The sequence below is a fragment of the Ranitomeya variabilis genome, chromosome 2, assembly GCF_051348905.1.
Source record: "Ranitomeya variabilis isolate aRanVar5 chromosome 2, aRanVar5.hap1, whole genome shotgun sequence".
NCBI lineage: Eukaryota > Metazoa > Chordata > Amphibia > Anura > Dendrobatidae > Ranitomeya > Ranitomeya variabilis.
In genome coordinates this window covers 904,118,865-904,190,953 of record NC_135233.1, presented here as the reverse complement: position 1 = coordinate 904,190,953, position 72,089 = coordinate 904,118,865, and positions in this window count along the sequence as shown.

The window sequence follows — 72,089 nt, the reverse complement described above, 5'->3', positions numbered from 1 at the left end:
CATGTGGGGTACATTTAAAAAAAATATTTTATGGGGATCATAGACACCATTGCCCCAACATTGACTGGCTATAGCATATAGGAACACGTTAACCCTAGTGATCTAGTGGCAGAGAATGATAAGTGGGGGAAGGCCTCATTAAAATCTAGTCCCAATTTAAAGGATCAGGTCTCCTAGACTTGTAAAGCCCATGCACTAAGTGCATGGGCTGACAAACACTTCCGAATGGAGGGTACATTTTAAAAAAATATTTTAAGGGGATCATAGACACCCTTGCCTAAAAAATGACTGGCTCTATCAGCACTAGTGTTGAGCATTCCGATACCGCAAGTATCGGGTATCGGCCGATACTTGCTGTATCGGAATTCCGATACCGAGATCCGATACTTACCGCATATCGGATACCGGAATCGGAAGTTCCCAGAATTCAAACAGCACGAATTCAGCCAATGAGGAATGATTCCAAGTGTGGGCACATCCTGTTCAGCATGGTGGGCATGTAACTACTGGCAAGGCTGTGATTGGCTGCTGAAATGATGCCACGTGTCATGGTTCTCAATGGCAAGAGAACGTAGTAAAGCATACAAAAAGGACTAGCTCTTGGAAGATGGGAACTCGAGCTGACTGTGAGCTAAACCTACCGCACAAATAACAGTGGCCGGGTAGCGTGCCTACGTTTTATCCCTAGACGCCCAGCGCCAGCCGGAGAACTGACTGACCCTAGCAGAGGAAAATACAGACCTGGCTTACCTCTAGAGAAATTTTCCCCAAAAGGCAGACAGTAGCCCCCACATATATTGTCGGTGATTTCAGAGGAAATTGACATACGAAGTATGAAGATAGGTTTAGCAAATTGAGGTCCGCTTACTAGATAGTAGGAAGACAGAAAAGGGAACTTCACAGTCAGCTGAAAACCCTTTCAAAACACCATCCTGGAATTACTTTAAGACTCTAATATCAACTCATGACACCAGAGTGGCAATTCCAGCTCACAAGAGCTTCCAGCCTCAGAAATAAACAATCACAGAGAACTGGAACAAAAATGCAAAACAAACTTAGGACTACAAGTCCAACTTAGCTGATAGTAGTCTAGGAGCAGGAACATGCAACAGAAAGGCTTCTGGTAACATTGTTGGCCGGCATAGAAATGACTGAGGAGCAAGGCTAAATAGACAACTCCCACATCCTGATGGAAACAGGTGAACAGAGGCGATGAAGCACACAAGTTCAGTACCACCAGTGACCACCGGGGGAGCCCAGAAACCAAATTCACAACAGTACCCCCCCCTCAAGGAGGGGGCACCGAACCCTCACCAGAACCACCAGGGCGATCAGGATGAGCCCTATGAAAGGCACGGACCAAATCGGAGGCATGAACATCAGAGGCTGTCACCCAAGAATTATCCTCCTGACCGTAGCCCTTCCACTTGACCAGATACTGAAGTCTCCGTCTGGAAACACGGGAGTCCAAGATCTTCTCGACAATGTACTCCAACTCACCCTCAACCAACACCGGAGAAGGAGGCTCAACGGAAGGCACAACCGGTACCTCATACCTGCGCAACAATGACCGATGGAAGACATTATGAATAGAAAAAGATGCAGGGAGGTCCAAACGAAAGGACACAGGGTTAAGAATCTCCAATATCTTGTACGGGCCGATGAACCGAGGCTTAAACTTAGGAGAAGAAACCTTCATAGGGACAAAACGAGAAGACAACCACACCAAGTCCCCAACACAAAGACGAGGACCAACACAACGACGGCGGTTGGCAAAATGCTGAGTCTTCTCCTGGGACAACTTCAAATTGTCCACCACATGCCCCCAAATCTGATGCAACCTCTCCACCACAGCATCCACTCCAGGACAATCCGAAGACTCCACCTGACCGGAAGAGAAACGAGGATGAAACCCCGAATTACAGAAGAAAGGAGAAACCAAGGTGGCAGAACTAGCCCGATTATTGAGGGCAAACTCCGCCAAGGGCAAAAAGGCAACCCAATCATCCTGATCCGCAGACACAAAACACCTCAAATAAGTCTCCAAGGTCTGATTAGTTCGCTCGGTCTGGCCATTAGTCTGAGGATGGAAAGCAGACGAAAAAGACAAATCAATGCCCATCCTAGCACAGAACGCTCGCCAAAATCTAGACACGAATTGGGTTCCCCTGTCAGACACGATATTCTCCGGAATACCATGCAAGCGAACCACATTTTGAAAAAACAGAGGAACCAACTCGGATGAGGAAGGCAATTTAGGCAAGGGGACCAAATGGACCATCTTAGAGAAACGGTCACACACCACCCAGATGACAGACATCTTCTGAGAAACAGGGAGATCAGAAATAAAATCCATGGAGATGTGAGTCCAAGGCCTCTTCGGAATAGGCAAAGATAACAACAATCCACTAGCCCGAGAACAACAAGGCTTGGCCCGAGCACAAACATCACAAGACTGCACAAAACCTCGCACATCTCGCGACAGGGAAGGCCACCAGAAGGAACTAGCCACCAAATCCCTGGTACCAAAGATTCCAGGATGACCAGCTAACGCAGAAGAATGGACCTCCGATATGACTCTACTGGTCCAATCATCAGGAACAAACATTCTACCAGGCGGGCAACGATCAGGTCTATCCGCCTGAAACTCCTGCAAGACCCGACGCAAGTCTGGGGAAACAGCAGATAATATCACTCCATCCTTAAGGATACCTGTAGGTTCAGAATTACCAGGGGAATCAGGCTCAAAACTCCTAGAAAGGGCATCCGCCTTCACATTTTTAGAACCCGGTAGGTAAGAAACCACAAAATTAAACCGAGAGAAAAATAACGACCAGCGCGCCTGTCTAGGATTCAGGCGCCTGGCAGACTCAAGATAAATCAAATTCTTGTGGTCAGTCAATACCACCACCTGATGTCTAGCCCCCTCAAGCCAATGACGCCACTCCTCAAAAGCCCACTTCATAGCCAAGAGCTCCCGATTACCAATACCATAATTTCGCTCAGCGGGCGAAAATTTACGAGAAAAGAACGCGCAAGGTCTCATCACGGAGCAGTCGGAACTTTTCTGCGACAAAACCGCCCCAGCTCCGATTTCTGAAGCGTCGACCTCAACCTGAAAAGGAAGAGTAACATCAGGCTGACGCAATACAGGGGCGGAAGAAAAGCGGCGCTTAAGCTCCCGAAAGGCCTCCACAGCAGCAGGGGACCAATCAGCAACATCAGCACCCTTCTTAGTCAAATCAGTCAACGGTTTAGCAACATCAGAAAAACCAGTTATAAATCGACGATAAAAATTAGCAAAGCCCAAAAACTTCTGAAGGCTCTTAAGAGAAGAGGGTTGCGTCCAATCACAAATAGCCTGAACCTTGACAGGGTCCATCTCAATGGAAGAGGGGGAAAAAATGTACCCCAAAAACGAAATCTTTTGAACCCCAAAAACGCACTTAGAACCCTTTACACACAAGGAATTAGAGCGCAAAACCTGAAAAACCCTCCTGACCTGTTGGACATGAGAGTCCCAGTCGTCCGAAAAAATCAAAATATCATCCAGATACACAATCATAAATTTATCCAAATATTCACGGAAAATGTCATGCATAAAAGAATGAAAGACTGAAGGGGCATTTGAAAGACCAAAAGGCATTACTAAATACTCAAAATGGCCCTCAGGCGTATTAAATGCAGTTTTCCACTCATCCCCCTGCTTAATTCGCACTAAATTATACGCCCCACGAAGATCAATCTTAGAGAACCACTTGGCCCCCTTTATTCGAGCAAACAAATCAGTAAGCAGTGGCAAAGGATACTGATATTTAACTGTGATTTTATTCAAAAGCCGATAATCAATACACGGCCTCAAAGAGCCATCTTTTTTAGATACAAAGAAAAAACTGGCTCCTAAGGGAGATGTCGAAGGACGAATATGTCCCTTTTCCAAGGACTCCTTAATATATTCCCGCATAGCAGCATGTTCAGGCACAGATAGATTAAATAAACGACCCTTTGGAAACTTACTGCCCGGAATCAGATCTATTGTACAATCGCAATCTCTGTGCGGAGGTAGTGAACCAAGTTTAGGCTCCTCAAAAACGTCACGATAATCAGATAAAAATTCCGGAATCTCAGAGGGAATAGATGACGAAATGGAAACCAAAGGTATGTCCCCATGAGTCCCCTGACATCCCCAGCTTAACACAGACATAGCTTTCCAGTCGAGGACTGGGTTATGAGATTGCAGCCATGGCAATCCAAGCACCAACACATCATGTAGATTATACAACACAAGGAAGCGAATAATCTCCTGGTGATCCGGATTAATACGCATAGTTACTTGTGTCCAGTATTGTGGTTTATTAATAGCCAATGGCGTGCAGTCAATACCCTTCAGAGGTATAGGAACTTCCAGAGGCTCTAAATTAAACCCACAGCGTTTGGCAAAGGACCAATCCATAAGACTCAAAGCGGCGCCAGAGTCGACATAGGCGTCCGCGGTAATCGACGATAAAGAGCAAATCAGGGTCACAGATAGAATAAACTTGGACTGTAAAGTACCAATTGAAACAGACTTATCAACCTTCTTAGTACGTTTAGAGCATGCTGATATAACATGAGTTGAATCGCCACAATAGAAGCATAACCCATTTTTTCGCCTAAAATTCTGTCGTTCGCTTCTGGACAGAATTCTATCACATTGCATAATCTCTGGCACCTTCTCAGTAGACACCGCCAAATGGTGCACAGGTTTGCGCTCCCGCAAACGCCGATCAATCTGAATAGCCATTGTCATGGACTCATTCAGACCTGCAGGCACAGGGAACCCCACCATAACATCTTTAATGGCATCAGAGAGACCCTCTCTGAAATTCGCCGCCAGGGCGCACTCATTCCACTGAGTAAGCACAGACCACTTACGAAATTTTTGGCAGTATATTTCAGCCTCATCTTGCCCTTGAGACAGGGCCATCAAGGCTTTTTCAGCCTGAATCTCTAAATGAGGTTCCTCATAAAGCAACCCCAAAGCCAGGAAAAACGCATCCACATTGAGCAACGCAGGATCCCCTGGTGCCAAAGCAAATGCCCAATCCTGAGGGTCACCCCGGAGCAAGGATATTACAATCCTGACCTGCTGTGCAGGATCTCCAGCGGAGCGAGATCTCAGAGACAAAAATAATTTACAATTATGTTTGAAATTCTGGAAGCGAGATCTATCCCCGGAGAAAAATTCAGGCAAAGGTACTCTAGGTTCAGATATAGGAGCATGAATTACAAAATCCTGTAAACTTTGAAACTTCATAGCGAGATTGTTCAGACCTGTAGCTAAACCCTGAGGATCCATTTTCATCAGGTGAAGTCAGAACCATTCAAGGATTAGAAGGAGAGAGAGACGAAGGCTGCAGTAAGCAGAGAAGCTAGTGAATCAACTAATGAGCAAACTCAGAAAAAAAAAAAAAAATTCTCTGCAGACTTCTTTTCTCTCCTTTCTTCTGCCAATAATTTTAACCCTTGGCCGGCCAAACTGTCATGGTTCTCAATGGCAAGAGAACGTAGTAAAGCATACAAAAAGGACTAGCTCTTGGAAGATGGGAACTCGAGCTGACTGTGAGCTAAACCTACCGCACAAATAACAGTGGCCGGGTAGCGTGCCTACGTTTTATCCCTAGACGCCCAGCGCCAGCCGGAGAACTGACTGACCCTAGCAGAGGAAAATACAGACCTGGCTTACCTCTAGAGAAATTTTCCCCAAAAGGCAGACAGTAGCCCCCACATATATTGTCGGTGATTTCAGAGGAAATTGACATACGAAGTATGAAGATAGGTTTAGCAAATTGAGGTCCGCTTACTAGATAGTAGGAAGACAGAAAAGGGAACTTCACAGTCAGCTGAAAACCCTTTCAAAACACCATCCTGGAATTACTTTAAGACTCTAATATCAACTCATGACACCAGAGTGGCAATTCCAGCTCACAAGAGCTTCCAGCCTCAGAAATAAACAATCACAGAGAACTGGAACAAAAATGCAAAACAAACTTAGGACTACAAGTCCAACTTAGCTGATAGTAGTCTAGGAGCAGGAACATGCAACAGAAAGGCTTCTGGTAACATTGTTGGCCGGCATAGAAATGACTGAGGAGCAAGGCTAAATAGACAACTCCCACATCCTGATGGAAACAGGTGAACAGAGGCGATGAAGCACACAAGTTCAGTACCACCAGTGACCACCGGGGGAGCCCAGAAACCAAATTCACAACAGCCATGATGCACTATAAAAAACGCTTTTTTTTTTTCAAATACTTCCTATTACTGGTTTTCCACCCGTATCCAGCTAAATTGTGGAAAAACACTACATAGGATAAAGTAGAGGAGGTTTTTTGGGCCTTGCAGTGCCGTTTACGGCTGTCTGCACGGTCTCCGTGTGAGTGCAGCTCGCCCTGTAGTCTGTGTGCAGCCACAGCCGGATGTATCCAGCTCAGGGTGCGTCACTGCCTCATACCGTAAAATACATTGTCCTTTTTTGCAAATAGTGCAGCCCGCTGCACATTTTTTCAAATACTTCCTATTAGTGGCTTTCCACCCGTATCCAGCTAAATTGTGGAAAAACACTACATAGGATAACGTAGAGGAGGTTTTTTGGGCCTTGCAGCGCAGTTTATGGCTGTCTGCACGGTCTCCGTGTGAGTGCATCTCGCCCTGTAGTCATTTCAGCCCCCCAAAATAAAAAAATAATAAAGTTCACAAAACACACCACTTTACAGTTGTGTAGGCCACATTAGGTCATATTAAAGTCTAGTCCACACTTTAGAAAATTAGTGTTTCTTATACCTGTTAGGAGCTGTTCAGGAATAAGCACACTAAGCCGTTAGTACTTTTCTGCTTATCTTTATCAGTCAACCAAGATGAAGAAGGCAGGGAGTAAGGCACGTGGGCGTGGGCGCGGAGCAGGGAGAGGATGTGGGGATTCTGTGCCTGCTGCGGGCACCGGTGACTCATCATCACCCAGTTTCAGCAGGGAACAGTCCTTCATGCGCAGCTTTGTCGGAGAGCGCCGTACACCGCTGCTGCGTGAAGACCAAATTAAAGCCGTTGTCGGATGGATGGCAGCTAACGCATCGACTTCAATTAGTGCCACATCCTCTCAGGCACAGAGCCCTGGAGAGCACCCATCTGTCTCTTCACCACCAGGCAGTCAGAGAGCCCAGGACAGGAGCCGTCTCTACTTCTGTTCTCTGAATCTCTTGGCTTGGAAACAGGGGGCCAGCCAAGCAGCATTGGAGAAATGGAAGAAGAGGCAGTGTGCAGTGATGCCCAACAGCTTTTTCTCTCTGAGTCTGAAGAGGCGGGTGGGCCAGTGCCTCCGGTCACCACACCGCAGTACGCATCCGCTGATGACACTCAGGTGCCACTTTCTGGTGCATGCTGTGCTGCTGAGACTACCCAGGAGGAGCAGTTGGTGGCAGAGGGTAGTGTAGATGATGATGTCCTTGACCCATCATGGCGTGAGGGACAGGAAGGTGGTGGGAGCAGCTCTGAGGAAGAGATTCCCCGACCGGGCCAAAGAGGGAGAGGGAGGGGGAAGACTGCGGAGCCTGTAGCCTCCACTTCGGCACCCGTTAGGAGCATGCCTGTTCCAACAGCCATAAAGGGCGCTCCCAAGACTTGCAGTGCCTGGGCCTTTTTTGACACAGTTGCAGATGACATTTGCTTTGTCAAATGCAAGGTGTGTCATCAGAAAATCAAAAGAGGGAGAAATGTCAGCAGCCTCAATACCTCAAATATGTGGAAATATGTTCGGACCAGGCACGCGGCGGAGTTACAAAAACACACTGAAGAGCTAGGCCAACCAACAGCGGCAGCTACCACCTCTTCAGCTCGTGTTGCCTCTTCCTCCAGCTCACACACAGCTGGTTCGGCTTCCTCCCAGGATCGCCATGGAAGAACCTCTGGCACTGTTGTCCAGAGACCCACTGTAATTCCACCTGCAGCACCACGTTCCCAGTCATCCTCACACTCCCAGCCCAGTCTACAGCCATCGGCATGGGAGAAAAGGCGGCCATTCTCGTCAAACCACCCACGAGCACAGGCTCTGACTGCAGGCATTGCCAAACTTCTGTCACTAGAAATGCTGTCATTCAGGCTGGTGGAGACTGACAGCTTCCGTGACTTGATGTCATTGGCAGTCCCACAATACAATGTGCCCAGCCGCTTTTATTTCAGCAGGCAAGCCGTCCCTGCCCTGCACAAGCATGTGGAGGGACACATAAAACACGTGCTACTGAACGCCGTCAGTAGCAAGGTCCACCTCACCACCGATGCATGGACCAGTCACCATGGACAGGGGCGATACCTTTCCCTGACTGCCCATTGGGTTAATGTTGTTGAGCCGGGTACAGATCAGGATGTGTCCTGCCCACTCCAAGGATTGCAGGAATCCAGTCTGTACGCATTGACTCCTCCTCTTACACAAGTTCATCAGAAATATCGCTGCAGGAGCCGTCACAGTCCACCTAAACATGGACCCATGAACGTCTACCTGTTACGACCGACATGAGCACAGCCGTGGCCAAACGTCAACAGGCCATCTTGAAATTAATTTCTTTGGGGAATCAAAGCCACAAAGCGCAGGAGCTCTGGAATGCCATCAAGCAGGAGAGCGATGTGTGGTTTGTGCCAGCGAATCTCCAGCCAGGCATGGTAGTGTGTGACAATGGGCGAAATCTGGTGGCAGCTCTGGGCCTCGGCAACCTCACTCACATCCCATGTCTGGCACATGTGCTCAACTTGGTCTTGCAGAGTTTTATGAAGGACTATCCGGATCTTGATGCACTGCTGCACAAGGTCCGCCTAGAGTGTGCTCACTTGCGGCGTTCCAGCACAGCAAGATCACGCATTGCAGCTCTGCAGCGCCGATTCTGCCTTCCAGAACATCGCATTATATGTGACCTACCTACCAGGTGGAATTCCACGTTACATATGTTGGAGCGTTTGTGTGAGCAGCAGCAAGCAGTAATGGAGTACCAGCTGCATCAGGCGCAAAGAAGTCGCACTCCGCGCCGTTCAGACTTCACAACCACAGAGTGGGCCACTGTGAAGGACGTCTGCCAGGTTTTGCGTCCCTTCGATTATTCCACACGGATGGCGAGTGCAGATGATGCACTAGTCAGCATGACTGTCCCCCTTGTCTGCCTGCTTCAGCAAAAACTGCAAGCGCTAAGGGATGATGTTGTGGAAGAGGTGGAGGATGAGGACTCACCATTTCCATCAGCTTCTGGACAGTCAGCACCACGTGGTTCCTCACAAACGCGTAGGCAGGGGACACTTTGTGAGGAGGATGAGGAGGAGTCAATGGAGGAGGAAGACATCCATCCAGAGGAGGGAGTTACACAATTGTCCAGTAGTCAGTGTGTACAGCGAGGGTGGGGTGATGAAGAGTGGGCAGAGCTCACGCCTCAAGCAGGGGACAGCGTTTCTTGGACAGTTGGCAGTCTGCAGCACATGGTTGATTACATGCTGCAGTGCCTGAGAAACGACCGGCGCATCTCCCACATTCTCAACATGGCTGCTTATTGGGTGTACACCCTCCTCGATCCTCGCTACCGGGACAACGTACAAAGCCTCATCACACCGTTGAACTGGGATCGTAAAATGCGGGAGTACCAAGACACACTGGTGAATTCCATCATCTTCTCCAGTCCAACTGAGAGAAGTGATGCTAGTGCTTTACAAAGCAGCTCAGTGCGTCCTGGCAGTGGAGGAGGCTCTGCACAAAGAGGGAGCAGAAGCAGTGCCTCTGCCCAAGGCAAGACCAGTATGGCTCAACTGTGGCACAGTTTTGTGTGCCCGCCACAAATGTCTACACCATCACAGGCAGCTCCAGTCAGCAGGAGGCAACGGTTCCATCAGATAGTGACAGACTACATGTCTTGCCCTCTTACTGTACTCCCAGACGGCTCTTCCCCTTTCAAGTTTTGGGTCTCTAAGCTGGATACATGGCCAGAGCTAAGCCAGTATGCATTGGAGGTGCTGGCTTGCCCTGCGGCTAGTGTATTATCGGAGCGCGTCTTTAGTGCTGCAGGTGGTGTACTAACAGACCGTCGCATGCGACTATCCTCCGATAACGTTGACCGGCTTACTTTCCTGAAAATGAACCAGGCCTGGATCTCGCAGGAATTTGCCACTCCTCTTCCTGTTTAATTAATTGGGTGACTGTCTACAGTATCCAGGTCTCCTGTTGTGTTCATCTTTCTACCACCTGAAAAGTAATTCCTGGGCTCCAACATCGCCAGTTGAGGCTCAGAAGTGCCGTCTGCACAGTCAAAACCTACAACCCAATGTTTTTGGGTGTCAGTAACGTCAGCTGATCCCCAGCTGTGTAGCTGGCAATGTGTCCTGCGACCGCCACGCTGACACAACAACTGAAATTTCAGGGAACCTGTCCCCCCCCCAGGCGTTTGTTACTGAAAGAGCCACCTTGTGCAGCAGTATTGCTGCACAAGGAAAAGGTAGCTATTTTTGTTTAGCTCCTTGCACACGCAGAACTTAACACTTATAAAATGTGTCCACTGATACTGTAAAACCGTCCCGGAGGTGGGACTTTCCTTCGTAATGTGACGCAGCACAGCCGTCATTTTTACCCCCTTGGCGCCGTGCGCCGGCTCCTCAGCGTTGTTTGATTCTGTCCCGGAGCCTGCGCTGTTATGTTATCCCTTGGCCAGGCACACTTAGTGCTACCCGTCTTCTGACATCATTTGGTGTCAGGCTGACTGCGCCTGTGCGGCCGCGCTGGCTGAGATCCCGCCTCGCAGTGTCTTCTGATTTAATCACACTGCGGGCCTGGGATCCATGGGCATGTGCAGCGCAGCCAGCCTGACACCAAATGATGTCAGAAGACGGGCAGCGCTAAGTGCACCTGGCCAAGGGATAACTTAACAGCGCAGGCTCGGGACAGAAACAAACAACGCTAAGGAGGCGGCGCACGGCGCCAAGGGGGTAGGAATGACGGCTGTGCTGCGTCACATTACAAAGGAAAGTCCTACCTCCGGGACGGTTTAACGGTGTGAGGGGACACATTTCATAAGTGTCTACTTCAGCCTCAGAAAGGAGCATAATTAAAAGAGCCACCTTTTCCTTTAGCAGCATTAGTGCTGTACAAGATGGCTCTTTCAGCAACAAACGCCTGGGGTGGGGGTTAAAGGTTCACTTTCAACTTGCTCCAGTGCAGGCTTCGGCCTACACTCTGCTCCTCCTGCAGACCCTGGGCTCTAACACCACCAGTTGGTGCTCAGAAGTGCTGGATGCACAGAGAAAACACTCGCCACTGTGTCAGTGGGGTTCAGCAAGGCCAGCTGTTCCCCTGCTGTGTAGCCAGCAACGTGTCCTGCAAACGCCACGCAGACACAAAGCTGCCTCCAGTGCAGGCTTCGGCCTACACTCTGCTCCTCTGCTCCTCCTGCTGACCCTGGGCTCTAACACCGCCAATTGGTGCTTGGAAGTGCTGGCTGCACAGAGAAAAACACCCGTCAATGTGTCAGTGGGGTTCAGTAATGCCAGCTGTTCCTTGCTGTGTAGCCGGCAACATGTCCTGCAAACGCCATGCAGACACAACAGACCTAAAACTGCCTCCAGTGCAGACTTCGGCCTACACTCTGCTCCCTCAGCTCCTACTGACCCTGGGCTCTAACACCGCCAGTTGGTGCCCAGAAGTGCTGGTTGAACAGAGAAAAACACCCGTCAATGTGTCAGTGGGGTTCAGTAACACCAGCTGTTCCCCTGCTGTGTAGCCGGCAACGTGTCCTGCAAACGTCACGCAGACAAAACAGACCTAAAACTGCCTCCAGTGCAGGCTTCGGCCTACACTCTGCTCCCTCAGCTCCTACTGACCCTGGGCTCTAACACCACCAGTTGGTGCCCGGAAGTGCTGGCTGAACAGAGAAAAACACCCGTCAATGTGTCAGTGGGGTTCAGTAATGCCAGCTTTTCCCCTGCTGTGTAGCCGGCAACGTGTCCTGCAAACGCCACACAGACACAACAGACCTAAAACTGCCTCCAGTGCAGGCTTCGGCCTACACTCTGCTCCTCTGCTCCTCCTGCTGACCCTGGGCTCTAACACTGCCAGTTGGTGCTCAGAAGTGCTGGCTGCACAGAGAAAACACTCGCCACTATGTCAGTGGGGTTCAGCAATGCCAGCTGTTCCCCTGCTGTGTAGCCGGCAACGTGTCCTGCAAATGCCTCGCAGACACAACAACTGAAATTGAAGGGAACCTGTCCCCCCCTAGGCGTTTGTATGTATAACAGCCACCTTGTACAGCAGTAATGCTGCATTTGTACAAGGTGGCTCATTCAGTTATTGTCCTTGCACATGTCGAACTCAACACGTATTAAATGAGTCCCCTGAGACCATTAAACCGTCCCTGAGGTGTGACTTTCCTTTGTAATGACACGCTGCAACCCCCTTGGTAGCGCTGCCCGTCTTCTGACATCATTGGTTGGCTGGCTGCGCCTCTGCGGCCGCCCTGGCCAACACAACGCCCCTCGGTGTCTTATTTATTTTGACTGCGAGGGTGTGATTAATGGGCATGAGCAGTGCATATCTTCACCTGTCACTCATCTCCTTCCGCCTTCTTCAGACTGTACGGCTTCATGGCCGTGGCATGCGATAAGGGATCAGCTGACGCCGCACAGTCTGAAGCAGGTGTAAGGACACGAGTTTGAGGTGAACATATTGACTGTGCAAGGCCATGAATCCCAGCCCCGCAGTGTGAATTAATGAAAATACACTGCGGGGCTGGGATTCATGGGCATTGCGAATCGCACCGGCCGACATTAAATGATGTCAGAAGACGGGCAGCGCTAACAGCGCAGGGCCAAGGGATAACACGACAGCGCAGACTCCTGTACAGCAAAATGCGACGCTCAGGAGGCCGCGCCAAGCACCAAGGTGGTATTTTTGACAGCTGTGCTGCGTCTTATTATGAAGGGAACTCCCGCCTCCAAGACAGTTTGACTGTATAAGGGGCTAAATGTTATTCGTGTTTCATTCAGCGTGTGCAAGGAACAAAATTAAAAAAGCAACCTTTGACTTGTGCAGCACTACTGCTGCCCAAGGTGTGGCTCTTCTAGTTTGTAACACCTGAGGGGGGAGTTAAAGGTTACCTTTAAAATTGGTTCAATTAGGCTTCGGCCTACACTCTGCTCCTCCTGCAGACCCTGGGCTCTAACACCGCCAGTTGGTGCCCGGAAGTGCTGGCTGCACAGAGAAAAACACCCGCCAATGTGTCAGTGGGGTTCAGCAACGCCAGCTGTTCCCCTGCTGTGTAGCTGGCAACGTGTCCTGCAAACGCCACGCAGACACAAAGCTGCCTCCAGTGCAGGCTTCGGCCTACACTCTGCTCCTCCTGCTGACCCTGGGCTCTAACACCGCCAGTTGGTGCTCAGAATTGCTGGCTGCACAGAGAAAACACTCGCCACTGTGTCAGCGGGGTTCAGCAACGCCAGCTGTTCCCCTGCTGTGCAGCTGGCAACGTGTCCTGCAAACGCCACGCAGACACAAAGCTGCCTCCAGTGCAGGCTTCGGCCTACACTCTGCTCCTCTGCTCCTCCTGCTGACCCTGGGCTCTAACACCGCCAGTTGGTGCTCGGAAGTGCTGGCTGCACAGAGAAAAACACCCGTCAATGTGTCAGTGGGGTTCAGTAACGCCAGCTGTTCCCCTGCTGTGTAGCCGGCAACGTGTCCTGCAAACGCCACGCAGACACAACAGACCTAAAACTGCCTCCAGTGCAGGCTTCGGCCTACACTCTGCTCCTCCTGCTGACCCTGGGCTCTAACACTGCCAGTTGGTGCTCAGAAGTGCTGGCTGCACAGAGAAAACACTCGCCACTGTGTCAGTGGGGTTCAGCAACGCCAGCTGTTCCCCTGCTGTGTAGCCGGCAACGTGTCCTGCAAACGCCACGCAGACACAACAACTGAAATTGAAGGGAACCTGTCCCCCCCCCAGGCGTTTGTATGTATAACATCCACCTTGTACAGCAGTAATGCTGCATTTGTACAAGGTGGCTCATTCAGTTATTGTCCTTGCACATGTCGAACTCAACACGTATTAAATGAGTAGCCTGAGACCATTAAACCATCCCTGAGGTTTGACTTTCCTTTGTAATGACACGCTGCAACCCCCTTGGTAGCGCTGCCCGTCTTCTGACATCATTGGTTGGCTGGCTGCGCCTCTGCGGACGCCCTGGCTGACACAACGCCCCTCGGTGTCTTATTTATTTTGACTGCGAGGGTGTGATTGATGGGCATGAGCAGTGCATATCTTCGCCTGTCACTCATCTCCTTCCGCCTTCTTAAGACTGTACGGCTTCATGGCCGTGGCATGCGATAAGGGATCAGCTGACGCCGCACAGTCTGAAGCAGGTGTAAGGACACGAGTGAGAGGCGAACATATTGACTGCGCAAGGCAATGAATCCCAGCCCCGCAGTGTGAATTAATGAAAAGACACTGCGGGGCTGGGATTCATGGGCATAGCGAACCGCACCGGCCGACATTAAATGATGTCAGAAGACGGGTAGCGCTAACAGCGCAGGGCCAAGGGATAACACGACAGCGCAGACTCCTGTACAGCAAAATTCGATGCTCAGGAGGCCGCGCCCAGCATTAAGGTGGTATTTTTGACAGCTGTGCTGCGTCTCATTACGAAGGGAACTCCCGCCTCCAAGACAGTTTGACTGTATAAGGGGCTAATTGTTATACGTGTTTCATTCAGCGTGTGCAAGGAACAAAATTAAAAAAGCAACCTTTGACTTGTGCAGCACTACTGCTGCCCAAGGTGTGGCTCTTCTAGTTTGTAACACCTGAGGGGGGTTAAAGGTTACCTTTAAAATTGGTTCAATTAGGCTTCGGCCTATACTCTGCTCCTCCTGCAGACCCTGGGCACTAACACCGCCAGTTGGTGCCCGGAAGTGCTGGCTGCACAGAGAAAAACACCCGCCAATGTGTCAGTGGGGTTCAGCAACACCAGCTGTTCCCCTGCTGTGTAGCCGGCAACGTGTCCTGCAAACGCCACACAGACACAAAGCTGCCCCCAGTGCAGGCTTCGGCCTACACTCTGCTCCCTCTGCTCCTCCTGCTGACCCTGGGCTCTAACAACGCCAGTAGTCGCCCGGAAGTGCTGGCTGCACAGAGTAAAACACCCGCCAATGTGTCAGTGGGGTTTAGCAACGTCAGCTGTTCCCCTGCTGTGTAGCCGGCATCGTGTCCTGCAAACGCCACGCAGACACAACAGACCTCCAAATGCCTCCAGTGCAGGCTTCGGCCTACACTCTGCTCCACCTGCTGACCCTTTGCTCCAACACCACTAGTTGGGGCTCAAGGAAGACAAGCTTGAACAGGTCCCCATCCTGGTTCCAGTACCGTCAGCTGGTTCCGGGTAAAGCCTTTGGCTTAGGTGCCTCCTTCTGGGTATCCGAGTTCCACCAACGTCAGGTGGTCCTTGGTAGTGCTTTCAGGCATGGGTACCTCCTGCTTAGTAACCGGGTTCCAGTAACGTCATCTGGTCCTCGGTAGTTCCATTGGCTCTTGGACCTTCGGCTACCCATCCGGGTTCCAGTACCGTCAGCTGGTTCTCGGCAGTGTCTTTTGCTCTTGTACCTTCTGCTCCCCATCCTGGTTCCAGTACCGTCAGCTGGTTCCGGGCAGAGCCTTTGGCTTAGGTGCCTCCCTCTGGGTATCCGAGTTCCACCAACGTCAGGTGGTCCTTGGTAGTGCTTTCAGGCACGGGTACCTCCTGCTTAGTAACCGGGTTCCAGTAACGTCAGCTGGTCCTCGGTAGTTCCATTGGCTCTTGGACCTTCGGGTAGCCATCCGAGTTCCAGTTCCATCAGCTGTTTCTCGGCATTTTCTCAGCCTTCTTGTACCTTCTGCTACATTTCCAAGTTCAAGACCCTAAAGACGATGACCCGGAAGACCACCCCTAAGATGACGACGACACCAGAGACGACAACCACTGAGATGACGACGACCCTGGAGACGATGACCCTGAAGACCACCCCGATGACGACGACCCCAGAGACGACGACCCTGGAGACGACGACGACATGGGAGACCGAGAAGCAGAAGAACAAGAGGCTGCAGAACAAAGAGCAGAAGAACATTAAGCATAACACTAAATATCAGAGCAAAAGATATTATCTAAATTATAAGCAGAAGAAGACTAAACAGTGTATGGGGGTGAGTCCGTTCCTCCTCGTGGTACCCCTGGATAAAGCCTGATGCTGCAGGCCAAACTGAACGCGGACAAATCTAACTGTTTTGTGACAGGCAGAACGGAAGGTGTAATCTTCAAACTTTTATAGATAACAACTACGGGAATGCCTGTCGCAAATAAGAATATGATGAAGAAGTTGAATATGAAGAAGAATAATAGTTAAATAAAAAGAATATGAACAATGTAACAAAAAAAATAATAGGTAGAAGATGAAGAAGAAGAAGAAGATGAATAAGGTGAAGAACTTGATGTCAAAGATGCTGATGATGAAGAAGAAAGTGTGGGAGAAGTAAAAAAGAGGGTGAAGGGCGTGGAAGTAGTGAAACATCAATATCTGACAAAATTAAAAAAATCTTAACATAGTCAATATCTTTGTAACTCCGAACGTCTTAAAAAAAAATTAAAATTCCTGCTATTCTATTTGATTGGGCTAAACCTCTATGCCCTTAATGTCTCCGCCACCTCCCCCAATACATCCTACATTATTCTTAGTTGTTTTCCTTCATGTAGAATGAACCTACAAGGAAAGAAAGGGTTTATTTTAATTCCGATATTTTCGTCCCATTGACTTGCATTGGTATCGGGTATCGGTATCGGCGAGATCCGATATTTTGCCGGTATCGGCCGATACTTTCCGATACCGATACTTTCCGATAGGGCAGCTCCCCACAAATATTGACTGTGAGTATTAGAGGAAAGACACACGCAGGCAGAAATCAGGATTTAGCAAAAGAGGCCACGCTAGCTAAATAGGAAAGGATAGGACAGAATACTAAGCGGTCAGTATTAAAACCCTAAAAATATCCACAGCAGATAATACAAAAATTCCACCATCTAACTAAAGACATGGAATGTATATCTGCATCTCCTGAGAATCCAACTTGATTGAAATATCCAAACACAGTCTAAGCTGGACAAGAAAAAACATTGAATAGTACTGAATTGTAAAGCACACAGTATGTGTGCTGTAGAAACAAAACCAGACACTTATCTTTGCTGATTTGGAAGCAGGGCAGGAGGAACCAGACAGAGATGCAAAACCTCCAAGAACAATGGACAACTGGCAAGGGCTAATGAATCCTGCACACCTAAATATCCCAGTCAGAGCTGCAATCAGCAGGGACACCTGCCCAGGATTGCAACCCAGGGACAACTGCATTACTACCAACAACCACCGGAGGGAACCCAAGAGAAGAATTCACAACAGTACCCCCCCTTGAAGAGGGGTCACCGAACCCTCACCAGAGCCCCCAGGCCGATCAGGATGAGCCAGATGAATGGCACGGACCAAATCAGCAGCATGGACATCAGAGGCAAAAACCCAAGAATTAACCTCCTGGCCATAACCCTTCCATTTAACAAAGTACTGAAGCCTCCGCCTCGAAAAGCGAGAATCCAAAATCTTCTCAACCACATACTCCAACTCCCCATCAACCAACACAGGGGCCGGAGGATCAACAGAGGGAACAACGGGCACCACATATTTCCGCAATAATGATCTATGGAAGACATTATGGATAGCAAAAGAAGCCGGAAGGGCCAATCGAAAAGACACCGGATTAATAATCTCAGAAATCCTATAAGGACCAATAAAGTGAGGCTTAAACTTAGGGGAAGAAACCTTCATAGGAACATGACGGGAAGACAAGCAGACCAGATCCACAACCCGAAGCCGGGAACCAACACACCGACGACGGTTAGCAAAACGTTGAGCCTCCTCCTGAGACAATACCAAATTGTCCACGACATGAGCCCAAATCTGCTGCAACCTGTCAACCACAGAATCCACACCAGGACAGTCAGAAGGCTCAACCTGCCCCGAAGAAAAACGAGGATGAAAACCAAAATTACAAAAGAAGTGTGAAACCAAGGTAGCCGAACTAGCCCGATTATTAAGGGCAAACTCGGCCAATGGCAAGAAAGCCACCCAATCATCCTGATCAGCAGACACAAAGCATCTCAGATAAGTTTCTAAAGTCTGATTAGTTCGCTCGGTCTGGCCATTTGTCTGAGGATGAAATGCGGAAGAAAAAGACAAATCAATGCCCAGCTTAGCACAAAAGGCCCGCCAAAACCGAGAAACAAACCGGGACCCTCTGTCGGACACAATATTCTCCGGAATACCATGCAAACGAACCACATGCTGAAAAAACAACGGAACCAAATCAGAAGAGGAAGGCAATTTAGGCAAAGGCACCAAATGGACCATCTTAGAGAACCGGTCACAAACAACCAAGATGACAGACATCTTCTGGGAAACCGGAAGATCGGAAATAAAATCCATAGAAATATGCGTCCAAGGCCTCTCAGGGACCGGCAAAGGCAAAAGCAACCCACTAGCACGGGAACAACAAGGCTTGGCCCGCGCACAAGTCCCACAGGACTGCACAAAAGAACGCACATCACGCGACAAAGAAGGCCACCAAAAGGACCTACCAACCAAATCTCTGGTACCAAAAATACCAGGATGGCCAGCCAACACAGAACAATGAACCTCAGAAATCACTCTACTAGTCCATCTATCAGGAACAAACAGTTTCCCCACTGGACAGCGGTCAGGTTTGTCAGCCTGAAATTCCTGAAGAACCCGTCGTTAATCAGGGGAAATGGCAGAAAGGACCACCCCTTCTTTCAGAATGCCGACCGGTTCAAGGACCTCAGGAGAATCAGGCAAAAAACTCCTAGAGAGGGCATCAGCCTTAATATTCTTAGAACCCGGAAGATACGAGACCACGAAATCAAAACGGGAAAAAACAAGGACCATCGAGCCTGCCTAGGATTCAGCCGCCTGGCAGACTCAAGGTAAATCAGATTTTTATGATCGGTCAAGACCACAATACGGTGTGTCATGATCTCTGCAGGCAGAGATCACAGCAAGCCTATAGAGGGACAAGCTCTCGGAAGATGGAACTATACTGACCATGAACTAAGCCTGCCGCGCAACTAGAAATAGCCAGGTAGCATTTCCTATTTATCGCTAGATGCCCAGCTCTGGCCTAAGACCTAAATAGCTAGCAGAGGGAAATATAAGACCTGGCTCACCTCTAGAGAAATATTTCAAAAGAAGACAGTAGCCCCCCACATATAATAACGGTGAGTTCAGATGAAACAACAAACGCAGCAGGAAAATAGTCTTAGCAAATTTGAGGTCCGCTTACTAGATAGCAGAAGACAGATAGTATACTTTCATGGTCAGCAGAAAAACACTAACAAAACACCATCCAGAGATTACCTTAAACTCTGGCATTAACTCATAACGCCAGAGTAGCAATCCCTGATCAACGAGAGCTTTCCAGACACAGTAACAAAACTTCAGCTGTGAACTGGAACAAATAGGCAAAACAAAACAAGGACAAAAGTCCAACTTATCTAGTAGTAGTCTAGAAGCAGGAACAAGCACTGAGAGGCATCAGATAACATTGTTGACCGGCAAGAAACCACCAGAGAAATGAGCTTAAATAGCGACACCCACTACTGATGGAACCAGGTGAAACAGGAAAGAGGATGACAAGTCCAATTCCACAAGCGGCCACCGGGGGAGCCCAGAATCCAAATTCACAACAACGGTGCTTAGCTCCCTCAAGCCAATGTCGCCACTCCTCAAACGCCCACTTCATAGCCAACAACTCCCGATTGCCGACATCATAATAAGGGCTAATGAATCCTGCACACCTAAATATCCCAGTCAGAGCTGCAATCAGCAGGGACACCTGCCCAGGATTGCAACTCAGGGACAACTGCATTACTACCAACAACCACTGGAGGGAACCCAAGAGCAGAATTCACAACAGGAGGATCAGGATTAGTAATATGTGGTCCACACTCACAGCTACTCAGACTTGAGCGTGTGGAAGACGTGGGTAAGTGACTGGAATCATTATCTGCTAACCAACCAACAACCGTTTCACACTGCTCTGGCTTCAATGGTAATGTGCTGGGGTCCACTAGAAACTGGGACAGGAAGGTCAAGCGAGAACATGTGGGTCTTTGTTGTGGCCCACTTTCAGCTTGTCCACGGCCTCGTCCTCTGCATGCACCATCAGCATCACGTCCAATTCCCCATTCCTTGCCCCTTGCCTTTCACATTTTAAATGGACTACTGAAATATTTTAAAAGTTCAATACAAATGGATCAATTTTGAGAAAACGTATATGTGATCAATATGTCTGAACAGCAAGTAATTGGAGACCAGAGATAGACCAAATGTCTGACTGAGATAACAGACATGTTTCAATATGTGGCCTGTATATTTTTAATTTTTTTGAACCACAAAATACTGTATACACCAAGGGTAGCAGACAAAAAATTGGAATGTATGCCTGAAAAGCAAAGATTTTGACAACACAGATAGACCAGGTGTCTGACTGAGATAGCAGACTGTTTCAATATGTGGCCTCTAGAGATGAGCGACTTTTACTTTTTTCGTATCGAGTTGGGTTTCAAGAAACCCGACTTTCTCAAAAGTCGGGTCAGGTGAAATTGGCCGATTATTGCTAAAAGTCTGGGGCCGACTGAAATACGAAACCCTAGCAAGTCAATGGGGAATCAAAGTCAGCAGTCAGTGGAGGACAGGAAAACACCTACAGTGCCCATTTTAATGCCAAAAACATCAATTCTTATTACTTTAGTTTGTTTATCTTAATTTACTTTATAATAATAGTTAGGCATTGAAAACTGGGGGTCATTTGGCTAAAGTTGTGGGGGTAGGGCTGGCTCAAGATTTTCGTGGGCCCAGGAAATGCGGAATACGTCATGGCGGTGGAGTAGGGAGAGGTAAATACTTCAACTTTGCAAGTACTGTGATCCTGAGCAAGCAGGGGGGCCCACTCGTTGGGACTGGCACAGGGCCCCTCATAGTAGGGTGGTCTTTGACGGCGGGTGGCGCCTCCCACTGGCAGAGACACTTTTGCATACTATGAGGGGCCCTGTGCCAGTGAAGTCTCCAATGAGTATGCTCCCCCACCTGATGAAGGAACCTGCACTTTCATCTGCACCTTCTTCTTTGTCCCCGTGTAAGGTGGTATAGTATGCGGGAAGGGGAACCTGACTTTCAGCAGGGTCAGATTCTGGCTGTGTAGACTGCAAGGGGAATGTAGTGGTCTGGGTCAATGTACCAGCAGACTCATCTAGCAGTGGCTGGGCAATGGGCAGGATGAGGAATAAACACAGATATAGACCCAAATATTAAAGTAGGCTAAATGCAGTTCAAAATTGGTAACAGGACTAAACAGGCGGCATTGCTTTGTTCAGTGGAGGAAAACTGTAATGAGTGGCAGACACAGTTAGTAGGCCCAAATAATAAAGTAGGCTAAATGCAGTTCAAATGTGGTAACAAGACTAAACAGGCGGCATTGCTTTGTTCAGTGGAGAAAAACTGTAATGAGTGGCAGACACAGTTAGTAGGCCCAAATAATAAAGTAGGCTAAATGCAGTTCAAATGTGGTAACAAGACTAAACAGGCGGCTTTGCTTTGCTCAGTGGAGGAAAACTGTAATGAGTGGCAGACACAGTTAGTACGCCCAAATAATAAAGTAGGCTAAATGCAGTTCAAATGTGGTAACAAGACTAAACAGGCGGCTTTGCTTTGTTCAGTGGATGAAAACTGTAATGAGTGGCAGACACAGTAGGCTAAAATAATAAAGTAGGCTAAATGCAGTTCAAATGTGGTAACAAGACTAAACAGGTGGCATTGCTTTGTTCAGTGGAGGAAAACTGTAATGAGTGGCAGACACAGTTAGTAGGCCCAAATAATAAAGTAGGCTAAATGCAGTTCAAATGTGGTAACAGGAATAAACAGGCGACATTGCTTTGTTCAGTGGAGGAAAACTGTAATGAGTGGCAGACACAGTTAGTAGGCCCAAATAATAAAGTAGGCTAAATGCAGTTCAAATGCGGTAACAGGACTAAACAGGCGGCATTGCTTTGTTCAGTGGAGGAAAACTGTAATGAGTGGCAGACACAGTTAGTAGGCCCAAATAATAAAGTAGGCTTAATGCAGTTTAAATGTGGTAACAGGACTAAAGAGGCAGCATTGCTTTGTTCAGTGGAGGATAACTGTAATGAGTGGCAGACACAGTTAGTAGGCCCAAATAATAAAGTGGGCTAAATGTCTGCCAAAAAATTGTTCATAAATAAACAGGCGACATTGCTTTGCTGAGTGTTGGAAAATTGTAATGAGTGGCAGACACAGTTAGTAGGCCCAAATAATAAAGTAGGCTAAATGCAGTTCAAATGTGGTAACAAGACTAAACAGGCGGCATTGCTTTGTTCAGTGGAGGAAAACTGTAATGAGTGGCAGACACAGTTAGTAGGCCCAAATAATAAAGTGGGCTAATGTTATGAACTGGTGGTTTAGGAGCAACATGGGACGTGCTCTGGAGGGGTTGGTACCTGTACTGACCGCAGTTCCTGAGCTTAACACAACACTAGAAGTAGCCGTTAGATGTTCCTGTCACTCCCTAGACACCTCGTCACAGCCGGAGGACTAACTACCCCTAAAGATAGAAACTGGAAAGCTATCTTGCCTCAGAGAAAATTCCCAAAGGACAGACAGCCCCCCACAAATATTGACTGTGAGTGGAGAGGGAAATGACATACACAGAATGAAACCAGGATGTAGCAAAAGGAGGCCACTCTAGCTAGATAGATAGAACAGGACAGAATACTGTGCGGTCAGTATTAAAAACTAAAAAAATCCACCACAGAGTTTACAAAAATCTCCACTCCTGACTAAAGGTGTGGAGGGTAAATCTGCTTCCCAGAGCTTCCAGCTTAACTGAATAAATCCATACTGACAAGCTGGACTAGAAAAAACATATAATGTGCTGAACGATTAAGTCCACAAAAAGTGGACTGCAAAAGAACAAAGCAAGGACTTATCTTTGCTGAACTGGTCAGAATATCAGGGAAATCCAAGGGAGATGTGAATTCAACCAGGAACCATTGACAACTGGCACTAGCTGAAGGATAGAGCCAGGATAAATAGCCGAGCCAGAAAGACGATCAGTGGAAGCAGCTGCTGACTGCTAAATCCAAGGAGCAGCAGTTCCACTTAAAACCACCGAAGGGAGCCCGAGAGCAGAACTCACAAAAGTGCCACTTACAACCACCGGAGGGAGCCCAAGAGCGGAATTCACAACAGTACCCCCCCTTGAGGAGGGGTCACCGAACCCTCACCAGAGCCCCCAGGCCGATCAGGGTGAGCCAAGTGAAAGGCACGAACCAAATCGGCGGCATGGACATCGGAGGCAACAACCCAAGAATTATCCTCCTGGCCATAACCCTTCCACTTGACAAGATACTATAGCCTCCGCCTCGAAAAACGAGAATCCAAAATTTTCTCCACCACATATTCCAACTCCCCCTCAACCAACACCGGGGCAGGAGGATCAACCGAGGGAACAATGGGCACCACATATCTCCGCAACAAAAATCTATGGAAAACGTTATGGATGGCAAAAGAGGCTGGAAGGGCCAAACGAAAAGACACCGGATTGATAATCTCAGAAATCTTATAAGGACCAATAAACTGAGGCTTGAACTTAGGGGAAGAAACCTTCATAGGAACATGACGAGAAGATAACCAGACTAAATCCCCCACCTGAAGCCGGGGACCAACACACCGACGGCGGTTAGCAAAATGTTGAGCCTTTTCCTGAGACAACGTCAAATTGTCTACCACATGAGTCCAAATCTGCTGTAACCTGTCCACCATAGAATCCACACCAGGACAATCAGAAGGCTCAACCTGCCCCGAAGAAAAACGAGGATGAAAACCAAAATTACAAAAGAAAGGCGAAACCAAAGTAGCCGAACTAGCCCAATTGTTAAGGGCAAACTCGGCCAACGGCAAGAAAGCCACCCAATCATCCTGATCAGCAGACACAAAGCATCTCAAATAGGTTTCCAAGGTCTGATTAGTTTGCTCAGTTTGGCCATTTGTCTGAGGATGGACCGCCGAAGAAAAAGACAAATCAATGCCCATCCTAGCACAAAAGGCCCGCCAAAACCTAGAAGCAAACTGGGAACCTCTGTCAGACACAATATTTTCCGGAATGCCATGCAAACGAACCACATGCTGAAAAAACAATGGAACCAAATCAGAGGAGGAAGGCAATTTAGGCAAAGGTACCAAATGGACCATTTTAGAGAACCGGTCACAAACCACCCAGATAACAGACATCTTCTGGGAAACAGGAAGATCCGAAATAAAATCCATGGAAATATGCGTCCAGGGCCTCTCAGGGACCGGCAAAGGCAAAAGCAACCCACTAGCGCGGGAACAGCAAGGCTTGGCCCGGGCACAAGTCCCACAGGACTGCACAAAAGAACGCACATCCCGCGACAAGGAAGGCCACCAACAGGACCTAGCAACCAAATCTCTGGTACCAAAAATCCCAGGATGACCAGCCAACACTGAACAATGAACGTCAGAAATTACCTTACTAGTCCATCTATCAGGAACAAACAGCTTCCCCACTGGACAGCGGTCAGGTTTATCAGCCTGAAATTCCTGAAGCACCTGCCGCAAATCAGGGGAGATGGCAGAAAGAATCACCCCTTCCTTAAGAATGCCAACCGGCTCAAGGACTCCAGGAGAATCAGGCAAAAAACTCCTAGAGAGGGCATCAGCCTTAACATTCTTAGATCCCGGAAGATACGAGACCACAAAATCAAAACGGAAGAAAAACAGGGACCATCGAGCCTGTCTGGGGTTCAGCCGCTTGGCCGACTCGAGGTAAATCAGATTCTTATGATCGGTCAAGACCACAACGCGGTGCTTGGCTCCCTCAAGCCAATGTCGCCACTCCTCAAATGCCCACTTCATAGCCAACAACTCCCGATTGCCAAAGTCATAATTGCACTCCGCAGGCGAAAACTTTCTGGAAAAAAACGCACACGGTTTCATCAAAGAACCATCAGAATTCCTCTGAGACAAAACGGCCCCTACCCCAATCTCAGAAGCGTCAACCTCAACCTGAAAAGGAAGAGAAACATCCGGCTGATGCAACACAGGGGCAGAAGTAAATCGGCGTTTAAGCTCCTGAAAGGCCTCAATCGCCGCAGAGGACCAATTCGTCACATCAGCGCCTTTCTTCGTCAAATCGGTCAGGGGCTTAACCACACTGGAAAAGTTGGCACTGAAACGGTGATAAAAATTAGCAAAACCCAAAAATTTCTGAAGGCTCTTCACCGATGTGGGTTGAATCCAGTCATGAATGGCTTGGACCTTAACAGGATCCATTTCTATAGACGAGGGAGAAAAAATAAAACCCCAAAAAGAGACCTTCTGAACTCCAAATAGGCACTTAGACCCCTTCACAAATAAAGCATTATCACGAAGGATCTGGAATACCATCCTGACCTGCTTCACATGAGACTCCCAATCATCGGAAAAAATCAAAATATCATCCAAATACACAATCATGAATTTATCAAGATAATTGCGGAAAATATCATGCATGAAGGACTGAAATACAGAAGGAGCATTAGAAAGCCCGAAAGGCATCACAAGCTATTCAAAATGGCCTTCGGGCGTAATAAATGCAGTTTTCCATTCGTCACCCTGTTTAATACGAACAAGATTATATGCCCCTCGAAGGTCAATCTTAGTAAACCAACTAGCCCCCTTAATCCGAGCAAACAAATCAGAAAGCAAAGGTAAGGGGTATTGGAATTTGACCGTGATCTTATAAAGAAGGTGATAATCAATACAGGGTGTCATGATCTCAATGGCAAGAGAACATAGCATAAGCATATATAGGAACTAGCTCTTGGAAGATGGGAACTGAGCTGACCATGAACTAAACCTAACGCACAACTAGCAGTGGCCGGGTAGCATGCCTACGTTGATTCTAGATGCCCAGCACCAGCCGGAGGACTAAATAAAGCTAGCAGAGGAAAATATTAGTCCTAGCTCACCTCTAGAGAAATACCCCGAAAGGAGACAGAGGCCCCCCACATGTATTGGCGGTGAGTTGAGATGAAATAACAAACGTAGTATGAAAATAGGTTTAGCAAATTTGAGGTCCACTTACTACATAGCAGAAGACAGAAAGGACACTTTCATGGTCAGCTGAAAACCCTATCAAAAACACCATCCAGGAATTACTTTAAAACTCTGGCATTAACTCATAACACCAGAGTGGCAATTCCTGTTCACAAGAGCTTTCCAGACACAGTAACGAAACTACAGCTGTGAACTGGAACAAAAATGCAAAAACAAACATGGACAAGAGTCCAACTTATCTAGTAGTTGTCTAGGAGCAGGAACAAGCACAGAGAGGCTTCTGATAACATTGTTGACCGGCAAGCAACTAACAGAGCAGCAAGGTTATATAGCGACTCCCACATCTTGATGGGAACAGGTGAACAAAGAAGATGAAGACACCAGTTCAATTCCACCAGTAGCCACCGGGGGAGCCCAGAATCCAAATTCACAACAGTACCCCCCCCTCAAGGAGGGGGCACCGAACCCTCACCAGAACCACCAGGGCGATCAGGATGGGCCCTATGAAAGGCACGAACCAGATCGGAGGCATGAACATCAGATGCATTCACCCAAGAATTATCCTCCTGGCCGTATCCCTTCCACTTGACCAGATACTGGAGTCTCCGTCTGGAAACACGAGAGTCTAAGATTTTCTCCACAACGTACTCCAACTCACCCTCAACCAACACCGGAGCAGGAGGCTCAACGGAAGGCACAACCGGTACCTCATACCTGCGCAATAATGACCGATGAAAAACGTTATGAATAGAAAAGGATGCAGGGAGGTCCAAACGGAAGGAAACAGGGTTAAGAATCTCCAATATCTTATACGGGCCGATAAACCGAGGCTTAAACTTAGGAGAAGAGACCCTCATAGGGACAAAACGAGAAGACAACCACACCAAATCCCCAACAGAAAGCCGAGGACCAACACGACGGTGGCGGTTGGCAAAAAGCTGAGTCTTCTCCTGGGACAACCTCAAATTGTCCACCACCTGCCCCCAGATCTGATGCAATCTCTCCACCACAGCATCCACTCCAGGACAATCCGAAGATTCCACCTGACCAGAGGAAAATCGAGGATGAAACCCCGAATTACAGAAAAACGGGGACACCAAAGTGGCAGAGCTGGCCCGATTATTGAGAGCGAACTCCGCCAATGGCAAAAAAGCAACCCAATCATCCTGGTCAGCAGACACAAAACACCTCAGATATGTCTCCAGGGTCTGATTAATCCGCTCGGTCTGGCCATTCGTCTGAGGATGGAAAGCGGACGAAAAAGATAAATCTATGCCCATCCTAGCACAGAATGCCCGCCAAAATCTAGACACGAATTGGGTCCCTCTGTCAGAAACGATATTCTCAGGAATACCATGCAAACGAACAACATTTTGAAAAAACAGAGGAACCAACTCGGAAGAAGAAGGTAACTTGGGCAGAGGAACCAGATGGACCATCTTAGAGAAACGGTCACACACCACCCAGATGACAGACATCTTCTGAGAAACAGGCAGATCTGAAATAAAATCCATCGAGATGTGCGTCCAAGGCCTCTTAGGAATAGGCAAGGGCAACAATAATCCACTAGCCCGAGAACAACAAGGCTTGGCCCGAGCACAAACGTCACAAGACTGCACAAAGCCTCGCACATCTCGTGACAGGGAAGGCCACCAGAAGGACCTTGCCACCAAATCCCTGGTACCAAAAATGCCAGGATGACCTGCCAACGCAGAAGAATGAACCTCAGAGATGACTCTACTGGTCCAATCATCAGGAACAAACAGTTTATCAGGTGGGCAACGATCAGGTCTATCCGCCTGAAACTCCTGCAAGGCCCGCCGCAGGTCTGGAGAAACGGCTGACAATACCACTCCATCCTTAAGGATACCTGTGGGCTCAGAGTTACCAGGCGAGTCAGGCTCAAAACTCCTAGAAAGGGCATCCGCCTTAACATTCTTAGAACCCGGTAGGTATGACACCACAAAATTAAACCGAGAGAAAAATAATGACCAGCGCGCCTGTCTAGGATTCAGGCGCCTGGCGGTCTCAAGATAAATCAAATTTTTGTGGTCAGTCAATACCACCACCTGATGTCTGGCCCCCTCAAGCCAATGGCGCCACTCCTCAAAAGCCCACTTCATGGCCAAAAGCTCCCGATTCCCAACATCATAATTCCGCTCAGCGGGCGAAAATTTACGGGAAAAGAAGGCACAAGGCCTCATCACGGAGCAGTCAGAACTTTTCTGCGACAACACTGCCCCAGCTCCGATCTCAGAAGCGTCGACCTCAACCTGAAAAGGTAGAGCAACATCAGGCTGACGCAACACAGGGGCAGAGGAAAAACGGCGCTTAAGCTCCCGAAAGGCCTCCACAGCATCAGGGGACCAATCAGCAACATCAGCACCCTTCTTAGTCAAATCGGTCAATGGCTTAGCAATATCCGAAAAACCAGCAATAAATCGACGATAAAAGTTAGCAAAGCCCAAAAATTTCTGAAGACTCTTAAGAGAAGAGGGCTGCGTCCAATCACAAATAGCTTGAACCTTGACAGGATCCATTTCAATGGAAGAGGGGGAAAAAATATATCCCAAAAAGGAAATACTCTGTACCCCAAAAACACACTTAGAACCCTTCACACACAAAGAATTAGACCGCAAAACCTGAAAAACCCTCCTGACTTGCTGGACATGAGAGTCCCAGTCATCCGAAAAAATCAGAATATCATCCAGATACACAATCATAAATTTATCCAAATAATCGCGAAAAATATCATGCATAAAGGACTGGAAAACTGACGGAGCATTAGAAAGACCAAAAGGCATCACTAAATACTCAAAGTGGCCCTCGGGCGTATTAAATGCGGTTTTCCACTCATCCCCCTGCCTGATTCGCACCAAATTATACGCCCCACGAAGGTCAATCTTAGAGAACCACTTGGCCCCCTTTATGCGAGCAAACAAATCAGTCAGCAACGGCAATGGGTATTGATATTTAACAGTGATTTTATTCAAAAGCCGATAATCAATACATGGTCTCAAAGAGCCGTCTTTTTTTGACACAAAGAAAAAACCGGCTCCTAAGGGAGATGACGATGGACGAATATGTCCCTTTTCCAAGGACTCCTTTATATATTCTCGCATAGCAGCATGTTCAGGCACAGACAGATTAAATAAACGACCCTTTGGGTATTTACTACCCGGAATTAAATCTATGGCACAATCGCACTCTCGGTGCGGAGGTAACGAACCAAGCTTGGATTCTTCAAAGACGTCACGATAGTCAGACAGGAACTCAGGAATTTCAGAGGGAATGGATGATGAAATGGAAACCACAGGTACATCCCCATGAGCCCCCTTACATCCCCAGCTCAACACAGACATAGCTCTCCAGTCGAGGACTGGGTTGTGAGATTGCAGCCAAGGCAATCCTAGCACCAAATCATCATGTAGATTATACAGCACCAGAAAGCGAATAATCTCCTGGTGATCCGGATTAATACGCATAGTTACTTGTGTCCAGTATTGTGGTTTATTATTAGCCAATGGGGTGGAGTCAATCCCCTTCAGAGGAATAGGAGTCTCCAAAGGCTCTAAATCATACCCACAGCGTTTGGCAAAGGACCAATCCATAAGACTCAAAGCGGCGCCAGAGTCTACATAGGCGTCCGTGGTAATAGATGACAAAGAGCAAATCAGGGTCACAGATAGAATAAATTTAGACGGTAAGGTGCAAATGGAAACAGATTTACCAAGCTTTTTAGTGCGCTTAGAGCATGCTGATATAACATGAGTAGAATCACCACAATAGAAACACAACCCATTTTTCCGTCTAAAATTCTGCCGCTCGCTTCGGGACAGAATTCTATCACACTGCATACTCTCTGGCGACTTCTCAGTGGACACCGCCAGATGGTGCACTGGTTTGCGCTCCCGCAAACGCCTATCGATCTGAATAGCCATTGTCATGGACTCATTCAGACCCGCAGGCACAGGGAACCCCACCATAACATCCTTAATGGCATCAGAGAGACCCTCTCTGAAAGTCGCCGCCAGGGCGCACTCATTCCACTGAGTAAGCACAGACCATTTACGGAATCCTTGGCAGTAAATTTCCGCTTCATCTTGCCCCTGAGATAGGGACATCAAAGTTTTTTCTGCCTGAAGCTCCAAATGAGGTTCGTCATAAAGCAACCCCAAGGCCAGAAAAAACGCATCCACATTGAGCAACGCAGGATCCCCTGGTGTCAATGAAAAAGCCCAGTCTTGAGGGTCGCCCCGGAGCAAGGAAATCACAATCCTGACCTGCTGTGCAGGGTCTCCGGCAGAGCGAGATTTCAGGGACAAAAATAATTTGCAATTATTTCGAAAATTCCGAAACCCGGATCTGTTCCCCGAGAAAAATTCCGGCAAAGGAATTCTCGGCTCAGATACAGGTGCATGACAAACAAAATCCTGCAAATTCTGCACCTTCGTGGCGAGATTATTCAAACCTGCAGTTACACTCTGAAGATCCATTACAAACAGGTGGACACAGAGCCATTCAAGGGTTAAGAGGAGGTAAGAAGCAGCTAGACAGCAATACTCTGAGGGGGAAAAAAAAAAAAAAAAAATTCCCTTCAACACTTCTTTTTCTCCTGCTTCAGCCCAAACAATTAACACTTTGAGGGCCGGTCAAACTGTCATGATCTCAATGGCAAGAGAACATAGCATAAGCATATATAGGAACTAGCTCTTGGAAGATGGGAACTGAGCTGACCATGAACTAAACCTAACGCACAACTAGCAGTGGCCGGGTAGCATGCCTACGTTGATTCTAGATGCCCAGCACCAGCCGGAGGACTAAATAAAGCTAGCAGAGGAAAATATTAGTCCTAGCTCACCTCTAGAGAAATACCCCGAAAGGAGACAGAGGCCCCCCACATGTATTGGCGGTGAGTTGAGATGAAATAACAAACGTAGTATGAAAATAGGTTTAGCAAATTTGAGGTCCACTTACTACATAGCAGAAGACAGAAAGGACACTTTCATGGTCAGCTGAAAACCCTATCAAAAACACCATCCAGGAATTACTTTAAAACTCTGGCATTAACTCATAACACCAGAGTGGCAATTCCTGTTCACAAGAGCTTTCCAGACACAGTAACGAAACTACAGCTGTGAACTGGAACAAAAATGCAAAAACAAACATGGACAAGAGTCCAACTTATCTAGTAGTTGTCTAGGAGCAGGAACAAGCACAGAGAGGCTTCTGATAACATTGTTGACCGGCAAGCAACTAACAGAGCAGCAAGGTTATATAGCGACTCCCACATCTTGATGGGAACAGGTGAACAAAGAAGATGAAGACACCAGTTCAATTCCACCAGTAGCCACCGGGGGAGCCCAGAATCCAAATTCACAACAACAGGGTCTCAAGGAGCCATCCTTCTTGGCAACAAAAAAGAATCCCGCTCCCAATGGTGACGAAGACGGCCGAATATGCCCCTTCTCCAAAGACTCCTTGACGTAACTCCGCATGGCGGCATGCTCTGGCACAGACAGATTGAAAAGTCGGCCCTTAGGGAACTTACAGCCAGGAATCAAGTTAATAGCACAATCACAGTCCCTATGTGGAGGAAGGGAACTGGACTTGGGCTCATCAAATACATCCTGGGAATCCGACAAAAACTCAGGGACATCTGAAGAGGGGAAAGAGGAAATTGTCATCAAAGGAACGTCACAATGTACCCCTTGACAACCCCAACTAGTCACAGACATAGATTTCCAATCCAGCACCGGATTATGTTCCTGTAACCATGGAAAACCCAGTACAACAACATCATGCAAGTTATGCAACACCAGAAAACGGCAATCTTCCTGATGTGCTGAAGCCATGCACATGATCAGCTGAGTCCAATACTGAGGTTTATTCTTGGCCAACGGTGTAGCATCAATGCCCCTCAAAGGAATAGGGCTCTGCAAAGGCTGCAAGGAAAAACCACAGCGCCTGGCGAATTCCAAGTCCATTAAGTTCAGGGCAGCGCCTGAATCCACAAATGCCATGACAGAAAAGGACGATAATGAGCAAATCAGGGTCACAGATAAGAGAAATTTAGGCTGTACAGTACTGATGGTAACAGACCTAGCGACCCTCTTAGTACGCTTAGGGCAATCAGAAATAACATGAGCAGAATCACCACAGTAAAAACACAGCTTATTCTGACGTCTGAATCCCTGCCGTTCTGCTCTAGTCAAAATCCTATCACATTGCATAGGCTCAGGACTCCGCTCAGAGGACACTGCCATATGGTGCACAACTTTGCGCTCGCGCAGGTGCCGATCAATCTGAATGGCTAGAGACATAGATTCGTTCAAACCAGCAGGCGTGGGGAACCCCACCATAACATCTTTAAGGGCTTCAGAAAGACCCTTTCTGAAAATTGCTGCCAGAGCATCCTCATTCCATTTAGTGAGCACAGACCTGGCAGTATAATTCTGCCACTTCCTGACCCTGACATAGGGCCAACAAGGTTTTTTCTGCATGATCCACAGAATTAGGTTCGTCATACAATAATCCGAGCGCTTGAAAAAATGCGTCTACATTAAGCAATGCCGGATTCCCTGATTCAAGGGAGAATGCCCAGTCCTGAGGGTCACCACGCAGCAGAGAGATGACAATCTTAACCTGCTGAATGGGATCACCAGAGGAACGGGGTTTCAAAGCAAAAAACAATTTGCAGTTATTTTTAAAGTTCAAAAACTTAGATCTGTCCCCAAAAAACAAATCAGGAGTAGGAATTTTAGGCTCTAAAGCCGGAGTCTGGACAACATAATCTTGGATACTCTGTACTCTTGCAGCAAGTTGATCCACACGAGAAAACAAACCCTGAACATCCATGCCAGCGCCAAAATCCTGAACCACCCAGAGATTAAGAGGAAAAAAAAGACAAAACAGACTACAGAAAAAAAAATGGCTCAGAACTTTTTTTTCCTTCATTTGAGATGCATTTAATTCATTTTTGGCCAGTTGTACTGTTATGAACTGGTGGTTTAGGAGCAACATGGGACGTGCTCTGGAGGAGGTGGTACCTGTACTGACCGCAGTTCCTGAGCTTAACACAACACTAGAAGTAGCCGTGGGATGTTCCTGTCACTCCCTAGACACCTCGTCACAGCCGGAGGACTAACTACCCCTAAAGATAGAAACTGGAAAGCTATCTTGCCTCAGAGAAAATTCCCAAAGGACAGACAGCCCCCCACAAATATTGACTGTGAGTGGAGAGGGAAATGACATACACAGAATGAAACCAGGATGTAGCAAAAGGAGGCCACTCTAGCTAGATAGATAGAACAGGACAGAATACTGTCCGGTCAGTATTAAAAACTAGAAAAATCCACCACAGAGTTTACAAAAATCTCCACACCTGACTAAAGGTGTGGAGGGTAAATCTGCTTCCCAGAGCTTCCAGCTTAACTGAATAAATCCATACTGACAAGCTGGACTAGAAAAAACATATAATGTGCTGAACGATTAAGTCCACAAAAAGTGGGCTGCAAAAGAACAAAGCAAGGACTTATCTTTGCTGAACTGGTCAGAATATCAGGAAAATCCAAGAGAGATGTGAATCCAAACAGGAACCATTGACAACTGGCACTAGCTGAAGGATAGAGCCAGGATAAATAGCCGAGCCAGAAAGACGATCAGTGGAAGCAGCTGCTGACTGCTAAATCCAAGGAGCAGCAGTTCCACTTAAAACCACCGGAGGGAGCCCAAGAGCAGAACTCACAAAAGTGCCACTTACAACCACCGGAGGGAGCCCAAGAGCGGAATTCACAACAGGCTAAATGTCTGCCAAAAAATTGTTCATAAATAAGCAGGCGACATTGCTTGGCTGAGTGTCGGAAAATTGTAATGAGTGGCAGACACAGTTAGTAGGCCCAAATAATAAAGTAGGCTAAATGCAGTTCAAATGTGGTAACAAGACTAAACAGGCGGCATTGCTTTGTTCAGTGGAGAAAAACTGTTATGAGTTGCATACACAGTTAGTAGGTCCAAATAATAAAGTACGCTAAATGCAGTTCAAATGTGGTAACAGGACTAAACAGGCGGCATTGCTTTGTTTAGTGGAGGAAATTGTAATGAGTGGCAGACACAGTTAGTAGGCCCAAATAATAAAGTAGGCTAAATGCAGTTCAAATGTGGTAACAGGACTAAACAGGCGGCATTGCTTTGTTCAGTGGAGGAAAACTGTAATGAGTGGCAGACACAGTTAGTAGGCCCAAATAATAAAGTAGGCTAAATGCAGTTTAAATGTGGTAACAGGACTAAACAGGCGGCATTGCTTTGTTCAGTGGAGGAAAACTGTAATGAGTGGCAGACACAGTTAGTAGGCGCAAATAATAAAGTGGGCTAAATGTCTCCCAAAAAATTGTTCATAAATAAACAGGTGGCATAGCTAGGTACAGGGGTGGGCTCCTCTGCTGAGTAGTAGACAGTGGTAGTAGGGGCAAAGTATTAACTGGTCTAAATGGAGGCCAGGGCCCCTGTACATTTTAACTATCATCTATCATTTCAACAAATTTGTATTGGCAGTGCCATTGAAGGATTTAACAGCACAGACTACACAGTGGTGGAGAAGGGAGAGTTAAGTATTGCAAGTGGCAGAGCACTGTTCGAGCTGGGGGGAACACTCTCTCGTGGGCGGCGGTACTGGCACAGGGCCCCTCATATTACGATGGTGTGTCTGACGTTGGTTGTGCACCACCACCGTCAGAGACACTTCATTGTACTATGAGAAACCCTGTGCCAGTGCCGTCGCCCACCTGTCCAGGCAAACGGCACTCACACGGGTGCTTGCGCCAGGTGGTGACCACTGGGTAGGTCATAGAGTTGTACTGTGTAGGCCATCAGGTCTTTGAAATCTTCGCTTTCAACCAACTGGTAGGGCATCATCTCTAACGAGATTAGTATAGCAATGTGGGTGTTCAAACCCTGTGTACGCGGATGAGAGGATGAGTAGTTTCTTTTCCTAATGAGAGTCTCTTGTAGGGTGAGCTGGACTGGAGAGCTGCATATGGTGGAACTAGCGGTGGTGGTGGTGGACATGGCGGATTGAGTGAGGGTTGGTGATGGTATTCTTGATGTTGGCCTACATACAGTGTTTCCTACCAATAACCTTGTGATTTCCTGACTGCTTTGGCCTTGCGACGATACCTCCACATTTGCTGCTGGTGGTGTCCTAACTGGTGGGCTTACAGTGATGGAAGCAATGTAGCGTTGCTGACTACCTTCATTCTGAGCAGGTGCACCAATGGTATGGGACATTTGGTAGTTAGTCCAGGCTTACAAGTGCATGCTGGTTAAATGTCTAAGCATGCACGTTGTATTTAAATTTTGAAGATTCTTCCCTCTGCTAAAGGTCTTTGAGCATTTCTTACAGATAAATTTTGACAGATCATTCGGATCTTGGTTAAAAAATTGCCACGCTACACTCTACCTACTATGGAATACATTTTCAGGCATTGCACGCTGTGCTACTTTCACTGGATGGCCACGCTGTCCTAAAACAGTTTTTGTTTTTGACAAACGTTTTTGGCCTGATACGGGCCTGCTAGATGACAGCTGTTGCGATGTAGATGGCTGCTGCGGATCATCCTCCTCCGCTTCTGAGCTACTGTCAGCGGCACCCTCTTCCCCCAATGGCTGCTAATCTGGGTCAACTACTGGGTCATCTTTCACCTCCTCTTCAATGTCATGTGCACCTTCCTCTGTGTCACTGTATAAGGTGCTATAGTGTTCAGGACGGGGTACCATAGTCTCATCAGGGTCAGATTCTGGCTCAGTACACTGCAAGGGCAATGTAGTGATCTGAGTCAATGGAACAGCATAATAATCTAGCTGTGACTGTGCATCAGTGCACTCCATGTCCGATTCATCTTGCAATGGGCAGTTAACAATTTCCCTTTCTAACCCAGGCACGGTATGTGTAAAGAGCTCCATGGAGTAACCTGTAATGTCACCTGACGCATCCTTCACTTTTGGTTTGGGTGAAGGACACAAGGAAACATCTTGTTCCTGACCGGGAGCATCCACTGACGACTCGCTGCTTTTATATTTGGAACTTTCTGAAGAGGAGGCGAAAGAGCTAGAGGCTGAGTCAGCCAGGAAAGTCAAAACTTTTTCCTGCTGCTCCGGCTTTAAAAGCTGTTTTCCTACTCCCAGATAAGGGAGCCTTCGAGGCCTTGTGTAGCCAGACGATGACGCTGGCTCAACACCTCCAGCCTTAGGTGCTATTGTGCTTTTGCCACTACCACCAGATGCACCACCACCACCATCAGTACCAGCTGGCAACCACTGCCCACGGGCTCTTTCACCAGACTTCCTCATTTTTTGGAAAATCTAACCAAAATAACAAACGTTATATGGTACTGTAAAACAAGGTAGAAGATGTATATAAACTTGTTGAGAATTTAAATCTCCCTTTTTTTGGGGAGACTGAACCAAAACTCAGGCCCTGTGCATAAAACAACACAATGTAAGTGGCAGAAAGTGGCTGGCTGATATACGACAAACTAACAGGACTGAAGTATATCCACTTTGTGAGGATTTGAATCTCACTTTTTTGGGGGGGAGACTGAACCCAAACTCAGGCCCTGTGTATTTTACAACGCAATGTGAGTGGCAGAAAGTGGCTGGCTGACATACGACAAACTAACAGGACTGAAGTATGTCCACTTTGTGAGAATTTGAATCTCACTTTTTTTTTGAAGATTGAACCAAAACTCAGGCCCTGTGCATCAAACAACACAATGTAAGTGGCAGAAAGTGGCTGGCTGATATATGACAAACTAACAGGACTGAAGTATATCCACTTTGTGAGAATTTGAATCTCACTTTTTTTGGGGGGAGACTGAACCAAAACTCAGGCCCAGTGTATATAACAACGCAATCTAAGTGGCAGAAAGTGGCTGGCTGACATACGACGAACTAACAGGACTGAAGTATATCCAATTTGTGAGAATTTGAATCTCACTTTTTTTCGGAGACTGAACCAAAACTCAGGCCCAGTGTATAAAACAACACAATGTAAGTGGCAGAAAGTGGCTGGAAGATATATGAAAAAATACAAGGACTGTAGTACAATTTCGATCTCCCTACAATGATCTCAGGACAAATATGGCAGCAATAAAAAGGACTGCTGCACACAAAAGTGTGGACAAATAAACAAGATAACTGTGCAGAAAGGAGCAACAGGATTTTTGCTTTTAAAAAAGCAGTTGGTTTGCACAGCAGCATGCAAACACCAATGCAGCTATCAGGGAGCCTTATAAGGCAGCCTAATAAGCTACAGAGCTGATGCACAAAATTATAGCCTCCACTGTCCCTGCAAAAAAAAGGTGGTGTTGGACAGTGAAAATCGCTACAGCACAAGCAGTTTGGGGGTTAATCTTCCCTCCCGAACTATATCCCTTCTTCTGATGAAGCTGCAGCAACCTCTCCCTATGCTAAGATCAGCAGAAGTAAGATGGCGGTCGGCGTGCACGCCCCTTTATAGCTCATGTGATGCCACAGAAAGCAAGCCAATCTCTGTCATGCCCTTCTCTAAGTTGGTGGGGACCGAGACCTATGTCATCACGCTGCCCACACTCTGCATCCTCCTCCATTGGCTGAAAAATGGTGCTGAAAGCAGCATATGAAACGTGACTTTTGCGAGCAGATCGGCGACCTCATGGCCAATCCCACACTAGGATCGGGTCGGGTTTCATGAAACCCGACTTTGCCAAAAGTCGGCAATTTTTGAATTTGTCTGATCCGTTTCACTTAACCCTAGTGTTCTCTATATTTTTACACTTTTTGATCCACAAAATACTGTATACACCAAGGGTAGCAGACCAGAAAATGGAATGTATGCCTGAAAATCAAGGATTTGGAGCCCACAGATAGACCAGGCATCTAACTGACATAGCAGACTGTTTCAATATGTGGCCTGTATATTTTCAAATTTTTTGAACCACAAAACACTGTATACACCAAGGGTAGCAGACAAAGAAATGGAATGTATGCCTGAAAAGCAAGGATTTGGAGACCTCAGATAGACCAGGCATCTGACTGAGATAACAGACTGTTTCAATATGTGGCCTTTTTTTGTGTGTTTTTTTACCACAAAATACTGTATAGACCAAGGCTAGCAGACAAAGAAATGCAATGTATACCTGCAAAGCACATATTTGAACACCACAGATACACCCTGCGTCTGACGGAGATGACAGACTGTTTTAATAAGTGTCCATTTTTTTTTCTTTTAATTTTTAACCAAAAAATACTGTATAGACCAAGGCTAGCAGACCAAAAAATGCAATGTATGCCTGCAAAGCAAGGATTTGGACACCATAGATACACCGGGCGTCTGACGGAGAAAACAGACTGTTTCAATATGTGACCTGTTGTTTTTTTTTTAACCACAAAATACTGTATACTCCAAGAATAGCAGACGAAAAAAAATGCAATGTATGCCTGCAAAGCATGGATTTGGAGACCACTGATAGACCAGGCATCAGACGGAGATAAAAAACTGATGAAAATGTGGCCTTGATTTTTTTTGGTCCACCAAAATTGTGTCAATTAGTAGGCTATGACACTAAAAAATCAATTGGAGTACAAACATTTTAAAATATTTAGCGCAATGATATGCTATACAAATCACAGTGATAAATATAAGAACTGTAGCTAAATATTTTTGGGCCAGCTACAGATTTTTTGGGCAGCAAAATGGTGTCCAAAAATGTTGTAAGACAATCTAAAAAATAATATAATACCAAAGAAAAAAGGCCAGAATTTGCTTCACACTCACATCTGATGCCTGGGACAAAATATTTTTTTTTAAATAGTTAGATTTTCACACTTTTGTATTGAAATGACCTGGATGTATTCTGCAGTGTAACCAAGCAACTAAATGTAGAAAAAAGGGGCTATGGATTGCTTTCTAATAAAATTGGCAGGTATAAGGTGTAAAAAAAAAAATAGCCACGGATGCCTGCAGCTACTTATATATAAAATACGCAGCAGCAGACAGTAATGAAGCTTTTTGAGGTATGCAGTGAGATCTATATACTCACATACAGTGCCTGCATGCCTTGCACTGATGAGGATATGTGCACATAGATTCCCCTGCCTACCTAACGCTGCAATCTATGTACCCCTGAATTAGCCCTAAAAAGGACTGTTGGTTTATCAGGATTTGTGGATTGAACACTAGTAGACCCACACAAACTAATAAAAGTAAGAATCTGACCCTATTTCAGCAGCAGCTATTTTTACACTAGCTGAGTCAGGTGCAGAATGAGGCGAGCAGGCGGTGCCAGGTCTCTCATAGACTTGATGACGCTGTGTGGCCAGCCAATCACTTTAATACCACAGCAAAGATGGTTGCACTATTACAGTGCATGGCAGACAATCCCTGCATGTTGTTTGGTGCTTTAAAAAGTACCAAAATTAAAAGGAGGAGACCCGAGCTCCTGCCGAATAATCCCAGAAATACTCAGTGCTTGCCGAGTACACCGAGCATAGTGATACTCGGGAGAGTACCGAGTAGTGGCGAGCATGTTCGCTCATCACTACTGATATTCATAGCCTGGGAAGATCCATGGGTATTAACCCCTTCCCAGGCTATAAACATTGGCCCTCAGTCACTGGCTTTCCCTCTCCGGCGCAGAAAATTTCGCTGAAGCCCATGCCATTTTTTTCAATTCTTTTATAAATTATACAGATATTGTGTTTAAAGCCAGAGTCACACTTGTGAGAAACTCACACGAGTGTCTTGCATCAATAGCCAGCAATGCCGCCGGCACTCGGGACTGGAGCGTGCAGCTGCATGTATTTCTATGTAGCTGAATGCTCCGGTCCCAAGTGCCAGTGGCAATGCCGGGTATTGAGGTGCGAAACTCTGTTGAGTTTCTTGCAAGTGTGACCCCCGGCCTAACTCAGATTTTGTGTGTGTGCGTCTTTATTTAACTCTTTATGTACTATTTTATTATGTTTATTACTAAACATCGGGCTTGGTATTATCTATCGATAGATATATTTTTCTATCGATAGATATATCCATCAATAGATATATCTATCGATAGATATATCTAAAGATAGATGGATAGATATATCTATAGATAGATGGATAATAGATAGATAATAGATAGATCTATAGAGAGATAGACAGATCTATCTATCTATAGCTCTATCTATATATCTCTCATATCTATATATCTCATATCTATCATCTATCTATCATCTATCTGTCTGTTTATATCAGTCTGTGTCTGTCTGTCTGTGTGTGTGTACAAACTAAACTAACTGTCACATCCAAACATAGACTAAGTGTGAACAGGTGCTGAACCGAGAGTCACCAACTCGTATACAGTCAAATAAATAAGGCAGCACACTGTAGCGCCAAAACCTGCAAACATGAAAAATGAAATTTTAATTGCATTACTGCACTAGAAATATGAAAAATTGAGAAAGTTTAGCACATAAATTGGCCAATTTATGTGTACCTTGTAGCCACATTAAGGCATTTCTCGTATACAAGGTCCTAGCAATGCCTTTCCTCTCTGAGAATAAAGTCTTCATCTGAATGGGAACCTAAAAGGGAGTCCTTTGCCTGCACCAGAGAATTATCTCAAACTATTTGGATTCTGAAATGAAGCCTTGTTCCTGCAACACATTATTAGCACACAGGATTTATATAATGAAATGAGGGCTGGTGCTTACACCAGAGTATTAGGCCAATGAACTAGGAAATGGGGTCTTGTGCTTGCTCCCCAATATTATCCCAAACTATTTGGACTAGGAACTGAGGCCTGGTGCCTACACCAGACTATAATCCCAAACAGTTTGGGTTATGAAATGAAGATTGGTGCCTGCACAACAGTATTATCTCAAGCTATTTGGATTATGAAATGAGGCCTGGTTCCTAAAACATAGTGTTATTACAAATAATTTAGTTTAAGAAATGTGTGCTGATGCTCGCACCAGAGTATCAGGCCAAACCATTTTGATTATGAAATGTGGCTTGCTGCCTGTACTCCAATATGAGCCTAAATGATTTTGATTAGTAAATGTGACCTTCCGAGTCCTGACTCCAACACAGTGTTAGCCCAAACGATTTGGATTGTGAAATGAGGTCTGAGGCCTGCACCACACTATTATCCCAAACTATGTGGACTATGAACTGAGGCCTGGTGCCTGCACCTGAGTATTATCTTATACAATTTTGATTATGAAATGAGGCCTGGTGCCTACAGCATCATATTAACACAAATTATTTATATTATGAAATGTGGGATGGTGCCTGCACCAGAGTATTAGTCCAAATGATTTTGATCATTTGCCTACATTTTCTCAGCATATATCTGACTCTATTGGGTTGATAAAAAAGAACAACTGATACATAAAAAAGATTGAGTGAAGTAGCCAATGAGTTGATAGATGGGGCCTATCACTCTGTGAAATCACTTAGATACCATGGATAGCATTGGCGGCAACATCTAAAGTTTTATAAGTCAATTATTATTCTCTGGTTATTATGGTTATTATAGTCTGAGTAATTTCTGATTGTGACCACTAGAGTTGAGAGTCAGCGGTAATTTGCAACACAAGTAATAGCAATGGAAAAGCTCCTGTGGTGGTTCCATCACTGCATAGTAATAAATATTAAGTAACTTTATTTTATAAGGTTATAGTATGTCAAATATGTTTACTATCAGCTTAATATCAGCTCTCACTTTGTCCTCTAAAATTGACCTCACATATACAATTATTTATCAAAGGTGTTATCTTGGCCTTTAAAATTGATTTATTGAGATGAATTCATTATTTTACCCCAAAGGAAACTTGTGCTGAAATTTTTAGCGATTCAACGAACCAAAAAAATTTGAACATTAAATTATGTTTTTTTTTCAGCTGCCCTATATTGCTTTGCAGCTATCATATCACATGGTATAGCATAGTCTATCAGTAGGGACTCTCATAGCCTGAAAAAAAACAGAAGCAGGAAGTGCACAAGCCATTTTGCAGTGAATCTGGATAGTGAGGGTACATTAAATCTCATAGCCCAGCCATACAGATAGGAAGACAATATCATAAAACTCTTAACTGTACAGATAGTGTGTGACAGCACAGAAATTAAGAAGATTTGTTTATGAAGGAAAGATAATGGTGTGATAAATGTTTTTTTCCAGGGCAGATGTCAGCCTAGGAGCACTTTAAATTGGTGGGAAAATAAATCAAATCTGGCAAATTCAAATGTCAAAAGATTCGCTACTGATTACCTTTAAATAGGTTATCATTATCAGATCAATGAGGATTGTGACAGGGTTACTGACACTGTATGTGAGGGGTGATATGTGTCACTAAGAGTGCTTTCTTCCGTGATCTAAAACACATACGTTTCTCTCCAGCATGCTATGTGGTGAAGGAGTTAAACAGCCAAGAAAAGGGACTGGGTTTTTGGTGAGTAGGTGAGAGAAGGGCAAAACGCCTACTCACCATATCTTCAACTCAAGGGTGAGGCTGGGAAGTTAAATGTTCAGCCACAATTTTTTTTCTCTGTGTTGTATGTATGGAGAGGAAGGTCTTCAAACGGTGCTCGACATGGAGCTGAAGACCTATGGTGTCCTCTGCAGGAGAGTCCCTCCAACACAAGAACTTTGCTATACTTTATCTTTTATTTTGCCAGAAAGGCCATGTTTATTTTTTAAAACCCTGCCATGTTTTATGCTGTGCTATAATAGACCAGCAGGTGACTTACGCCAAAAATACTCCTGTGTCTACTTTTGTAAGCTTCCAAGTGAGTCAACTCCTCACAGGGTCCAATACCCAACAATCCCACTGGTCGTCTGTGCTACGATCCAGGTGTGGCCTTATGTAAACATAAAATGAAGCTATAAAATTTGTGGCATCCATTTTTCTAGAACAACACATCAGTAATCAGCTCCTATGTAAAGGGAACCCGACATCTGATAAATGCTGCCCAATCCACAGGCAGTATCTATCAAGCACTGATTGCACAAATTCAACCACGCATGTTTGACTCGCAAATGTTGCGACGTTTCAGAGAAAAAGATACTTTACAAGCCACTGAAGACCAAGCCACACTGGAGACTAGTTAGTCAGTTGGGTCCCCGGCTGCTCTTCCTCATCCACTGCCATGGATTGACATATCTTTCATTACATACACGTATAGAAAGATACCCGTCACTCCAGGGCAGTGGGAAGCTGCCGAGGACCCATCAGTCTGACTATTGTTCAGCGTGGCTTGGTCCCCCAACATCTTTTAACATATGTGTGTCTCTCAGACACACCAGCACAATCATACCTGGCTGAGATTATACAGCCAATGCATGATACATTATTACTAGTGTTGAGCATTCCGATACTGCAAGTATCGGGTATCGGCCGATACTTGCTGTATCGGAATTTCCGATACCGAGATCCGATACTTTTGTGGTATCGGGTATCGCAACAACATTAATGTAATAATGTGTAAAAAAGAGAATTAAAATAAAAAATATCGCTATACTCACCTGTCCGACGCAGCCGGGACCTCAGCGAGGGAACCGGCAGCGTTGTTTGTTTAAATTTCGCGCTTTTACTTGGTTACGTGAAGTCCCGGCTTGTGATTGGTCAGGGCGGCCATGTTGCCGGGACGCGGACCAATCACAGCAAGCCGTGACGAAATTACGTCACGGCTTGCTGTGATTGGTCCGCGTCCCGGCAACATGGCCGCCATTAACCAATCACAAGCCGTGACGTCACGGGAGGCTGGACATGCGCGTATTTTGAAAAGCGCGCGTGTCCAGCCTCCAGTGACGTCCCGGCAACATGGCCGCCATTAACCAATCACAAGCCGGGACGTCACGGGAGGCTGGACATGCGCGTATTTTGAAAAGCGCGCGTGTCCAGCCTCCAGTGACGTCCCGGCAACATGGCCGCCATTAACCAATCACAAGCCGGGACGTCACGGGAGGCTGGACATGCGCGTATTTTGAAAAGCGCGCGTGTCCAGCCTCCAGTGACGTCCCGGCAACATGGCCGCCATTAACCAATCACAAGCCGGGACGTCACGGGAGGCTGGACATGCGCGTATTTTGAAAAGCGCGCGTGTCCAGCCTCCCGTGACGTCACGGCTTGTGATTGGTTAATGGCGGCCATGTTGCCGGGACGCGGACCAATCACAGCAAGCCGTGACGTAATTTCGTCACGGCTTGCTGTGATTGGTCCACGTCCCGGCAACATGGCGCCGTGACCAATCATAAGCCGGGACGTCACTGGAGGCTGGACACGCGCGCTTTTCAAAATACGCGCATGTCCAGCCTCCCGTGACGTCACGGCTTGTGATTGGTTAATGGCGGCCATGTTGCCGGGACGCGGACCAATCACAGCAAGCCGTGACGTAATTTCGTCACGGCTTGCTGTGATTGGTCCGCGTCCCGGCAACATGGCCGCCCTGACCAATCACAAGCCGGGACCTCACGTAACCAAGTAAAAGCGCGAATTTTAAACAAACAACGCTGCCGGTTCCCTCGCTGAGGTCCCGGCTGCGTCGGACAGGTGAGTATAGCAATATTTTTTATTTTAATTCTTTCTTTTACACATTAATATGGTTCCCAGGGCCTGAAGGAGAGTTTCCTCTCCTTCAGACCCTGGGAACCATCAGGAATACCGTCCGATACCTGAGTCCCATTGACTTGTATTGGTATCGGGTATCGGATTGGATCCGATACTTTGCCGGTATCGGCCGATACTTTCCGATACCGATACTTTCAAGTATCGGACGGTATCGCTCAACACTAATTATTACCCAATAATATTCACTATTCAACCATATTTTTATTATGCTAGCCATTTTGTTAATTCCTCCAATTCAATCATTTTAATTGAATTCGATAAAATGTCTGCATCCATCTGAAGGATCAAGCAAATACCTGAATATCTTCTGAAAAAAATCATGAGAGTAATAAGCTAACTATAGATTCAAAAGAATGAACATCACATTGTACCATTGGGAGTGTGTGTCAATGTGTATGAATAATTACACAGCCATATTTCTTAGAGAAAAAAAAAACATTTTATTTTATATGTGGATTACCTTGCTACTAATCCAAAAATGTTTTAGTTCAAGATCTTCACTTTTTTCCAAGACTTGTCTTACAATGCATCCTTCCATACTTTGTAATACTTAAACCACACATTTTCATTGGTGCAAAGATTTCTTGTCAATACATGAGAATCATACGCATTTAAAAATAACAAAGTAATAAACAATTCCTCTATGCTATCATTGCTATAGCGCCTGTAATAAACACTAAAATGGTGGCCTTTAGTTCATTCCAAAAGAATATTGCAAAAAATTAAATAAAAATTGTGTCATGTTAATAGATTCAGTAGAAAAACAGGGAACTGTTAGCAAAATCATAGAAACAATCTTGTTCTTTCCATGAGATAGACTATAAGTTTAACAAAGGATATTTAGGAAAAAAGAATCTAATCTCTTGTAATGAGCAACATCTTTCCTTATAGATACGTGTCAAAGAATAATTAATCCTTAGCACATCATTTCCAGTAACCTCCAGATGTCATCATAATGATATTTTACTGAAAAAAACAACAATGTTAAGGTAAGCAACAAGATTATGAACAGCCAAGAAAAGATTGAATTTCAGCAGCGTTATTATGTGTAACTGGACAATGATAAAGATGTGTGTCTGTGGTAATACATTTAAATTGTGGTAATCAAGAAACACAGAATGTAAGTTATACAATTCTGTTCTGCTCTTGTTTCAGAATGGCTGTAATCAATAAAATGATATCATTACAAAATACATAAATCCATGCCATATTAGCATAATATTAGGCAGCAAGGATACATTATGCATTTGGTCAGAGTTAGGGATGGTTAGACTTATCTCCATGAATATGCTAAAGTGATGACATAAATTAGTATTTGTGCAAATAAATGTACAAACAAAACAGCAGCAATGTGATTTTTTATTTTTATTCTAAAGACATTAAAAATTGAAGAAAAAACAATTGGCGCTGCTTTGTTGGAGAAACAACTATTTTCCCCAAAAAAAATTAAAGAAATTTCTAATAAGCAATTTGAAAACTCTAGTGGTACCTGGCCACTGCGGTTCTTGGACGCATCCTGACTGCATCACAGGACCTGAAAAATGTCATATCTGGCCATTTCCTTAAGTCACCGCAAGAAAATATTGTGATCTAAGAAGTGCCTACTTTGGACACATCATATGAAGAAAGCAATCAATGGAGAATGACATCATGACTAAAGGATAGGAAGGAACAAGGCAGAAAAAAAGACAAGCAACCCGATGGCATGATACCAAGGTAACGGTGAAGAAAACCCTGGTAAACAGATCTAGCCTTGCACAAGATCGATCTTCCCACAGATTGTTCACCCATCAAGTTGCACAAGATTGAGCCAAAGGCCATTAAAACAAAGGAGTTCTGAAAAAAAAAATTACTATGATCTATTGATAAACTTTAGTCTTCTACAACTGTATATGTGAAAATTCTAACTAGATTCTCTGTTAAACCTCTACATCCACCCTAGCCAGTTTTTATTATCATGTCCAAGCCAACTTTTACAATTCTTAATAGTGTCACTTTTTGTGGTAATTAGTGATAAGCGATTTTGGTCGAAAACAATTGCCAAACATAAAATCTGCACGAATATGGCACATTCGGATTTGTGATAAGAAACACGAGCAAAATTTTATAATATCAGAAAAATTCGGAAACATTCGATTAAAAGTACGGGAAAATATTTGCATTGCCACTAAAGTATTTTCATCACTTTAGCTATAATAAAGGTGGTGTATGATGAGCGTGGGGCACATGTTTGATGAGGGTAGGTGGTTTGCATGGCTCAGAGGAGTGGCATGCTTGTAAACTTTAATTTTTTTTTCTTCTAACTTTATGTGTGCACATTGCTGCTAGAGAATCAGTGCACATGAAATGTATTTTTTTTGGCAGTTGCTACCGTGATTTACCATGCCATATCTCACCTTGATATTTAGTGGAGGTGAAATTCCACTGTCTACATAGCTCTTGCAGAAAATTTTTTTTTTCTGTTGTTAAATGTGATATATCCCGCCCTTTCTCAAGTTGTGTTTTTATGGCGGTGAAATGAAGCTGTCTGCAGAGCTCTTGCACATTAACCCTGCTGTTCTGTTTAGATTTCACATACACTTGTACTGTTCCCGGTCATTTTTGACCGTCCTTATAAAATAATCATTTTTAGCTAATCTAAGTGGTTTTTTTAAACAGTTTTTGCACTATTATATTGCTTGTGAAGATGGTTGTTCAAATACCAGAACAAAAAATAAATACAAAGCTTGTTTTATATTTTTTTTATATCCAAAAGGGAACATGGTATTTTTTCGATTTATGGAAAAATTGATTATTTTTGCAGATAAAAAAAAAATCTTGATCTAAATGTTAACTATAAGTAATAATATCAAACATTATGTAGATAAACTTTTTTCAAAGGCAAAAAAAAAAAAAAAAAAAAGCTTTTTTCTCTATAAAATGTCAAAAAAACGTTGTTTTTTATACACTTATACTGTTCCCGGTCATTTTTGACCGGACCTAACAAAGTTGTGATTTGTACCTAATTCAAGTGTTATTTGATTACCTGTTGCATTGTTTTACTGTATGTGAACATGGTTTTCAATAATCAGATGAAAAATTAAATCAAAAACTTTTATTTTTTGAATCAAATAAATTAACATTTATGTACAGTGTAATACTGTACAACCAGCAAACACATGGAAAATCAGAAAATCATGATTTACAATATGAAATGTTGACAACTGAATGGAACTAGATCTATATGAACAGCAGGGTAAATAAAAACCAGTGAAATAAATTGCGCATAGCTATACTGGAAGCGAATCCGTCGGCTGTATCGCAACTTGAAAATGTTGGTATGTGTAAATCTGTTCTGACCAAAAGTAGTCAGATACAATGATAAATAGTAGTAGATGCAATATATAGTTCAAAATGAGGTGATAGCACCTTTATTTTTGTCAAAAATTGTCTGGAGAGCTGAATAAAGGCCTATCGGTCATTTTTGACCGAACAGTACAAGTGTAAAAAAAATTGTACCAAATAAAGTAAACAAAAATTAAAAAAAAAAAAATTCCCACAGAGAGTACCCCCCTAATGACGAAAAGTCAGGGAGCCTCAAGTCTCAGAATCACACGCTGAATTTTTATAACATTATAGAATTTCAAAAACGGTCATTTTTGACCTAACAGAACAGCAGGGTTAAACAATATTTTTGTTTCTTTTGCTAAACGTGATACAACCCGCCATATCCCACATTGTATTTTTTTTTTTGGGGGGGGTGAAATTAGGCTGTCTGCAGACCTCACACACATAAAAAAAAATGTATTTTGCTTAACGTGATACAGCCCATCATATCCCACATTGTAATTTTGTAGCGGTGAAATTGTTGTGTGTGCAGAGCTATTGCACATAAAAAAAAAACTTTTTTCAGGATTTACAAACATGATATAGCAGACTAAATCTCATATTGAAAGTGTTTGGAGCATATCTTCTAGGTTATACAGGCCTTACCCACATTAAAAAAATTTGTTCAGCTATTAACGTTGTACAGTAGGATAGATCTAATTTTGAACTTGTTTGTAGCATCTCCTGTATGTTATACAGGCCTCATTCACAGGTACCCCAAAATTTGTTTGATTACTATAGTCATACAGTAGGGGAGATATCTCACTTTGAAATTTTTGCAGCATTTAGTTTATGATATATAGGCCTCATCCACAGGTTCTGGGTTTTCCACGGTTGTCTATGCACAACCCAGTGATTGACTGGAAAACTCAGAACATAATTCAGTGGAGCGGATTCTGCCAGGAGAATTGCCTGGCCACATGTGTGTCCGCTGTGACTCCTAGCATTCCTGAGTCACTGCTGGATTTCGCAGATGTGTTCTCTGAGAAGGGTTGCTCAGAATTGCCACCACATCGATGCTATGACTGTACTATTAGGTTTAAACCAGGGGCCAAATTGCTGAAAGCTAGGATGTTTAACATCTCTGGTCCTGAGAGGCAAGCTTTAAAAGACTACATTGCTGAGAGTTTGAGCAAAGGGCACATCCGGCCTTCGTCCTCACCGGTGGCAGTGGGGTTCTTCTTCGTTAAGAAGAAAGATGGCGGACTACGCCTGTGTCTGGATTTCAGGGAGTTAAACCAGATTACGGTTCGTGATCCATACCCTATGCCACTGATACCTGATTTGTTCAACCAGGTGGCTGGTGCTAAGTGGTTTTCCAAGCTTGACCTCAGGGGGGCATACAACCTCATAAGAGTCCATCATGGTGATGAGTGGAAGATGGCTTTTAATACTCCTGAGGGTCATTTTGAAAATTTGGTGATGCCATTTGGGTTGACAAACGCGCCTGCTGTATTTCAACATTTCATAAATGATGTGTTCTCGCATGTACTGGGGAAATTCGTTATTGTGTACCTGGATGTCATTCTCATTTATTCATGCGACCGTGATACTCATTTACAGCATGTGAGGCAGGTGTTACAGCTACTCAGAGAAAATAAGCTCTATGCAAAACTTGAGAAATGTGTATTTTCAGTTCAGGAGTTGCCTTTCTTGGGTTATATTGTGTCTGCTTCAGGGTTTAAAATGGACGCCGCTAAGGTGCAAGCGGTGCTGCATTGGGAACGGCCTGATAACCTAAAAGCACTCCAGCGGTTCCTTGGATTTTCTAATTATTATAGAAAATTTATCAAAGATTTTTCTACCATTGCTAAACCGCTTACTGACATGACGAAAAAGGGTCCCAGTTTCTCCGCCTGGCCTGAGGCTGCTGTGCGCGCATTCGAATTTCTGAAGAACAGTTTTGCTTCGGCCCCCATTCTGGTGCAACCGGACGTATCAAAACCATTTACCATGGAAGTCGATGCATCTGAGGTTGGAGTGGGGGCGGTGCTGTCACAAGGCTCATCCTTGGGTGAGTTGCGTCCATGCACCTACTTTTCCAAGAAGCTGTCGCCCGCCGAACGTAACTACGATATCGGCAACAGGGAGTTGTTGGCTATCAAGTTGGCTTTTGAGGAATGTCGACACTTCTTGGAGGGGTCGGTCCACCAGGTTACAGTTATCACCGACCATAAAAATCTGCTTTATTTAGAGTCAGCCAAGCGTCTGTCCCCCAGGCAGGCTCGCTGGGCATTGTTTTTCACGCGATTCAACTTTTTTGTCACGTACCGACCGGGGTCTAAGAACACTAAGGCAGATGCTATATCCAGGTGTTTTCCGCGGGGAGAACCTCTTGAAGATCCGGTACCCATCCTCCAATAGGGTGTAGTGGTCTCGGCTCTCATGACAGAGGTTGAGGCTGAGATTGCCGAGGCTCAGGAGGAAGTACCACCAGAGCTTCCCATTAACAAATCATTTGTACTGCTCCATCTTCGCCTAAAGGTATTGGGTGAGCATCATGATGCTGTTCTGGCTGGCTATCCAGGGGTTAGGGGTACCTTGGAGTTGGTGTCGCGTCGGTTTTGGCGGCCCAAAATCCGACAGGACGTGGTCTCGTACGTATCAGCATGTACCACGTGTACTATGGCTAAGACGCCTCGCTCCCATCCTGCTGGCTCATTACATCCTCTAGGGGTACCCAGTAGGCCATGGACGGAGATCTCCATGGATTTTATTACAGATCTACCCTCCTCGGCTGGGAACACGGTCATCTTGGTGGTTGTTGATTGGTTCTCAAAGATGTCACACTTTGTGTCCTTGCCTTCGTTGCCTAACGCAAAGACTCTGGCTCAGGTGTTTGTGCAGGAGGTGGTCAGACTTCACGGGGTCCCGTCTGACATAGTGTCTGATAGGGGTAATTAGTTTGTGGCAAAGTTTTGGAAAGCATTTTGCTCACCGCTGGGGATCAAGTTGTCACATTCTTTGGCGTTTCATCCTCTGTTAAATGGTCAGACCGAGCGTATGAACCAGAATTTGGAGCAGTACTTACGCTGCTTTGTTTCTGACAACCAGGAGGAGTGGTCGATGTTCCTTCCTTTGGCTGAATTTCCCATTAATAATCACCACCAGGAATCGTCTGGGGAGTCACCGTTCTTTTGTGTTTACGGGCACCATCCTCAATTTTGTACTCTGCATCAGGGTGGCTCTGCTGGCGTTCCGGAGGAGGACCAGCTAGGAGCACAACTGTCATCCGTTTGGAGGAGAGTGAAACAGCGCTTGCTGAGCGTGGGTGCAAGGTACAAATGAGTGGCTGACAGTAGACGTGTGCCAGGTCCGGACCTGAGTGTGGGTGATTGGGTGTGGTTGTCCACAAAAAACATAAAACTCAAAGTACCATCCCTGAAATTGTGTCCAAGGTTTATTGGTCCATTTAGGGTCGCCGCCATCATTAACCCGGTAGCCTACCGATTGGAGCTTCCTACGGTATATAAAATACACAACGTGTTTCACAGATCTCTTTTAAAGAAGGTGGTGGGTTCCATGGACGCGGCGCCGATGCCACCTCCAGTCTTGGTGGATGGCAATTTGGAGTTTGAAGTCTCCAAGGTGGTTGACTCTCGTATAGTGCGCCACACATTACAGTACCTGGTACACTGGCGTGGTTATGGGCCGGAGGAGAGGTCTTGGGTACCAGCTTCGGACATACATGCGGACCGGCTGGTCAGTATGTTTCACCGCCGCCATCCGGACAAGCCGGGTCCTAAGTCGTGAGGGCCCTGGGGTCCCTCGTAGAAGGCGGGGTACTATCATGTCAGACGCTATTCACACTAGAGCGTCCGACAGACAGCGGTAATTCCACATTTGTCCACTATACGCTCAGTGGCGCCGGCTAGATTTTATCCAGGTTGTCTGGGGTTAATCTAGCTGGTAATCTGGTTGGAGGCTGGGTCACGCCCGTGGCCTTTAAATAGTCATTCTGGACTTTGGGTGTCGCCGATTATATCTTGTGTCTTGTGCCTGGTGATCTCAGTTTGGAGTGGTGGTCTAGGAGAAGAAATATTGTATCTGGTGGTGTATTATCCTTTGTCATATTTCTCCTTCCTATATTTGTGTTTGTTTTGCCCTGTGCACATTATAGTGTTTTCCTGTGTGTCTGCGGCATGGTGCGTTTTTTAGTTTTCCCTGTCTGTGCTTTCTGTGGAGGTTGGTATGTGGTCTAATCACTGGGTGGCGGGTGGAGGTTTCAGCATAGGGCTGAAACAGGAGTCAGGGTCAGGCCTGGCAGCCCAGACAAGCACACCATCAGTGTAAATTCTGGGAGAGGGACAGACAGGGTTTTCCCTAGTCTGAGGGATATTGCAGGGACCCGGGTAATCAGCTGTAGTCTACCCAGTACCCCCCGTGACACTTGGAGATTGCAGTCATACAGCTGAAGAGTTGATGACAGTTCTCCAGGTTGGGGTTTAGCAATGGCTGTCTCAGCTGAACCTGCATCCAGGGAAGGTTGTGTCTGATAATAGTGTGAACCTTGTGGCGGCCTTACGGCGAGGCAAGTTCACACACGGGTCTTGTGTGGCTCACTTCCTCAAACTGGTGGTACAGTGTTTTCTCAGCCACTCTACTGGCCTCGGTGAGCTAATGCAGAAAGTACAGAAGCTGTGGGCTCACTTCTGCTATTTGCATCCCTCAGGTCATTGACTTGCATCGATACAGAAGTCTTTATCCTTGCCAGTTAATAGGTTGACATGTGATGTGCCAACATGGTGGAATTCCATTCTGCACATGTTGCAGCGACTGAGGCAGCAGCCATGAGCCCTGATGCAGTATGTCAAGTTGTATAGCCTGGTCAACACAGTACGCAGGCGGCACATATCATGTTTTTGGAGTGGGCACAGATTAATGACCTCTGCACCCTTCTTCACAGTTTTAAAATGGCTACTTAGATGGTTAGCACTGACGATACCATCACCAGCATCATTATTCTAGTCATCTACTGTATATGATGGAGCTGACTTTGAATAGCTGCAGGAGGAGATCGTGGTCCCAGAGGAAGAGGAGGAAGTAGAGGGGGATGAGGAAGAGATAACATTGTCTCAAAATTCCAGACTGTCAGCACACAGGTGGGTGCCAAGGGAGGGTGGATTACTGAGATCGCGGGGGGGGGGCTGGTGATATCAGACAAACTGTTAGGCCATGTTCACACTTTGCGGGTTTTACCGCGGATCCGCGGCAATTTTGAGCTGCAGTTCTGCAGCAGTTTCCATAGCATTAACATTTACATGTAAACCCTATGGAAACCGCAAACCGCTGTGCACATGCTGCGGGAAAAACCGCGCAGAAACGCAGCGGTTTACAACCCGCAGCATGTCACTTCTTTGTGCAGAATCGCAGCAATTCTGCACACATAGAAATGCATTGATCTGCTTACTTCCCACATGGGGCTGTGCCCATGATGCAGGAAGTAAGCGGATAATGTGCGGTTGCTACCCGGGGGGGAGGAGAGGAAACTCTCCTCCAGGCCCTGGTAACCATATTTGTGGTAAAAAAAGAATAAAAATAATGCTATACTCACCTCTCAGCGCTGCACGCGGCAGTCCGGTCTCAGGTTTGCTGTGCGAGCAGGACCTGCGGTGACGTCGCGGTCACATGACCGTGATGCCGCCGCGGTCACATGCCCGTGACGTCACGAAGGTCCTTCTCACACAGCATCTTTGGAAACGGACCGAAACGAAGGAGATCGGGACGTCAAAGGGGGTGAGAATAAACCATTTATTTTTTATTTTTAACATTACTATTGATGCTGCATATGCAGCATCAATAGTAAAACCAAAGCCCGCAGTGGAAACCGCAAGACAAAACGTGATAAATCTGCAGGGATAACCGCAGCGGTTTTGCCCTGCAGATTTATCAAATCCGCTGCGGGAGAACCCGCAGGGACCCGAACCTACGTGTGCACATAGCCTTAGTGAAGGAGCAAGGTCTGAAGAACAAATGGAGAAGGAAATGGTGATGGGTGAGCAACTGTCAGGAGATGAAGAGGATAATCATCCCCTCTCTGTTGTTCATCATCGGTGGCAGGCAACAGAGGAAACCAGCATCAGTGTTTCTCAGCCACCATCACAGTATGTGATTGGACCTCATGGAAGTGCCCGACAGCAGCAGCACCAGTAGTGTAAGTGGAAGAAGCTATTTCTGTGAGTCCTTTGACACTTTTTTTTAGACCAGCTCGTGCACCACCACAACAGAATCCAAGTCTGATATGTGATGAACGAATGGAATGGATGGTGCAGGAGTATCTAGAGCTGAATATCAATACCATCAGGGAGGGTTTGTACCCTTTCACGTTTTGGTTTTAAAAAATGGATGAGTGGCCTGAGCTTGCCTCTCACGACTTGGAGGTTTTATCATGCCCGGCAGTCAGCGTTCTATCAGAATGTGTCTTCAGCGCTGCTGGTGGTTTCCTGATGGATAAGCGCAGCTGGTTGTACCCTGAATGTGTAGAATGCCTAATTTTCATCAAATAATGGACCTCCAAGGACTTTTGCACCCCAATCGCAGACGGTATAAACTAGGCGATGTTGCATTTTTTTAGTGTGCTGCATTAAAAGTGCTGCATTAATCTTGCTTAAAGAAGTTGTCCACTACTATAAAGTTTTTTTTTTTTTTTCATAAATCTTGCTATTATGGGCCACTGAAAACATCTACTGTGTTTATTTTAACAATATTACCTGTTATCATACTGTAGCAGCACATCTTCAGTGCTGGATTCAGCTCTCATGGGGTTAATCGACTACTTCCTTATTGTGCCCTAATACTACAAGTTCCATGATGCTTTGCACTGTCCTCTAAGCCCGAACTTAGCACACCCACTCCAAAACACACCCAAACCCCTCCCTCCTCTCCCTCCTCTCTCTTCAGGCTGATGAGGAGAGGTCACATCTTGGTCACAAGCTGTAAAGCAGCACCAAGCACTGCACAACCATGGTGATCAAGCTTTTAGCTTTTTTTCTTTCTCATCTATTTCATAGTATATATAGTTTAGTATACATATGATATACTGTAAAGAGATCCTACTGCGTATATGTCTTAGATATGTAAATTACACAGTACATGTGTGGTTATATGTGTCCATCTACATACGCTTGTGTGCATGTATATATATTATGTGTGTTCTTATTTTACACTATTTGTGCTCATATACAGGAGAGGCCCCAGTTTCAGAAACAATATATGGGCCATTTGCAGAAATAACAGCTCATCCTAAGTCACAATTCCACCTGCTTTCGAGGTAGAAATGGCCCCCATTGCATTTTAGCTGCACAGATTGCACCAATATGCGATCACACCTTTTATATACACACCAATATATACTTCTACGTGTATGTATGGAATAAATTATTTATTCATATACATACACTTTAATATTTTGTTGCAGTGATATATACATACATATAGAACTTTGAAGGGTTTGTCCACTATTCTAACAACCCCCTCTCAGTCTGTATGTTTACTAGATTCCAGTGCCTGCACGTTCCAATAGTGTCGGCGCGGTGTCTCGCAGCGATTGTACCTGTGGTCAATCAGTGGCCGCATCACTCTCACCACCTTCTAAGCAAACTCTTATATCTGTAGGAAGTGAGTGTTGCTGCATTTTTTTTAAGAATTACCAAATGTAAGCCACTTCTTCCTAAGGCGAAGACAGTGAAGCAGCCACTGATTGTCCACAGGGTTCACATAATGACACTGACACAAATTCTCCGTGAGAGAAACCGTGGTGACAACATTGGGAGTATTCAAATCACATCCTTGTATTCACTCTCTGAGTGTAATATGAGTAACCAAAAATCTGCATTCACACTGAGAAATTACAGATTTGTAGACTGTAGTCTACACTGTGCATTTTATAGATTCAAAACAGTTTTAGTATCATATATTAAAGGGATTGTTCAGTACTTGTCCATTACTTTATATTTATGGTCTTTACTTTGGTTATGTCATCACTGGGATTGCGATAACCATATCTTCCACCCTCACCGATGATGCGTTTTTATAGAAAAAAAAACTGAAAAAACACCCACCACCATCAGGGTGATAAAGGGATCCAAACCCTACCCCTAACCTCACCCCTAACCGTTTAATGAACATTTTCTGACAGTCATAGTGCCACGATATTTCAGTGCCACGTATTTCAGTGCCACGTATTTCAGTGCCACGTATGTAAGTGCCACGTATGTAAGTGCCACGTATGTAAGTGCCACGTATGTAAGTGCCACGGATTTAAGTGCCACGGATTTAAGTGCCACGGATTTAAGTGCCACGTGCCACGTATGTAAGTGCCACGTATGTAAGTGCCACGTGACACGTATTTCAGTGCCACGGATTTAAGTGCCACGTATATAAGTGCCACGTATGTAAGTGCCACGTGCCACGTATATAAGTGCCACGTATGTAAGTGCCACGTGCCACGTATGTAAGTGCCACGTATGTAAGTGCCACGTATTTCAGTGCCACGTATTTCAGTGCCACGTATTTCAGTGCCACGTATATAAGTGCCACGTATGTAAGTGCCACGTATATAAGTGCCACGTATGTAAGTGCCACTTATGTAAGTGCCACGTATGTAAGTGCCACGTATGTAAGTGCCACGTATGTAAGTGCCACGGATTTAAGTGCCACGGATTTAAGTGCCACGGATTTAAGTGCCACGGATTTATGTGCCACGTGCCACGTATGTAAGTGCCACGTATGTAAGTGCCACGGATTTAAGTGCCACGGATTTAAGTGCCACGGATTTAAGTGCCACGTGCCACGTATGTAAGTGCCACGTATGTGCCACGTGACACGTATTTCAGTGCCACGGATTTAAGTGCCACGTATATAAGTGCCACGTATGTAAGTGCCACGTGCCACGTATATAAGTGCCACGTATGTAAGTGCCACGTGCCACGTATTTAAGTGCCATGTATGCAAGTGCGATGTATGTAAGTGCCACGGATTTAAGTGCCACGGATTTAAATGCCACCTATGTAAGTGCCACGTATTTCAGTGCCACATATTTCAGTGCCACGTACGTAAGTGCCACGTGCCACGTATTTCAGTGCCACGTATTAAAGTGCCATGTATTTCAGTCCCACTCCCGTGTAGCGGTGGGATATGGGGTAATAAGGGGTTAATGTCACCTTGCTATTGTAAGGTGACATTAAGCCGGGTTAATAACGGAGAGGCGTCAATAAGACGCCTATCCATTATTAATCCAATACTAAAAAAGGGTTAATGAAACACACACACATTAGGAAAAAGTATTTTAATATTCTTCATTTAACCATACTTACCATACTCCAGCACCTGCAAAAAAGTAAAATAATAAACCGTATACTACCTGTCCGCTGTAGTCCAATTAATAACGAGTGTCCCACGACGATCTCCCCTATAGAACAGTGACATTGGGTGGTGTCACTGCTCTACAGGACCCTCAGTGACACACTGACAGGAGACAATGGCTCCTGTAGTGTATCACTGAGGTTACTAAAGTTCACTGGTCTCACTTTATGGCAAAAAGCTGCGTGGGAACTTTCTCATACAGCATGCCATAAAGTGAGACTAGGGACTATTTTCTCACAGGGGTGTAGGAATACATTGTGGGGAATACATTGTGGAAGGATACCTTCCTCCCCTCATTGTCTTCCTGGAGCCCCTGGAGAGTGGTTGCATCAGCAGAGGCTCCTGCTCTCCACGGGAGATCGTCGTGGGACACTCGTTTTAATTGGATTTCTGCGGATCAGGGAGTATAGTGTTTGTTTATTATTTTAATATTTTTTACAGATGACAATGGCTTCGGGGATCAAAGTGACAAGTGATGGTGAGTATGTAATCTATGTTATATGTACTGTATGTCTGTTGTATGTACGTACTGTATGTGGCATGTTTCATGTCGCATGTCACATGTTGCATGTCGTCGCATGGTGCATGTCGCATGTTGTCGCATGGCGCATGTTGACGCATGGTGCATGTTGACGCATGGTGCATGTTGATGCATGGTGCATGTCGACGCATGGTGCATGTCGATGCATGGTGCATGTCGTCGCATGGTGCGTGTTGCATGTCGTCGCATGGTGCATGTCTCATGTTGACGCATGGCGCTTGTCGACGCATGGTGCATGTCGCATGTTGATGCATGTGCATGTCGTCGCATGGTGCATGTCGCATGGTGCATGTCGCATGTCGCCGCATGGTACATGTTGTTGCATGTCGTCGCATGGTGCATGTTGTCGCATGGTGCATGTCGTCGCATGGCGCATGTCGTTGCATGGCGCATGTTGTCACATGGCGCATGTCATTGCATGGTGCATGTCGTCGCATGGTCATGTCGCATGTCGTCGCATGGTGCATGTTGTCGCATGGTGCATGTTGTCGCATGGTGCATGTCGTCGCATGGTGCATGTCGTCGCATGGTGCATGTCGTCGCATGGTGCATGTCGCCGCATGGTGCATGTCGTCGCATGGTGCATGTCGTCGCATGGTGCATGTCGTCGCATGGTGCATGTCGTCGCATGGTGCATGTCGTCGCATGGTGCATGTGTCGCATGGTGCATGTGCCGCATGGTGCATGTCATCGCATGTCGCATGTCGTCGCATGGTGCATGTCGCCGCATGGTGCATGTTGTCGCATGGTGCATGTTGCCGCATGTCGTCGCATGGTGCATGTTGCCGCATGGTGCATGTTGCCGCATGGTGCATGTCGTCGCATGGTGTGTATGTATGTATGTATGTATGTACTGTGTTTTGTTTTTTTTTTTACATTCAACACATTAGCCGGATGATGGGACTACTACTGTCCCATCATTGGCTAATGTGTCACTCACTGTCAGTGTAGCAGGCAGAGCCCGATAGGACTTGTAGTCCCATCGGACGATGCCTGCACACGCACACACAGCGCCGGCACACACGCACACACAGCGCCGCCACACACACGCACAGCGCCGGCACACACACGCACAGCGCCGGCGGGCAGAAGCATCGGCGCCGGCGGTCACAAGCACCGGCGCCGGCGGGCACAAGCACCGGCGCCGGCGGGCACAAGCACCGGCAGACCCCCGGCGACCGAAGCACAGCCCAGCCACACATCATGATCCCAGCACTGAGCACGCAGTGAGCACACACAGCCCCGCCCGCCCCCAGCACAGCCCTGCAGGCAGCCCCCAGCACCGCCCACAGCCCAGTCACTCTTGCTGAGTGACTGCTGACTGTGGGGGCTGGTCACGCCTGCTGCTGACGTCACGTCAATTTTCAGAGCCTGGAAATTGACGTGACGTCGGCGGAAATGAGCGGCGGCTGCAGTCTGGGGGTCATGTGACCCGGACTCAGCAGGAGGAATAGCGCCGCTCACAGGCGAAAACGTCAACAGAAGGTAATGGCACAATTCATTAGGGGCCCCGGGGGGGTACATTGGGGGGTTAATTGAAAGTAGTGGACAACCCCTTTAATTGCACTCTGTGGTATCTGTAGTATGGCTTCGGTGCCTGCTGTTGCTGCTCCTGGAGATGTTACCACAAATTTGTGGAAATGTGAACAGTCATGGTTGATCTTCATCTCCTGGGTTGGCTGTAGTGGTAGAAGTGCCGGTCACTATTATGATATTTTTACTCTCGTGAAATTTATGCCACTTCTGTGGTGTCAGGCCCTCGTTTTTTTAAATTTGAAGACTCCTCGTTGGGTGTTCAAGTGATGGGTTGGCTGTAGTATCACTGTGCTTGGTGTACTCAGTGAGCTCCGAGAATTTCTGGGATTATTCGGCGGGAGCTCGGGTCTCCTCCTTTTAATTTTGGCACTTTTTAAAGTGCCAATCAACATGCAGGGATTGTCTCCATGTACTGTAATACCGCAGCCATCTTTGTTGTGGTATTACAGTAATTGGCTGGCTACACAGCGTCATCAGGTCTATAAAAGACATGGCGCCACCCTGCTCGGCACATTTTGCTCCGGACTCAGCTAATGTAGGGAAAGTTGCTGCTGAGATAGGGTCAGATTCATTCTTTTATTAGTTAGTGTGGGTCTACTAGTGTTCAATCCACAAATCGTGATAAACCAATTTAGGGCTAATTCAGGGGTACATAGATTGCAGTGCTAGGTAGGCAGGGGAGTTTATGTGCACATATCCACATCAGTGCAAGGCCTGCAGGCACTGTATGTGAATATATAGATTTCACTGCATATATCAAAAGGCTCCATTACTGTCTGCAGCTGCGTATTTTATATATATGTAGCTGCAGGTATCCGTGGCTATATATATATTTTTTTTTTTTGCACCTTATACCTGCTAATTTTATTACAAAGCAATCCATAGCCCCCTGCAGACTACATCCAGGTCATTTCAATACAAGAGCGTGAAAATCTAACAATTTAAGACATTTTTTTGTCCCAGGCATCAAATGTGAGTGAGCAGAAAATTCTGGCATTTTTTTTTTTGGTACTAAAGTATTTTTTGGAGTGTCTTACAACATTTTTGGACACCATTTTGCTGACCAAAAAAATCTTTAGCTGGCCATAAAATATTTAGTTACAGTTCTTATATTTATCACTGTGATTTGTATTCCACTGTGAAAATCAGACTGCACTCAGATGTCATCCGAGTGCAGTCCTATTGTGAAATCTTTTGAAATACCTGGGGTGGACCCGCAGATCCACGACAACGAACCTCCCAAGGGTGAGCTGACCAGGTAGACCACCCCCTATACAGGGAGCATTAGGGGCAGACCCAAGGGAGACTATTGCCGCAGAAGCTGGAAACCAGAGACAGGTAGTAGGAGGTTCAAAATAGAGAAGCTAGGCGTGGGATGGACAGAGCGGGGTAAGATGAAGTACAGTTTGGTAAGAGCTGGGTACAGGTGAAACCAAAGGAGCACTGCGAAGGGGAAGACACAAAGGAAGCAGGACAGGACAGAGACACCAGACTAACAGAGTACGGAGAGGACACTGGGAGGGCTGGACTGGACGAGGAGACAAGGAAGCTTGAGAGAGATGGAGAAGCTGTACTGGCTGGACAGAGTGGAGACTCAAAACAGGCAGTGCAAAGACAAAGGTGGACCTGAGTCACAGAAGCACAAATGACAGACAGGCAAGGAGCAGAGGAAGGAATCACCTTATACACATGAAGTGCTGGAGAACTTCCGGGTCATGGTCCTCCAGGATCACAGAGAGGAGATACAGAGCGCTTGTAAATCAGAAAGAGGAAGTGCTGGAGTGGGTGGTGCGCACGAGCACGCGCACCCGACGAGAACCAGGGAGCGGAGAAGAATGAAGGAGAGGACGCGCGCCTGCAGGAGGAGAGCACCGCAGCGGGTAAGTATGAGCAGAAGGAGTGGCCGTGACAGCCACACACATCGCATATAATTGCGCTAAATATTTTACAATTTTAGTATGCCAAAAATTTTTTTTAGTGTCATAGCCTACTTATTGACACAATTTTGGTGGTCCTCAAAAAATCCAGGCCCCATATTGAAACAGTCTGTTATCTCAGTCAGACGCCCGGTCTATCTGTGGTATCCAAATACTTGTTTTTCAGGCATACATTCCACTTTTTTTGCTGTCCACTACCCTAGGTCTATACACTACTTTGGGTTAAAAAATAACAAACACAGGCCACGTATTGAACTGTCTGGTATCGCTGTCAGATGCCTGATCTAATTGTGGCCTACAAATTGTTGCAACTCAGGCCAACATTCCATTGTCTTTGCTGTCTGTTAACCTAGTTCTGTAAACTATTTTGGGGTATAAAATAAAAAAGTACAGGCCACATATTTAAGAGTGAGGTATCGCCGTCAGACTCACGGTCTATCTGTGCTCTACAAATAGTTGCTTTTCTGGCCTACATTCCATTTTTTTTGCTGTCTGCTACCCTAGGTCTAGTATACAGTATTTTGTGTTAAAAAAAACAAAAAACGGCCATATATTGAACAGTCTGGTTTCTCTGTGACACGCTTCATCTATCTGTGGGTTACAAAGTATGCTTTTCAGGCTTCCATTAACCTTTTTTTGCTGTGTGTTACCCTAGCTCAAAACACTATTTTGGTGTAAAAAAAATAAAAAATATAGGCCACGTACTGAACTATCTGGTATCGCTGTCAGATGGCTAAGCTATTTGTAGCCTACAAATTGTGGCAATTCAGGCCGACATTCCACTGTCTTTGCTGTCTGAGACCCTATTTCTATACACTATTTTTGTGGACTAAATAAAAACACCGGCCACATATTTTACTGTGTGGAATCTTGGTAAAAATACTTCTGTTTCAAATTGTTATGGCTGCTTCAGAACTGTGTCTTAAATGCACCAACAACTACCACCATCATCATTTTCTGCCTAGAGGCAGTTACTGCGCAGATAGGAAGTCTGCAAAGCAGATGGTGAATGCTTGGGCGGTGTTGTACTCTGTCTCACGTGTGTGAGCTGCCATGCCTCAGAGCAACCACCAGGTTAGGGCCATTGTCACACACGACCATGCATGGCTGTAGGTTCAGCGGTGTCAGCCACAGATCTGTCTGCTCTTCAGAGCTGTCCACAACTCTTCAGCATTGTGTGTTTTGTCGCCTAAGCAAATTAGCTTCAGCACAACCTGTTGCCACTTGGATGAGGTAGTGCTGCAGTGCTTCCAGCTTGTGACTGATGTGCTACTTTCGGAGATGGAGGCTGAATAGGAGGAAAAGGTGGATGAGCTGTAGACTGTGGGGGAAACCCAGATTGATGTAGGGCCCACAATACTTGGGTTGGGAGGATGTGCACAAACCAAAGGTCAGACTGGGTCCCGGCTTCCACTATGTTAACCCAGTGTGCCGTCAGTGTGCAGTGAGATGTAACGTCCCTGCCCACAAGCACTTACCACATGTCTGTGGTTAGTTGGATTTTCCCAGTAACAGCATTGTGGAGGGCATGTGTAATGTTGTGGGATACGCGCCTGTGTAATGCTGGGACAGCACACTGAGACAAATAGTCCCGCCTGTTCAGGGCCTCGGGGTGATCTTCGACTCTGCCCTCGGTTTCAAGCTACAGATCAAAGCCCTTGCCTCCTGCTGTCCACTGCAACTCTAAAATATTTCCCGGATCCGTGCATTCCAAGAAACTGCAAAAAATGTTTGTGCACGCCCTTATCATCTCCAGCCTCAATTACAGCAACCTTCTACTCTCTGGCCTCCCCTCTATCACTCTTGCACTACTCCAATCTATCCTAAACTCTGCTGCCTGAGTAATCCAACTGTCCCTCTGTTATTCCCCAGCCTCTCCTCTCTGCCAGGCCCTTCAGTGCCTTCCTATTGCCCAGAGGCTACAGTTCAAAAGCCTAACTATGACATTCAAAGCCTTCCACAACCTGTCTCCTCCACAAATCTGTGACATGGTCTCCCAATGTCAGACTGGGTCATGGCTTCCTCTATTCTAACCCAGTGTGCCATCAACAACATGTACCGTCCCTGCCCACAAGCACTTGTCCATGTGTCCGTGGATAGGTGCAGTTTCTCAGTAACAGCATTGTGGAGGGCCTGGCTACTGTTGTGGGACACATGCATGTGTAATGTGGAGACGGCACACCGGAAGAAATAGTGGCGGCTGGAGACCGAGTACCTTGTGACGGTCACCACCATCAGGTTGCGGAAAGCTTCCGTCTCCCATGAGCCTAAAACACAGCATTTCGAGTGCAAGCAGACGAGAAATATGTGAATTTAGTACTGTGGACTGTGTGGGGTTGGCTGCGTATTTCTGCTTGCATCCCAAGTACTGGGGTATGGACAACTGAACGCTGCACTGGAACAAGGACGTGGATGTGCTTCTTGATGGTGCTAGTTGAGTTTGTGTGCAACTACAGATGCAGGGCAGGAGGCATCTTTGCATGCACCATGGACAGGTGATTGGCTTGCTCGCACAACAGCGGAAGAAGCAGTGTTATTACCCGCAGACATTGTTCATGGAGCCTGGTGTTCAGCCAACAAACTCAGGTGCTTTCCTGCCATGTGTCTGATCATGCAGGTGGTGGTTAGGTGTTGTGAACTCTATTTTGGGGCTCCCTCTAGTGGTCACAAGCGGTACTGTGTAGTGTTGTCTTTCTGCAGGTTGGCAGCATCAGCTGGTTCGTTATCCTTGGTTGGTTTCCTATTTAGCTCACCTGGATACTCAGTTCCTTGCCTGCTCTCAATGTATTCAGTGCTCTTCAGATTCCTTGTGACTACCTTGCTCCCAGTCTCTCCAAGACAAGCTAAGTTTTTGTTTGTTTATTTTTTGATTATCAGCATTCATCATGTTTCTTGTCCAGCTTGCTAAAATGTGATTTCCTCGCTTGCTGGTTGCTCTAGGGGACTGAGTTTCTCCCCCCACACCGTTAGTTGGTGCGGGGGTTCTTGAAATCTCAGTGTGGATATTTTGTAAGGGTTTTTTACTGACCGCACAGACCCCTTTTCTATTTTCTGCTATCTAGTATTAGTGGGCCTCATTTGCTGAATCTGCTTTCACCCCTGTGTATGTGCCTTCCTCTTACCTCACCGTTATTATTTGTTGGGGGCTTCTATATCTTTGGGGATTATTTATCTGGAGGCAAGTGAGGTCTTTCTTTCTCTCTAGGGGTAGTTAGTTCCTCAGGCTGGCTCGAGACGTCTAGGATTTTAGACTCGTTCACCGGCTACCTTTAGTGTGTTGGATAGGTTCAGATTTGCGGTCAGTCCAGTTTGCCACCTCTCTAGAGCTTGTCCTATGTTTTGTTATTTAGCTGGAGTATTTTGTGATCCTCAACCACTAAGGATCATAACAGTAGAGCAGGCCAAAAAGTGTTTAATGCATCGCAGAAGTGGGATAAAAAGAAGACCTGAGTACATTTTTTTTTTTTTTTCCCCTCCCGCTTTTCCTTTGCTGCAGTCTGTTTAGCTTCTTTCATCCCCTTGAACTCTGGGTGGTTTTGAGCTCAGCTGCAGACATGAATGTTCAGACTCTGGCTTCTAGTGTGGATCATCTTGCTGCACGGGTGCAAAGTATTCAGGATATTTTGTTATTCATAGCCCTATGTTTGAACCAAAAATACCCATCCCTGAGTTGTTTTCTGGAGATAGATCTAGGTTTCTAAATTTTAATAATAATTGTAAGTTATTTCTATCTCTGAGACCTCGTTCCTCTGGTGATTCCGCTCAGCAAGTTAAAATTGTTATCTCCTTGTTACGTGGCGACCCTCAAGATTGGGCTTTCTCTCTGGCGCCAGGAGATCCTGCATTGCTTAATGTAGATACATTTTTTTTGGCTCTTCGACTGCTTTATGAGGAGCCTAATCTTGAGAATCAGGCAGAAAAAGCGTTGCTGGCTATCTCTCAAGGTCAGGATGAAGCAGAGGTGTATTGTCAAAAATTTTGGAAATGGTCGGTGCTTACTCAATGGAATGAGTGTGCCCTGGCTGCAAATTTCAGAGAAGGTCTTTCTGAGGCCGTTAAGAATGTTATGGTGGGGTTTCCCACCCGTACAAGTCTGAGTGATTCTATGGCTTTAGCCATTCAGGTTGATCGGCGTTTGCGGGAGCGCAAATCTGCTCATCCTTTGGCGGTATTTTCTGAACAGAGACCTGAGTCTATGCAATGTGACCGAACTCTGACCAGAATTGAGCGACAAAGTCATAGACGTCAAAATGGGTTGTGCTTTTACTGTGGTGACTCTACTCATGTTATCTCAGCATGCTCTAAACGCTTAAAAAAATCGCTAAACCTGTCACCATTGGTACTATGCAGCCTAAATTTATTTTGTCTGTTACTTTGATTTGTTCTTTGTCGTCCTACCCGGTGATGGCTTTTGTGGATTCGGGTGCTGCCCTGAATCTGATGGATTTGTCGTTTGCCAGGCGCTGTGGTTTTGTCCTGGAGCCTTTGGAATTTCCCATTCCTCTGAGGAGAATTTATGCTACGCCATTGGCTGAGAATAAGCCTCAGTATTGGACGCAAATGACCATGTGCATGACTCCCGTACATCAGGAGGTGATTCGCTTTCTTGTTCTGCATAATTTGCATGATGTTGTCGTTTTGGGTCTGCCATGGCTGCAGGCTCATAATCCAGTTTTAGATTGGAAAGCTATGTCTGTGTCAAGTTGGGGTTGTCAGGGAATTCATGGCGATGCTCCGTTTGGTGTCTATTGCTTCTTCCACTCCTTCTGATGTCCCTGAGTTTTTGTCTGACTACCAGGATGTATTTGATGAGCCCAGGTCCAGTGCCCTGCCCCCTCATAGGGATTGTGACTGTGCTATAAATTTAATTCCTGGTAGTAAATTCCCTAAGGGACGACTTTTTAATCTGTCTATACCAGAGCATGCCGCGATGCGGAGTTATATAAAGGAGTCTTTGGAGAAGGGACATATTCGCCCATCCTCTTCCCCTCTTGGTGCAGGATTTTTTTTTGTGGCCAAGAAGGACAGTTCTTTGAGACCTTGTATAGATTATCATCTTCTGAATAAAATCACAGTCAAATTTCAGTATCCTTTACCACTATTGTCTGATTTGTTTGCTCGGATTAAGGGTGCCAGTTGGTTCACCAAGATAGATCTCCGTGGTGCGTATAACCTTGTGCGCATTAAGCAGGGAGATGAATGGAAAACAGCATTTAATACGCCTGAAGGCCATTTTGAGTACTTGGTGATGCCTTTTGGACTCTCTAATGCTCCTTCTGTGTTTCAGTCCTTCATGCATGACATCTTCCGAGAATATCTGGATAAATTTATGATTGTTTATCTGGATGACATTTTGGTCTTTTCTGATGATTGGGAGTCCCATGTGAAGCAGGTCAGGATGGTGTTTCAGGTCCTGCACTAGCATTAGCACAATGCTTTATTTGTGAAGGGCTCAAAATGCCTCTTCGGAGTACAGAAGGTCTCCTTTTTGGGTTTTTTTTTTTTTTTCCTTCTACTGTGGAGATGGACCCAGTCAAGGTCCAGGCTATTCATGACTGGACTCAGCCCACGTCTGTTAAGAGTCTTCAGAAGTTCTTGGGTTTTGCTAATTTTTACCGTCGTTTCATCGCTAATTTTTCTAGCGTGGTTAAACCTTTGACGGATTTGACCAAGAAGGGTTCTGATGTTACTAATTGGTCTCCTGCGGCCGTGGAGGCCTTTCGGGAGCTGAAGCACCGGTTTTCTTCAGCTCCAGTCTTATGTCAGCCAGATGTCTCTCTCCCCTTCCAGGTCGAGGTTGATGCTTCTGAGATTGGAGCAGGGGCTGTTTTGTCGCAGAGAAGCTCTGATGGCTCTGTGATGAAGCCATGTGCTTTCTTTTCAAGAAAGTTTTCGCCTGCCGAGCGGAATTATGATGTTGGTAATTGGGAGTTGTTGGCTATGAAGTGGGCATTTGAGGAGTGGCGACATTGGCTCGAAGGAGCTAAACATCGCGTGGTGGTCTTGACTGATCACAAAAATCTGATTTACCTTGATTCTGCCAAGCGCCTGAATCCTAGACAGGCTTGTTGGTCGTTGTTTTTCTCCCGTTTCAACTTCGTGGTCTCATACCTGCCTGGTTCGAAGAACGTGAAAGCTGATGCACTTTCTAGGAGTTTTGTGCCTGACTCTCCGGGAGTTTCTGAGCCGGCTGGTATTCTCAGAGAGGGAGTAATTTTGTCTGCCATTTCCCCAGATTTGCGACGAGTGCTGCAGAAATTTCAGGCGGATAGACCTGACCGTTGTCCACCAGAGAGATTGTTTGTCCCAGAGAGATGGACCAGCAGAGTTATTTCCGAGGTTCATTCTTCGGTGTTAACGGGTCATCCTGGGATTTTTGGTACCAGAGATTTGGTGGCTAGGTCCTTCTGGTGGCCTTCCTTGTCGCGGGATGTGCGTTCCTTTGTGCAGTCTTGTGAGATTTGTGCTCGGGCTAAGCCTTGCTGTTCTCGTGCCAGCGGTTTGCTTTTGCCTTTGCCTATTCCGAAAAGGCCTTGGACGCACATTTTCATGGATTTTATTTCGGATCTTCCAGTATCTCAGAAAATGTCTGTCATCTGGGTGGTGTGTGATCGTTTTTCCAAGATGGTCCATTTGGTGCCCTTGCCTAAGTTGCCTTCTTCCTCCGATTTGGTTCCTCTATTTTTTCAGAATGTGGTTCGCTTGCACGGCATTCCTGAAAATATTGTGTCTGATAGAGGATCCCAGTTTGTGTCCAGGTTTTGGCGGACCTTTTTGTGCTAAGATGGGCATTGATTTGTCTTTTTCGTCGGCCTTCCATCCTCAGACTAATGGCCAAACCGAGTGAACTAATCAGACGTTGGAAACTTATTTGAGATGTTTTGTTTCTGCTGATCAGGATGATTGGGTGACTTTTTTGCCATTGGCCGAGTTTGCCCTTAATAATCGGGCTAGTTCTGCTACTTTGGTTTCGCCTTTTTTCTGCAATTCTGGTTTCCATCCTCATTTTTCCTCGGATCAGGTTGAGCCTTCTGACTGTCCTGGGGTGGATTCTGTGGTGGATAGGTTGCAGCAGATTTGGAACCATGTGGTGGACAATTTGAGGTTGTCACAGGAGAAGGCTCAGCGCTTTGCCAATCGCCGCCGCGGTGTGGGTCCCCGACTTTGTGTTGGGGATTTGGTGTGGCTGTCTTCTCGGTATGTTCCTATGAAGGTCTCCTCTCCTAAATTCAAGCCTCGCTTCATCGGTCCTTATAAGATCTTGGAAATCCTTAACCCGGTGTCTTTTCGTTTGGATCTCCCAGCATCGTTTGCCATTCATAATGTGTTCCATAGGTCTTTGTTGCGGAGGTATGTGGTACCTGTGGTTCCTTCTGTTGAGCCTCCTGCTCCGGTGCTGGTCGAGGGCGAATTGGAGTACGTGGTGGAGAAGATTTTGGATTCTCGTATCTCTAGACCAGTGGTTCTCAACCTTTCTAATGCCGTGACCCCGCAATACAGTTCCTCATGTTGCGGTGACCCCCAACCCAAAAAATAATTTTGGTGGCTACTTTAAAACTGTAATTTTATTAGTTATGGCATAGACACTCACCCTGCTCGCCCGCCTGATCTGCCTTCTGCCTCCACCTGCTCATCCATCGCCCCCAGTCAGAAGAAAAGAACAGCAAAAGCGATGACCTCCAAGACCACCCAACCTGAAACAGCGAGAAGGGTTATACCACAGTGCCCACCGGATGGGGTCACACAGGGGAGAATGAGATACAGCTAATCACATGGGAGAGGATTAGATACACAGCTCAGCAGACTGTATCACACAGGAGAGGATTAGATACAGCTCAGCAGTCAGTATCACACACTATAAGATTAGATACACGGCTCAGCACAGTATCACACAGGATGGGATTAGATACAGCTCAGCAGTCAGTATCACACAGTATAAGATTAGATACACAGCTCAGCAGACAGTATCACACAGGATAGGATTAGATACAACTCAGGCAGTATCACACAGGATAAGATTAGATACAGCTCAGCAGATGAGATCACGGGATAGGATTAGATACACGGCTCAGTAGTCAGTATCACACAGGATAAGATTAGATACACGGCTCAGCACACAGTATCACACAGGATAGGATTAGATACACGGCTCAGCACACAGTATCACACAGGATAGGATTAGATACACGGCTCAGCACACAGTATCACACAGGATAGGATTAGATACACGGCTCAGCACACAGTATCACATAGGAGAGGATTAGATGTACAGCTCAGCAGACAGTATCACACAGGATAGGATTAGATACATGGCTCAGCACACAGTATCACACAGGATAGGATTAGATACACGGCTCAGCACACAGTATCACACAGGATAGGATTAGATACACGGCTCAGCACACAGTATCACATAGGAGAGGATTAGATGTACAGCTCAGCAGACAGTATCACACAGGAGAGGATTAGATACATGGCTCAGCACACAGTATCACACAGGATAGGATTAGATACACGGCTCAGCACACAGTATCACACAGGATAGGATTAGATACACGGCTCAGCACACAGTATCACACAGGATAGGATTAGATACACGGCTCAGCACAGTATCACACAGGATAGGATTAGATACATGGCTCAGCACACAGTATCACACAGGATAGGATTAGATACACGGCTCAGCACACAGTATCACACAGGATAGGATTAGATACACGGCTCAGCACACAGTATCACACAGGATAGGATTAGATACACGGCTCAGCACACAGTATCACACAGGATAGGATTAGATACACGGCTCAGCACACAGTATCACATAGGAGAGGATTAGATGTACAGCTCAGCAGACAGTATCACACAGGATAGGATTAGATACATGGCTCAGCACACAGTATCACATAGGAGAGGATTAGATACACGGCTCAGCACACAGTATCACACAGGATAGGATTAGATACACGGCTCAGCACACAGTATCACACAGGATAGGATTAGATACACGGCTCAGCACACAGTATCACACAGGAGAGGATTAGATACATGGCTCAGCACAGTATCGCACAGGAGAGGATTAGATACATGGCTCAGCACACAGTATCACACGGGAGAGGATTAGATACATGGCTCAGCACACAGTATCACACAGGATAGGATTAGATACATGGCTCAGCACACAGTATCACACAGGAGGGGATTAGATACATGGCTCAGCACACAGTATCGCACAGGAGAGGATTAGATACACAGCTCAGCAGACAGTATCGCACAGGAGAGGATTAGATACATGGCTCAGCAGACAGTATCGCACAGGAGAGGATTAGATACATGGCTCAGCACACAGTATCGCACAGGAGAGGATTACAAACAACTCAGCAGATGGGATCACCGGAGAGGGGAGAGACTCACCCTGCTCTTCCGTCATCTGCAGTCCACCCCCGCGTGACACACAGCACGCTGCTCTCTCTGCTCCGGAATGAGGAAGTGGAGCAGCGTGTGACGTCAGCCCTTCAAGCCGATTACCGATGCCGGCAGCCGCGTTCTTCCTGCATCCCTGGATTCCGTTGCCAGATAGGTGCCACAGATTCCGGATCTGTCCTGGCTGCACCAAACAAGAAGGGGGGACGTCGGAAGTTGGTATCTCCCTAGATCCGATGCGCGATCGATTCATTTTCCTGCGGGGATCCCAAAGCTATGCCGGGAGTAAAGCTAGCAGTCCAGGCATACGGGGGAAGGTGGATGGGGAGGTGAGAGAGGTGGCGACCCCTGTGTTTTGGTCGTTCGACCCCCCTCGGGGTCGCGACCCCCAGGTTGAGAACCGCTGCTCTAGACGGAGGCTTCAGTATTTGGTTAAGTGGAAGGGCTATGGTCAGGAGGATAATTCCTGGGTTGTCGCCTCTGATGTTCATGCGGCCGATTTGGTTCATGCCTTCCACGCGGCTCATCCTGATCGCCCTGGGGGTCTTGATGAGGGTTTGGTGACCCCTCCTCAAGGGGGGGGTACTGTTGTGAACTCTATTTTGGAGCTCCATCTAGTGGTCACAAGCGGTACTGTGTAGTGTTGTCTTTCTGCAGGTTGGCAGCATCAGCTGGTTCGTTATCCTTGGTTGGTTTCCTATTTAGCTCACCTGGATACTCAGTTCCTTGCCTGCTCTCAATGTATTCAGTGCTCTTCAGATTCCTTGTGACTACCTTGCTCCCAGTCTCTCCAAGACAAGCTAAGTTTTTGTTTGTTTATTTTTTGATTATCAGCATTCATCATGTTTCTTGTCCAGCTTGCTAAAATGTGATTTCCTCGCTTGCTGGTTGCTCTAGGGGGACTGAGTTTCTCCCACCACACCGTTAGTTGGTGCGGGGGTTCTTGAAATCTCAGTGTGGATATTTTGTAAGGGTTTTTTACTGACCGCACAGACCCCTTTTCTATTTTCTGCTATCT